The 72089-nt window shown below is 45.0% G+C and overlaps 1 protein-coding gene across 1 annotated transcript; it reads right to left on the reverse strand.

Moving 5' to 3' along the window:
• Nucleotides 1-22651: 22651 nt before the first annotated feature.
• LOC123452491 lies at nucleotides 22652-24459 on the reverse strand. The gene is made up of 2 exons (XM_045129147.1): nucleotides 24294-24459; nucleotides 22652-24006 (listed from the first exon to the last, which is right to left on the reverse strand). The coding sequence occupies exon 2, from the start codon at nucleotides 23848-23850 to the stop codon at nucleotides 22900-22902; it is 951 nt and encodes a 316-aa protein (XP_044985082.1). The 5' UTR covers nucleotides 23851-24006; nucleotides 24294-24459; the 3' UTR covers nucleotides 22652-22899.
• Nucleotides 24460-72089: the final 47630 nt, after the last annotated feature.

Raw genomic sequence — 72089 nt, forward strand, 5'->3', positions numbered from 1 at the left:
ATGTTGATGTTTACTTTACTAGTACTCCTAGTAGCATGAGGGTATTGGATACCGGTTCGGTTGCTGAGTGATTAGTAACACGAAATGAAAGCTACGACATAAATGAAGACTAGCTAAAGGCGAGGTGATGATACGTGTTGGAAGTATTTCCAAGGTTGATATGATCAAACATCGCACGCTCCCTCTACCATCGGGATTGGTGTTAAACCTAAATAATTGTTATCTGGTGCTTGCGTTAAGCATGAACATGATTGGATCGTGTTTATTGCAATACGATTATTCATTTAAAGAGAATAATGGTTACTCTATTTGCTTGAATAATCACCTTCAAATGGTTTATTGAATCTCGATCATAGTGTTACACATGTTCATGATATTGGTGCCAAAAGATACGAGGTAATGATGATAGTACCACTTACTTGCGGCAGTGCCGCTTGAGCCATGTTGGTATAAATTGCATGAAGAGGCTCCACGCTGATGGATCTTTATACTCACTTGATTTTGAATCACTAGTGACATGCAAATCATACCACATGAGCAAGGCCTTGTTTTCATTGAGATGAAATAACATAGTAACTTGTTGGAAGTGATACATTTTGATGTATGCAGTCCAATGGGTGCTGAGGCACGCAGTGGATATCATTATGTTCTTACTTCAATGACGATTTGAGTAGATACTAGAGTATTTACTTAAAGAATCACAAGTCTGAAATATTGAAAAGTTCAATTCTGTTTCGGAGTGAAGTTCGTCGTAACAAGAGGATAAACTGTCTACGATATGATCATAGAAATGAATATCTGAGTTACGAGTTTTGGTACGCAGTTAAGACAATGTGGAAATTGTTTCGCAGTTCATGCCACCTAGAACATCATAGTGTGATGATGTGTCTAAACGTCATAGCCACACACTATTTGGTATGGTGCATGCTATGATGTCTCTTATCGAATTACCACTATCGTTTATGGGTTATGCATTAGAGACAACCGCATTCACTTAAAGTAGGGCACCGCGTATTTCCGTTGAGATGACACAGTATAGACTAAGGTTTAGATAAATCTAAACTGTCGTTTCTTGAAAGTTTGGGGATTCGACACTTATGTGAAAAAGTTTCAGTCTGATAAGCTCGAACCCAAAGCGGATAAATGCATCTTCATAGGATATCCAAAACAGTTGGGTACTTCTCCTATCTCAGATCCGAAAGCAAAGTGTTTGTTTCTAGAAACGGATCCTTTCTAGAGGAAAGGTTTCTCTCGAAAGAATTGAGTGGGAGAGTGGTAGAACTTGATGAGGTTAATGAACCATCACTTCAACCAGTGTGTAGCAGGGCGCAGGAAGTTGTTCCTGTGGCGCCTACACCAATTGAAGTGGAAGCTGATGATGGTGATCATTGAGCTCTGAATCAAGTTACTACAAACCTCGTAGGTCGACAAGGTCGCGAACTACTGCAGAGTAGTACGGTAACCCTGTCTTGGAGGTCATGTTGTTGAGCAACGGTGAACCTACGAGTTATGGAGAAAGCAATGGTGGGCCCGGATTCCGACAAATGGCTGGAAGCCATGAAATCCGAGAGAGGATCCATGTATGAAAACAAAGTGTAGACTTTGGAAGAACTACTTGATGGTCAGAGGACTATTGAGTAAATATGGATCTTTAAAAGTAAGACAGGCGATGATGGTGATAAGTCACTATTAAGAAAAGCTCAACTTGTCGCAAAGATGTTTCTGACAAGATCAAACAGTTGACTATGATGAGACTTTCTCACTCGTAGCGATGCTAAAAGTCTGTTAGAATTATGTTAGTTGTTGATGCATTATTTATGAAATATTGCACGTAGGATGTCAAAATATTGTTTCCTCGATGGTTTCCTTGAGCAAACATTGTATGTGATACAACTAGAAGGTTTTGTCGATCCTAAAGATACTACCAAGTATGCAAGCTCCAGCGATCCTTCAATGGACTGGTGCAATCATCTCGGAGTTGGAATATACACTTTGATGAGATGATCAAAGATTTTGGGTTTGTACAAGGTTTATGAGAAACTTGTATTTCCAAAGAAGTGAGTGGGAGCACTATAGAATTTCTGATAAGTGTATGTGGTAGACATATTGTTGATCAGAAGTAATGTAGAATTTCTGTAAAGCATATAAGGTTGTTTGAAAGGAGTTTTCAAAGGAATACCTGGATTGCGCTACTTGAACGTTGAGCATCAAAGATCTATGGAGATAGATCAAAAGCGCTTAATGAAAGTTTCAATAAGATGCATGCCTTGACAAGTTTTTGAAGGAGTTCAAAATAGATCAGCGAAGAAAGAGTTCTTGGTTGCGCTGTGAGGTGTGAATTTGAGTAAGACTCAAAACCCGACCACGGCAGAATAAAGAGAGTAGATGAAGGTCGTCTTCTATGCCTTAGCTGTAGACTCTAAAGTATGCCATGCTGAGTACCGCACCTGATGTGTGCCTTGACTCAAAGTCTGTTGAGAGGTACAGAAAGTGATCCATGATTGAATCACTGATCAGCGGTCAAAAGTTATCCTTAGTAACTAAATAGACTAAGGAATTTTTCTCGATTATGGAGGTGGTTAAAGAGTTCGTCGTAAAGGGTTACGTCGATGCAAGCTTTGACACTAATCCGGATAACTATGAGTAGTGAAACGGATTCGTATAGTAGAGTAGATATTTGGTGTATTTCCGAATAGCACATAGTAGCAGCATCTATAAGATGACATAAAGATTTGTAAAGAACACACGGATCTGAAAATTTCAGAACCGTTGACTAAAACCTCTCTCACGAGCAAGACGTGATCAGACCCCATAACTATATGGGTGTTGGATTCGTTGGAATCACATGGTGATGTGAACTAGATTATTGACTCTAGTGCAAGTGGGAGACTGTTGGAAATATGCCCTAGAGGCAATAATAAATTAGTTATTATTATATTTCTTAGTTCATGATAATCGTTTATTATCCATGCTATAATTATATAGATTGGAAACACAATACATGTGTGGATACATAGACAAAACACTGTCCCTAGTAAGCCTCTAGTTGACTAGCTCGTTGATCAAATATGGTCAAGGTTTCCTGGCCATAGGCAAGTGTTGTCACTTGATAACGGGATCACATCATTAGGAGAATCATGTGATGGACTAGACCCAAACAAATAGACGTAGCATGTTGATCGTGTCATTTTGTTGCTACTATTTTCTGCGTGTCAAGTATTTGTTCCTATGACCATGAGATCATATAACTCACGGAGACCGGAGGAATGCTTTGTGTGTATCAAACATCGCAACGTAACTGGGTGACTATAAAGATGCTCTACAGGTATCTCCGAAGGTGTTCGTTGAGTTAGTATGGATCGAGACTGGGATTTGTCACTCCGTGTGACGGAGAGGTATATCGGGGCCCACTCGGTAATACAACATCACACACAAGCCTTGCAAGCAATGTGACTTAGTGTAAGTTGCGGGATCTTGTATTACGGAACGAGTAAAGAGACTTGCCGGTAAACGAGATTGAAATAGGTATGCGGATACTGACGATCGAATCTCGGGCAAGTAACATACCGAAGGACAAAGGGAATGACATACGGGATTATCTGAATCCTTGGCACTGAGGTTCAAACCATAAGATCTTCGTAGAATATGTAGGATTCAATATGGGCATCCAGGTCCCGCTATTGGATATTGACCGAGGAGTCTCTCGGGTCATGTCTACATAGTTCTCGAACCCGCAGGGTCTGCACACTTAAGGTTCGACGTTGTTTTATGTGTATTTGAGTTATATGGTTGGTTACCGAATGTTGTTCGGAGTCCCGGATGAGATCACGAACGTCACGAGGGTTTCCGGAATGGTCCGGAAATGAAGATTGATATATAGGATGACCTCATTTGATTACCGGAAGGTTTTTCGGAGTTACCGGGAATGACGAATGGGTTCCGGGAGTTCACCGGGGGGGCAACCCACCCCGGGGAAGCCCATAGGCATTGAGGGTGGCGCACCAGCCCTTAGTGGGCTGGTGGGACAGCCCAAAAGAGCCCTATGCGCATTGGAAGAAAAATCAAAGAGAAAAGGAAAAAAAAAGGGGGGGTGGGAAAGGGAAGAAGGACTCCACCTTCCAAACCAAGTAGGACTCGGTTTGGGGGGGGGGACCTTCCCCCTTAGGTTCGGCCGACCCCCTTGGGAGTCCTTGGACCCCAAGGCAAGGCTCCCCCCTCCTTCTCCTATATATAGTGGGGTTTTAGGGCTGATTTGAGACAACTTTGCCACGGCAGCCCGACCACATATCTCCACGGTTTTACCTCTAGACCGCGTTTCTGCAGAGCTCGGGCGGAGCCCTGCTGAGACGAGATCATCACCATCCTCCGGAGCGCCGTCACGCTGTCGGAGAACTCTTCTACCTCTCCGTCTCTCTTGCTGGATCAAGAAGGCCGAGATCATCGTCGAGTTGTACGTGTGCTGAACGCGGAGGTGCCGTCCGTTCGGCACTAGATCGTGGGACTGATCGCGGGACGGTTCGCGGGGCGGATCGAGGGACGTGAGGACGTTCCACTACATCAACCGCGTTCACTAACGCTTCTGCTGTATGGTCTACAAGGGTACATAGATCACACATCCCCTCTCGTAGATGGACATCACCATGATAGGTCTTCGTGCGCGTAGGAAAATTTTTGTTTCCCATGCGACGTTCCCCAACACAACTCTGCCAACTGAGCTGGTGAAATGGACTCCTTGACTGGAAGGAAATGAGCCACTTTACTCAATTTGTCGATGACGACGAAGACAGCATCATTGCCCTTCTTGGACTTCGGAAACCCGGTGACGAAGTCCAGCTCAATGTGATCAAACTTCCACTCGGGAATCGGCAAAGGCTGCAAGAGGCCTGCTGGTCTTTGATGTTCTGCTTTCACCCTTCGACATACATCACACTCATTTACGAACTGTGCAATTTCACGTTTCATACGAGTCCACCAGAACGTCTGCTTCAAGTCATGGTACATTTTGGTGCTTCCAGGATGAATAGAGAGCAGAGAGTTATGAGCTTCTTCCATGATCACCTTCCTGAGATCACCTTTCGGGACGACAAGGCGATCCTCGAAAAACAACGTGTCCCTGGCATCAACAGTGAGACACTTATACTTGGGGAGACTCTTTCCCACGCCAATCTTGACCTTCTTCACCATAGCGTCAAGAAGCTGAGCTGCTCTGACCTGATCTTCCGAGGTAGGAGAGATCTGAAGGTTCGCAAGAAAACCCTGAGGAACTAGCTGAAGATTAAGCTTCTTGAAAGGCTCAGAAAGACCCGGCTGGAGAGGTTGCAGAATCAGACTGTTGCAATATGCCTTCCTGCACAATGCATCTGCCACAACATTTGCCTTGCCTGGCGTATACTCAACACTCGGATTAAAATCCTGGAGCATTTCCACCCAACGTGTTTGCCGAAGATTCAAGTTAGGCTGAGTGAAGATATACTTGAGACTCTTGTGATCGGTGAAAACTTCAACCTTACGTTCCAACAAGAGATGTCTCCAAGTCATCAAGGTGTGCACAACAGCTGCTAGCTCGAGATCATGCACAGGATAGTTCTTCTCCGCAGGCTTCAGCTGCCTGGAGGTATAAGCAACCACCTTCCTATCTTGCATCAAGACTGCACCGAGACCCTGGAGAGAAGCATCGCAAAAGACCTGGTATGGCTTGGAATCATCCGGAGGGGCCAAGACCGGAGTGGAGATAAGCTTCTCTTTGAGTGTATCGAAAGCCAGTTGACACTCTAGAGACCAAACATACTTAACACCCTTCTGAAGAAGACTAGAGAGCGGCTTGGCGATTTTGGAGAAGTTCTCAACGAATCTTCTGCAATATCCGGCAAGCCCGAGAAAGCTTTGAAGTTGCTTCACATTCTGCGGAGGTTCCCATTCAACAATGGCTTGAACCTTCGACGGGTCAACCTTAATGCCCTCGGCAGAGATAATATGCCCAAGATAAACCACTTCTTTCAGCCAGAACTCGCACCTGGAAAACTTGGCATACAGCTTGTATTCTCTCCGTTTGTCAAGCACCAACCTGAGATGTCTTTCATGTTCTTCCTCATTCTCAGATAATACCAGAATGTCGTCGAGATAGAGCAAGACAAATTCATTCTTGTATGGTGAGAAAATATAGTTCATCAATCGACAAAATGTCGGAGGAGCATTAGCCAGACCAAAAGACATGACCGTATACTCATACGAGCCAAAACTAGTCCTGAATACCGTCTTCGGAATGTCTTCCTCGCGAATGTGAATCTGATGATAGCCCATTCTGAGATCAAGCTTGGAGAATACTTTAGCACCTTTCAACTGTTCGAAAAACTCAGTTATGTTCGGAAGTGAATATTTGTTCTTGATTGTCTTCTTGTTCAATGGGCGGTAATCGACACACATCCGGTCCGAACCATCCTTCTTCTTAACAAATAGAACACCACATCCCCACGGAGACGATCTTGGTCTGATCAAACCCAAACGCTCCTGCTCATCGAGTTGCCTCTTGAGTTCCTTCAATTCTTCTGGACCGAGCTTGTACGGCCGTTTGCACACTGGCTCTGTGCCTGGCTCAAGCTCAATGACAAACTCAACTTCACGATGCGGAGGCATGCCTGGCAGCTCTTTAGGAAACACATCTTGATATTCGCAGACCACTTGAACTTGCTCAATAGGATTGATCTCACCCTTTTCATTCAAGGAGAACAAACGGATTGTAGCATCGTGCGCCGCGAATATAATCACATCCTACGAAGAGTGGGTAAGCTTGACTTCAGTAGCTTCACAATCAATTGACGCCTTGTTCATGGCCAACCAGTCCATACCAAGAATCAAGTCGATGTCGGAATTACCCAAGACAATAGGAGACGCCAGAAAAGCATAAGCACCCATCTTAACAGAAAGCTCCGGAACGAACAAACTAGAACTCAAATGCTTTGCAGGAGAAACGACTGCCAACGGCTTAGGCAACTGCTCCTGACGCAGGTTATGCTTGGATGCAAAAGGATATGACACAAAGCAATGCGAAGCACCAGAATCAAATAAGACTTTAGCAGGAATATCATTGACGAGGAGGTTACCCATGATCACATCAGAGGAGTTGTCTGCTTCAGCTGCATTCACCATGTTGACTCGAGCTGATCTGGGGTTGAATTTGACAAGAGTGTTGCTTGGAGGTTTGCCTGGAGGAGGAGGCGGCAGACGGAGCTGAGAAGTACATTTGTTGGCATAGTGACCCTTCTGCCCACATTTGTGACAAGTGACATCTACTGGCTGCCGGAACTGAGTCTGAGGAGGCCCTTGCTTCTGATGCTGGTATCTCTGCTGGAAGCCAGGGTTGGGTGGGTGGGAAGAACCACGTCCACCTGAGTGCTTCAGCTGCTGTGAGTGCCGAGGAGGAGGAGGAGAAACCCAAAACCTGTGTTGCTTCTGAACCACCTGAGTCGAGGAAGAGCTGGAATCTCTGAAGCGCTTCTTGGAGTTTTCCACCCTGAGCAAGGCTGCCTCTCCTCTGAGAGCTAAGTTGTAGAACTTGTCAAACTCCTCAGGACCGTGCGAAGCAAGCGCTAACTGCAAGTCTTCCTTCAAGCCACCCCTGAACTCATAGATCTTGCTCTTCTGATCCGGGACATCCTGCAGCGCGTAACGGGCCAGCTCGTGGAACTCGACATTGTACTTGTACACAGAATTGCTGCCCTGCTTCAAACGCCTGAATTTCTCACGCATCTCCTCAACAAAACTAGAAGAGATGTAGCGGGACCTGAAGTCACGACAAAACTCGTCCCAAGACATCACCATGTCACCTCTGGAATCCTTGAGCTGCTGCCACCATATAGAAGCCTGTCCCTTCAACTAAAACGTTGCAAACTTGACATAGTCCTCCGGACGCACATTGCTACACTCGAAATGCTTGTTCATATCACGGATCCAATCTTCCGCATCAAACGGTTGGTCGCAAGAAGTGAACGTCTTAGGCTGGTTTGACAGGAACTGACTCAGATTAGCGAAGTGATTGCCACCCTGCTGGAAATTGCCCTGCTGATGATTGGCTCTCTCATGGATCAACTGCAATAGCATCTGAGTGTTTGCATTAGTAGCTGCCATCATCGCCTGCCAGGCCTCTGCAGGAGGAGGCGGCGGAGGAGGAGGAGGAGGTGGAGGCGGCATATCCTCACGCGCCGGGGTCTGACGAGTCGGTGGATCCATCCTGAAGACGGACAACATATTAGTCCCCAGAATAATTGAAGATATTGTTGAATCAAAAGACAGAATATCTGAACAAAATTTAGCATTGCACTCGAACAACATAGCAAGAGTTCATCCTCCAAGTAACAGACGACAAAATTCTGATAAGGACCACTTCAAACAAGTGTGAGCTAGAACCGCTTGGAACAAACATATGACCGAGATTTCCCAAACCTCAATCAAGCGTCTGTAGGAAGATAGTCCTATAAGATACTACTAGATGTCCCACCTATGAATTCCCGAAATAACTGGTCATGCAATCAGGTACACGGATACAAGGAGCATTTCACACAACTCCTAAACTAACCCGTCACCTGTATCACATCCTTCAACACACGGCCAGCATCTCGGACCTTCATCTACAACAGATCCTCGTGATCACAACGATACCAAGTGTGCTAATACCCCCGAACAATCTACACCAGTACTGGGGACATCGGGGTTATCTCACCACTACCAGTATTGAAGCAATAACGAACACCCTCCGTTCTTAGATACTCAGAAATCTGAATGATGGCGATGTGCGCGATAATCCCTGGAGCTCAACTCCCCTGATACTTAGAGCAGATAGGAGGTACCAGGACAGGATTCCATCACATCGAAATCATATAGATTTCACAAATACCCGCGTGATTCTAAAAAAAATTGAGCGAGAAAAGGAGTAGAGTTAAAGATTTCCTAAGACGAGAACCTCACCAGAGCATAGAAGAGGAGAAAAAAGAATCCTACTCTCCGATATAACTAAGACTCAAAACATTTTCTAGACTCGACTCGGCCAAATACGATCACACAAAGGCTCCTATGGTCGTAAGGCTCTGATACCAACTTGTAACGACCAAGATGCGGTCCTTTCCGATCTGGGGGTCAAGGCCTCGAATAGGAAAGAAGCGCATCTAAGTGTTTCGCAAGCAAGTAACATAGCACAAATAATAATAAAAGTAGTCAATTCGGGATTCAACTGTCTTCTCATTAATAACTCAGAGTACATCATAGATACAATCAAGGTAGTTCCGCTACGGACTACAAAACATCAACATGCTATGCTACCCTGCCTGCAGGCCCACGATCACGACCACGCCTCAGTCCTCTGGATAGTTCACGTAGAGGCGGTATGTCTCCTCGTCGTACTGCCACGCCAGCTAAGTGCCGTCGGGATCATCTGTCTCTGGGGTACCTGTACCTGTTGGGAGTTTCGGAGGAATCCGTGAGCCATGGGGACTCAGCAATCTAAGACCTTGGTGCCAGAACTAGTCATGTTATTAGGTAGGGTAAGGGTGAGGTGTATGAGGCTGCAGCAACCTAAGCTGGATTTAGTGGCTAACTTACGTAAACAGTTATGAAGGTGGTCTACACTAGCGGTCGTGAATACTTGATCACTAAGTGATCCTGATCACCTACCTACGGCATTCATAACCCCATCGTGTTTTCGATCGAAGAGAGATCTTCGAGGGGACAGTCACGGCTACGCACACCGTTGGCAATTTTATTAGCTTATGTTTAAGTTCTCTAATACCGGATGTTAACAAAATATTCCAAGTTGCCACATAACCGCGGGAACGGCTTTCCGAAAGATTAAACCCTGCAGGGGTGCTCCAACTAGTCCATCACAAACGTACACAGGCTGCAAAGGCATCCTCTATCACGAATCTCGTGATCTCGTCGGATTCCTTAGAGGAAAACCTCAACTCTAGGGAAAACCAAAGCTTCACTGGGATTCCTATACGCAAGATATACCGCTAAGGTAAGGCAAGGCTAGCAGGACCTCCCGACGTGTCGACGACCCCGATAAGAGCCGCGTATCTCAGTCTCAGGACACGGCAGATGGAAAAGCCTACAGGAGCCAAACCTCAAGTTTCCCTGTGGTGGCCCCCGCAGCCTGTCCATGTTGGACCAACACTCATGCGGAGCACTGGCCCGGGTTGTTGATTAAAATCCTCGGGGTAGCAATTCCCTATGCAGTTTATTATTAAGTGATTAGCAAATTAACACCAATGTTGGGTCCTGCCGGACAAGCCTTAGCACTATGCGATTTATCAAGGGGGTCCCCATAACAACCCCAAACGTGTTAGGAGCGATCAATATGGAATCAAACACCGGTAACCGGTAACTAAGGCGGCAATAACGGAACAAAGCACACGGCAAAAGGCTAGGCCTCCCGTCATTTGCCAAGTATATAGGTGCATTAATTAAATAACAGAATTTAAAATAATGATATCAAGCTCATGTTATCACATGAGTCAAAGCAACTGCATCTAGCAACGCTAACATTAGTAGCTGAGCAAAGCCTACTTAGCCATACAAGTTTTGCTAGGAAGGGGAACAGTGGTTGGGCTCATGACATATGAAAAGGCAATTTAATTTCAGTGGTAGGCAGCGAGCAATATGACATGGAAACGAAACTAGCATAACAAGTCTAGAGATGGAATCAAGGTCATATCATCTTGCGTGTGATATCCTCAGCTTGGAATGGTTCTGGTTCGTCCTGCACGTACTCTCCTGACTCCACGTATTCGTTCTCCGATACCGGTGCTACCAAACACAAGAATAACAACCAATGAACAGCAGCACCACAAGATGCAACAATCACATGATGCATGAGATGAAAAATGAGCATGCATCGCTATTTCTATCACTAGCACAAGCGAAAGAAACTACTACAAGTTTCTGGACAGAACTGTACACTAAGCTATTTTGACATGCATGAGGATGGCATGAACAGATGCGGCTCGTGACAATGATGCAAAACCATATAAATAACATTGCAAACGGAGCTACAGATCAACGGGAATCAACGAAACAAGATATGAAGCTCTACGTGGAAGAATCAACACCACACCCACAATTGGCACAAATCTGGTATCCCCAGGTTGCCAAGACGTATAACAACCCAACATGAATGGATTGGAGCAAAGGAAGAACACCACAACATCAACTAAGCACACACAATGATCAAAAATGACTATACAACTCAATCTGCCCCAATCTGCATCTTAGCTCTTTGTGAGCTACATGCAACATAGCTACAGCTCTCCAAATATGACAAATAATATATGTGGCTGTAGCCAACCAAGAACACTACAAGCACCAGCAAGAATCACAGCAAAAGGAATTAATCTCTAGAAGATACAAGGCCACAAACTTTCGCAAAACCATCAGATCTCAGGGACTTAGTGAAAATTCCTGCACCTGACTTTCTGTCTTTGTTCTGAAGCTTTTTGACAGCAATCAAAACACAACCTACTGGACTCAAACTGAGATTAAATTTGAAAGGGAGCTTCACAAACATATCAGGTCCAAAATCCTAGCACTGAACTAAGGATAGTTCTCAACACAATGACCAGCACATCCTCATCTATAGGAGAAGAAAATGTTTCCAGGTTCCCAGACTTAGTGAAATTCCAGATTTCACTAAGCTGGACTTTTTCAGCCACATGCCCACTTTGTCTAGGCATAGTTTGCATGCAAATAACACCAAGTGATAAATGAAACCACTATGGTGTAGAGAAAAACCCCTACTTCTATCACACAAAAACACATGCCCTTGGGCTCCACCTATTCCATGGAAACCAAGATCAAACTTGCAACAAATCTGAATATGTCAACTCCATAAAGTATCTCAATGGCAAAACTAACTTCACCACTGGATTCCTTGGGATTTTCTACCCTAAAATCATATATAAAATGTGGGCACCTACTTGGAAAAAGTGACCATAAATTAAGGGAGAGGGAACTACTCCAAATCATGCCTAGAGAATGGGCATCATTTCATGTAGTTCCTACTAAAACAACAACTACAAAGGTTGAGCTCATGTGCACAATGAAAAATTGGCATGGGGGTTTGAACCCCATGTTTGTGTCATGCACATCAACTTCACAACCCCTACTATTAAGCTTCTCACACAAATATCATGACATGCCCTCTCACATAAGGACATGTGGAGGTGCAAGGCTTGCTTGCCAAGGTGGGATGCTACTCACACACACTCCTAGTCCACATCACCCACAAGCACAACATACTCAAGATCAACACCACACACTTACACATGTTATCTTAGCAACCAACTAGAACAAGGTCAACTCCATTTACAAACACACAACCTAGTGCATCAACAAATGCTAGTACATACAACAATGAAGAACCTACACAAGCTACCACTTCACTTGCTAGCATCACCTATGATAAACTACTAGGAAGCACCACTATGCACACACAACATGTAAATCTAACTCCATATTTGTATGGCCTCACACACTCATGCACCTCTCACAAGCACATCCACACACACTACATCACCTAGCATGATTATGTCAGCAAAGGAAAAAAATAGATTCAAGATGCCATGGCCACCTATGGTTGTAACAGGATCAGCAATAGCAAAGAGGAAATAAAATTGCAGCACAGAGAAAAACAAAAGGAGGCTCCCTGGGGTTCGAACCCAGAACCTACTGGTGCAACAAACCTACCCTTACCACTCTACTATTGTCAACTATTCGACAGAGCAGAGAGTTCAGGCAAGGTAAGGCAACCCCTGCAGTATGTTGTGCCGAGAAATCAAAGAAACAAAAAGGTGTCGCGGGGGGATCGAACCCAGCACCTACATCAGGCACAACAGGACACAAACCACTAGGCTACGCTACGGTGTCTGATCTAACATGCGCAACAAATGAACTGAAGGAGGTTCCCTCTGCTGATCTACTGCCGGCGGCAGACCGGAACAGGGGAAGGCCCTCGCCGGCGACATGGGTCAAATCAATCAACGGCTCGTTGAGGGGAGTAAGCCCACACAGGCACGGGCTCATTTCATGTGCTAACTGCACCCGAGGGGCTCTACTACGGTGCAGCGGCGGCGCCGGCGACACAGAGCAAGCGCGCGACAAACCTACGGCTATCGCACCCGATCTGGGACAGGGAGGAGGGAGGAGAAGCACTACCTCGCGCACGAGTCGAGGAAGGAGCGGCTCGTAGAGGAAGTAGTGGAGGAAGGTCGTCAGGGAAGCTACTCGTCGGAGGGGATGCACCGCCGGGAAGCAGTGGACGCAGCGTGGGGGAGATCGATCTCGCGCCGGGAACGGTCTCCTGGAGGCGTCCTCGAGCTGCTGGAGTCGTCATAGAGGAGGTAGGGGAAGTAGATCGACGGCGACGACGAGCTCCTACCCGTCATCCATGGCGATCCCGTGCGCTTCCCACCTTGCTGCGACGAGAGAGAGAGGGGGGGATCGGGATCTAGGCGTTGCGGCGGCGGGGAGAAACCCTAACACGACTGCACGGACGCCAAGGGGGGTTAAATAGCAGGAGAGGAGGAGCGCGAGGGCGTCCCGTCGGCCATGTGCTGTCGTTCCTCTCGGTGGAGCAGAGGGGGGGTTAGTGAGGATGACATGTGGGGTCGCCTGCCTCGCTGGAAAGGGAGGAGGACGACGCACCGCACGCGTGAGCTCGGAAGGAGTTGGGCTGGGCCGCGCTGGTTGCTTTGCCACTAGCGACAGATAGAGGAGGGGGCCTGAGAGGGGTTTGTTCTTTTAAATAAACACAACAAAGGATTTAAAACCACTGGCAGTTCTGTTGGGGTAAAAATCAAAGCAAAAATGCCCTTGGTCATAAGGAATTATGACCTATATGAATAAAATAGAAAAATAATATTTGGAGCAATTTGAATAAATGCAAAACAGTAATTTATTTACTGTTTTGGATTATTTGCACCCTTAAAAACAAGATACAAATCAGCAAATACACACCTTGGCATCCTCCACAAAATACACTAAATCCTGGGCATTTTTTAAACAAGGTTGGGACAAGTGAATTTTGAATTGGGGAATTAAAAGAGAGAGAGAGGTTGCAACAAGACAAGCTCACTACATTTAGGACCATCATCACATTGCATCATAGAACACCTCAACAGCACACAACATCACAAAGTAACTATTCCCAAGACCACCACATCACAAGAACTGCTAAGATCATATGGCAACAACATAAGACAAGGGCATGCAATGATATGATATGCATGCATGCATGGGAAGGAAGGGAAAAGAAACAAGGGACACCACATGAGGTCATGGCACAAATGCTATCATCAATACACTAACAAGGTGGACCCACATGCAATAGGTTCCAAATAACGCAAGGTTACATCTGGGGCACTACAAACTCTCCCACACTACAAAGAAGATCTCGCCCTCGAGATCTAAGACTGAAAGAACTCGGGAAATTTGGAACAGAGGTGATCCTCGCGTTCCCACGTAGCCTCTTTATCGGAATGGTGAGACCACTGCACTTTGAGAAATTTGACAGTCTTGTTACGGGTCTTGCGCTCAGTCGCCTCGAGAACCGCAACTGGATGCTCAAGATAAGAAAGGTCAGGCTGAAGGTCGATATCTTGAAGATGCACAGTGCGCTCGGGGGTCTTGAAACACCTCCGAAGCTGAGAAACATGGAACACATCATGGACATTTGCAAAGGTTGACGGAAGCTCGAGCTGGTACGCAAGGTCGCCCCTCTTGCCAACCACTCTGAACGGACCAACAAAATGAGGCGCAAGCTTGCCTTTGATGCCAAAGCGCTGCATACCCTTCATAGGCGACACCTTGAGATAGACAAAATCATCAAGCTCGTAAGACATGTCATGGTGCTTGCTATCGTAATAGCTCTTCTGACGGGACTGAGCTGCTCTGAGGTTGCCGACCGGCTGCGGGATCGAGGCCCTCGATCGGAGGACCGGCTGGCAGCGGCCGCTCGGGTCCTCGGGCGGAGGCGGAGATGCAGGGAACTGCAGCACTGACGCGAGCATGGAGGCGGGGGCATCTCGGGACAAGGGGATAGGATCGAGGCGAGGGGTTGTTGCAGGCTCTCTATTTTTTTGGGCAGGAGGCGGCGCTGTCGAGGGAAGGGCTGGCGGCTGCAGGGGTGCACTCGTTGCTGGCTGCCTGGCGGGGAAAGCTAGGTGGGCTAGGGAATGGATCTGGCGCCTGATTGGGAGGTGGAGAAAAACGAGGAAGGAGACTAGGTGGTGTGCGGCGGCGCCGCCGATGGGACAGGGGAGAATTTCTAGGGTTTTGGTCTATTTGATCTAGGGTAGTCTATATAGCTAGAGGGTTAGGTATAGGGGCATCTGGACCCTCCGATTTAGATCGGATGGTCGAGATAATTAGGTTCGGGAGTGCAATGGACAAACCGATGATGATTTGCGGTAAAACGGGGTTGATCCGGATCCAACGGTCACGGCCGCCGGGCTCAGGTTCCGGGAGGTTTTCGGACTGGGCTGCGCGTAGGGTCGATGCACTGTGCAGAGGGGCTAGGCGGAGATGAGAGGGAAAACGGGCACCCGACAACGTATTTTAAAAACACCGACAACCGTCTGACGGTAGACCGAATAGGGTGCCGCTAAGGTCGACCGTTCGGGTTCCAGACGGACTCCGATCGCGACGAAATTTGACAGACGGCCTAGCTATATCTAATTACGACCGCATGCCAAGTTTCACCCCGTTCAGAGAAAGTTTTCAACACACTTTTAAAACAGGGTTTTGACGATGTCGCGGGCGCGTGCATGTGCCGTCGGGCTCAGAACGAACAACGACGTGAACCGGCAACTAACAACGGATGCAAGTTTTGAAAACTGGCGGCAACGGAGATGCCAATGCAATGCAAATGATGTGAATGATGCGATGATGATGCGACAAAAGAAAATAGACACACGACGAAAACGGAATAGAAGGGGAATCTTCTGAAACGTCGGCATCGGGCTGTCACACTACGCACACAACCAGGAGCAAGAGAAGTGAACCAAGTATTAGCATCATCCTTTAGCGAGAAAGGAAACAGCTTGAGGATATAGTAGTGGCGGATCTTTTCCTAACCCGTGCAGTTTGGTAAGATGGGCTACAACCGTTTCAGACTCATAACCGTGAAAAGGATCAGATTCGACCAGAGTGATTAACTCGGTGTTGACACGGAATTCATAATCCTTATCGGTCACAAAGATAGGCGGAGTAGCAAACTTCGAGTCGTATTTCATCCTAGCGTTCAAAGATTTTTCTTTCCACTTGAGCAGTAATTTCTCAACATCATAGCTATCCTTACACGCAAGAAAATCCTCAGCTATCTCTCCCTCCATAACATAACCCTCAGGCATATCAGGCAATTCATATCTAGGAGAGCTAGTTCTAACAGGCAAAATAGCAGGTTCTACCTCAATAATCTCAGCAGTTCCAGAAGTATCATCACATCTAGCAGCAACTCTAGCAATTTGTGCATCAAGGAATGCACCTAGTGACAAAGCATTATCAAGCATAGCATCATCACAAGCATCATGGACAGCAGAAGTAGCATCATCAAGCAAAGGCGACACATCAAAATTTCTAGCAGGAGGTGGTGTCGCAAACTTACTCATAACTGAAGGTGAATCAAGTGCAGAGCTAGATGGCAATTCCTTACTTGTCCTCGTAGTTGAGGGCAAGACTTTAGTTCTTGGATCTTTCGGATTCCTCATAGTGATCAGCAGACGAAAATCCCAAGTGACTCAGTGAATAGAGCTATACTTCCCCGACAACGGCGCCAGAAAATAGTCTTGATAACCCACAAGTATGGGGGATCGCAACAGTTTTTGAGGGTAGAGTATTCAACCCAAATTTATTGATTCGACTCAAGGGGAAGCGAAAGAATATTCTCAAGTATTAGTAGTTGAGTTGTCAATTCAACCACACATGAAAGATTTAATATCTGCGGCAAAGTATCAGTAGCAAAGTAGTGATAGCAACAGTAGCAACGATAACCAGTAGCAGCAGAGTGACAGCAGTAGCAACAGAGTAATAGTAGCAGCAGTGATAGTAGTAGCGGCAAAGTAACGTAGCAACGACTAGTAGGAAAAGACTCGTAGGCATTGGATCGGTGATGGATGATTATGTCGGATGCTATTCATCATGTAACAGTTATAACACGGAGAGATATGTAACTAGCTCCAGTTTGTCAATCTAATGTGGGCATGTATTTCGTACGTAGTCATACGTGCTTAGGGAAAAGAACTTGCATGACATCTATTGTCCATCCATCCCGTGGCAGCGGGGTCATAATGGAAACTACGGGATATTAAGGTTTTCCTTTTAATAAAGAACCGGACCAACGCATTAACACTTGGTGAATACATAAACTCCTCGTACTATGGTCATCTCCGGGAGTGGTTCCGGCTATTGTCACTCCGGGGTTGTCGGGTCATAACACATAATAGGTGACTACAACTTGCAATATAGGATCTGAAACACACATATATTGGCCACAACATAATAGGTTCAGATCTGAAATCATGGCACTTGGGCCCTAGTGACAAGCATTAAGCATGGCAAAGTAGTAGCAACATCAATCTTAGAACATGGTGGATACTAGGGATCAATCCCCGCCAAAACTAACTCGATTACATGATAGACTCATCCAACCCGTCACCGTCCAGCAAGCCTACGATGAGATTACTCATGAACGGTGAAGAGCATCATGGAATTGGCGATGAAGAAAGGTTGATGATGACGACGGCGACGATTTCCCCTCTCCGGAGCCCAGAACGGACTCCAGATCAGCCCTCCAGATGAAGAACAGGAGGTGTCGGCGCCTCCGTATCGTAAAACGCGATGAACTCTTCTCCTTGATTTTTTTTTCCGGGCGAGGCGGACTAAATAGAGCTGGATTGAGAGGCGATGGAGCTTTGTGGGCCCCACAAGCCTGCCAGGCGCGGCCAGGGGGGCGCGCCTGGTGGGCTTGTGGGCTCACAGCTCCACTCCCTCCGCTGATTCTTGCGCCAATATTTTTCATAAATTCCTGAAAAATTCTCCGTAAATTTCCAGGTCATTCCGAGAACTTTTATTTCTGCGCAAAAACAACACCATGGCAATTCTGCTGAAAACAGCGTTAGTCCGGGTTAGTTCCATTCAAATCATGCAAATTAGAGTCCAAAACAAGGGCAAAAGAGTTCGGAAAAGTAGATACGACGGAGACGTATCACTAGCAAGCGAAGGTCTTTGTGTGGCCCCTCTCCAGCATGCGCGTGTCTAGCGTGTCAACACACCCGACGTCGCCGAGAGCCTCCTCGGCACCCGACAGGGACCAGGACTGCATCCGCAGGTCTTCTATGACAACGCACACATGGTGGTTGCACTTGAGAATGGCGGCGTGGTCCTCCTCGTGCCAGTCCTTGATGAAGTACTTGTATCCCTCCACATTGATGACGCCCCGGCGCACGGCATTGTCCCTGTGCGTAGGGAGGTCAAAGTGGACGAGGAAGGCCTCCGGCTGGTGTGCAGTGACGTGGAGTTGGTGAGGCGGGGTGGACAGCAGCTCGAAGATCACCCTACCGACGCCCGCGGGGGTGGTGGAGTGTGTGTGGTACGCGGCGGTGAGGGTGACGGCATGATGGCGCAGGATGTGCTCCTCGATCTCCAGTGCCAGGGAAGCCACGATCACCTTGTTGCTCTTCGCAGGCCGACAGCAGCTCGAAGATCACCCTACCGACGCCCGCGGGGGTGGTGGAGTGTGTGTGGTACGCGGCGGTGAGGGTGACGGCATGATGGCGCAGGATGTGCTCCTCGATCTCCAGTGCCAGGGAAGCCATGATCACCTTGTTGCTCTTCGGCGGCCGCCTGGCCGGGTCGCAGAGGGAGATGCGATCCATGGAAGCCGGCGGAGGGGGGGTGGAAAGACCAGCCGTTCTTTCACCGGGCCTCTTATTGCGGACAGCGGCCCGAGCCTAGCACGAGCAGCCCCGCTTGGGCCCCCGTTTCTAGGGTTTTGCGGACAGTCTTTGCCAAAGTGGCATGCGCTTGCAGATGATGCAGGAAGGGGGTCACAACAGTCGATGCGGCGGTGGCATTTGCTGAGGCAGCGGAAGCACCTTCCCTTGAATTGTCTTAAGAAGGCTTCCTGCCCCGTGCCCGCATTGAAGAAGCGGCGCCGGCCAGGTTGTGGGATCGAGGCACGCCCCGAACGGACCAGCAAAGGAGAGCCAGCCCTCATGTTCTTCCGGGAAAGGACCTCCGTCCATCCCACCTCCGCCGAGTCAGCCTAGCCCGAAGGGGAAACCTTGGATGGGGAGGGAGGGCGAACCACCATGGATTTAAGGGGCGCCCGCCCGCTGCGAGGAGACGAGCCAAGATCTGACGAACCATGACAAGCCCCAGCATTGGAACACTCCCCGCGCAGCAGGATTCGCGGCGTCGATGCCGGATCTGACATCATGGTCGTCGATGCAGCGGACCTCGGGGTGGCGGACTGCGCACCATCCCCGGTCCGAAGCAAGCCCCTGCAGGTGAGGGGAGGCGGGGGCGGAGGAGGGGGTCAGCTAGAGTTCCCCTTCCTGTCAAAGACAATGGTAACCGATGTGTGAAACAAGTCCCACACGACAGCAGCGATCTTGTACCGGGCATACTCGGATTCTGAATAACAGCAGCGACTAAGCGTCAGACTGGTTGATCCGCATCGTCAGATTTAATTCACGACGAAGCATGCTAGCTGAAAGTACCAGATGTTTTTTTAGGGAAAACGCCATGGTGGCTTACTTTATTTCAAGATTTAGCATGGGCTTACATCATTCACAAGGAGAGCTAGAATAAAATCAGGGGGTTCATGGACCTAAATACAAGAAAATTTGTTCTCGTAACTATATTTAGCTATCTCGTCAGCAGCCACATTTGCTTCCCGTAAGCAATGACAAAATTTGACGTTCCCAATAAAGGCTATTAAGTCCATGCAATCAGCAAAAATAGGAGCTCCCTCCTTCCACCACATGCTGCTGGTACATGCGCTGATAACATCCGTCGTGTCAGATTCTGCAATTATATTTTTGAACCCAACATCTGCTGGCAATGTAAGTGCCCGCTTCATGGCCATTGCTTCGACTGTCGACGCTTCGACTGTCGACGCTTCAGATGCGAACTGTATGAAAGAGCAAGAAGCTGCAATAAAATTTCCATGTCTATCACGTATAACTGCAGCAGTTGCTCCCATCCTAGTATCTACTCCCTCCGTTCCTGAATGTAAGTTTTTTTAGAAATTTCATTATAGACTACATACGGAGCAAAATAAGTTAATCTACACCCTAAATTATGTCTATATACATCCGTATATACTTTTTAGTAGAATCTCTAAAAAGACTTATATTTAAGAAAGGAGGGAATATACGAATCGAACGTTCAATTTAAGATAGTCTCTTCCCGGCTTCATCCAGCATACATTCTCTCTAGTAACATACTCCCTCCGTCCCAAAATTCTTGTCTTAGATTTGTTTAAATATGAATGTATCTAGTCATGTTTTAGTATTTAGATACATTCATTCTTAGACAAACCTAAGGCAGGAATTTTGGGACGGAGGGAGTAATTCTGATTTGCTTTAACAAAAGCAGAGTTTTATTTTATTGGCAAATCGACCTTCTCCAAACAAGGCCAAGAAATTATGCAGGAATATCAAGTGCTGCTCAAAAGTGTTTCAGAGGTAGGGGCAGCAAATTTGTGTTAATATGTGCACATACTAGAACATTAATGTGCATTCTGCCACACCCACCAATCCTGATTAGAACACGAAAATATGTAAGAAAATCAGAATAGTAGAAACATTTGACAACATTTAAACCATTCAAATTGTAATGCCTTGATACATGCAGTAGTTATAGGCTTCCAAAATATGTCGTGGGAGAGCAGATATACAGGTATGTATCGAAGGCACCTAAGTGTTCATATTCATGAGAATAAGTTGCACAAATTGAGAAAAACTCAAATAATTTTACTAATAAATTTATTTCAGTTTTTCATTAATTTGTACACCTCATTTTATTCTTTTATTTTCACACATGACTTAGTGACTTTCTCCATCATGGATAAGCACTTCTGAGGCTAGCGAGTAAATCGGCTGTTAACATGTTATGATGAAACAGCCGTAAAAAAATTACCTTCTTCTGAGCTCATCTGGCTATTCACAAGTCAAAGCCTTCAGGCAGTTTATCATTTTAATATCACAAATGAAGAGCCAAGAAGGGCCATTTCGTGAAGCATTCTAACCACTCGCCAGCCCAATACTTCAGTTTAGGATGTAAATTTCAGTGAAGAATAGCTAACCCTGCAACAGAACTTTTGGATACCACAAGGGTAGCCCATTATTTGTTAGCCTATTATCAGTTTTTCAGATGGAGAGCAAAATCAAAGGAAGTACATGTGCAAAGTGAATTTAATAGTTAACAGTGAGCCATTTCTGCGTCGATAAAGTGCCACCGATGGCAGGGGCACCACTCAGTCGCGGCAACCCAGGATCCATATCGGAAACTCAGAGAGAGCAGGTTCAAGCCACAGCACAAAACACTTTCCGTAATTGCAGAAGACTATAAATACAACGGAGAATGCACTTACGAACACAAAAGACGATCAGCTAAAGGCTAACAATCAACCCAGCAGACACCATATGAAGAACTATCAGTTCGATTTGCAAGGAAACATGCCAGTTCTTCAAACATCAGTCCAGAACAACCAAACAGACAAAGAGAAGATAAGAGCGGAAAGAATACACAAGGGGAGGTATTATATCAGGAATTCAATGAGCAGGAGGGGCAAGGCTTAAGTCCTTCAAAACAAGCTGAAGACACAACCCGAACACAAGGCAAAGGGAAACGGATGACAAACAAATAGGCAGACGAGAAACGGATGAACACAAATAGGCAGACAAAGGGAGCCATCACACATGGCAGGCAAGCTCGGAGCAAAATCGTCGAATGCCAGTGGACAGAAGCCCAAACTGCAGGTGCAGTAGCAGCCCATCAGACACTGTAGGTACTCAAAGCAAGGCAAGCCTGGCCGATGGCCCAGCTTGCGGCAGCACAGACGCAGAGCACTGTTTGATCCAAATCAACCCTTTCCAAATCGTAGCAAGGGCTCCTGGTCTGCGCCATTATCCTGTCAGAACAAATGCTAGTTTCTACTCCCTTCGTTCCTAAATTTAAGTCCTTTTAGAGATTCCAGTATGGACTACATACGGAGCAAAATGAGTGAATCTACACTCTAAAATACGTCTATATACATCTGTATGTAGTCCGTATTAAAATCTCTAAAAACCTTATATTTAGAAACGGAGGGAGTATTAAAGATAGAAATAGACGGGTCGTGCCAAAATTCAGATACCTGTGGAAACCCAGAAGCTGAAGGATAAAAAAATTCAACTTGGCAGGTAGCAAGAACGCTGCTTCGCAGTGCATGGTAAAAGAACAAAGATTATGCACACATGAAAGAAAATAGGGGTGAACAATATTTCTTCAGCAGAGCAAAGATAACAGGTTCAAATTATCAAACAAAACAATGACAAATCCAAGTAACAGAACCTGCTTCTCTGTACAGGTATGTAAACAATCTATGAGATGCGGAAACAAAGTGTAGGTGCATTGGCAGAAACTCTTTATTTCGTGAATAGTCACAAGTAATGAAAGTGAATTGTGATGTATTGAAATTCCATGATGTATCATCCTAACCAATAACACCCTCAGCCCTATGGCAGTCAAAATCTACTTCACCTCAACCTAACTAGCTGTAGATTTCTACAGCACCAATCTATGGCAAAGGATTGCCTACTCTGCCCAACATAACAACCGATGAAGTTCTATGAGAAAATTGGGTGCTGCCATTTAGCTGTCAAGGTGGGAAGCAATCTTCTCATATTGCCTGGCATGGTCACACCCCAGCAACCGAGCATTTGACTGTACAGCGGTGCAGAGATCTACCAGGGAAGCTTGGTAGGAACAGCCTAAATCTGAAGCAGTGGCATTATTCCGCCCACCATTTACAGCAGCAGAGGCACTCCTGTTAGCTTCTGGCATCCTCATTGTCTTTCCCCTTGCTTTTGCAACCCCCAAGCAAGACTTCAGCATCTGGCTTATGTACACATTCAGCCCAGAGTTCAGCAGATCAGCACACTCTATGGACATGCTAAGGCCTTCCGCTTTCAGTTTATTCTCAAGTAGCTTTGACAGGTCCTCGCTGCCTGGCAATTCACCATTATTATAGCAAATCTCTGAAGGATATGATATCGAAGGCTGAGAATTCTGAGCCTTTGGGGGGATTCCCAACGGAGCCCTGATTGGGCTCTGACTCTGCACACATACGGGGCTGCCCCTGGCTTGATCAACCTCCTCGCCGTCCTCCACAGACACAAACTCCGCAGCCCCTGGATGACCAAGAGGAGACTTTCCAAGTGGACTCGGCTTATCAGCAAACCTCCTGTCACGGTTAGCCACCGGGCGCACTCTCCTTGCTAGCGGCACGCCACTGGCCAATGTCCCATTCGTCACAGCGCTAGTCTGTGAGTTCCCAGTTGGCGTCTGCCTGCTGGGCGGTGGCCCCAGCGACATATAAGCATTGCCGAGGATTGACTGGACAAGGAAATTGTGAAGCTTGATGTTCTCCTTCCCCAGTGTGGCCACGCAGATCTTGTCAAACTCGCTCTTGGCTAGCTGAAAACCCAGGAACTTCTTGAGGCTATGGAAGTAGAGCTCAGAGCGCTGGTGGCCGAGCTTCCTGACTAGCTGCGACTTGATCTCCGCCGTGTCGACGCGAGCAAGTTTCTTGGAAGGCTGCATCTTGGAACCACCCAAGTTTCTTCGAAGGCCCGCAGCGACGATGGGGCCTCTGGAAGAGCAAACCCTAGCTGCCACGGAACACCCAGGGGAACTCCAGCAATCACCCGAGGGCTTGGCCCCAAGATGTATCCTTTAAGCGAGAGTCGCAGCACCCATCTGCGTAATCAGATCAAGAAACGAAAAGATTAGCATAGAAGTTTGCTACGCAATCAGGTCAGCACAAGGGTCGCTCCGTGATCCAAGAGCTCTCACGGACGAACGGGTAGCTTAAGAAATCTACTCCCAAACAATGTTTTCGAGCAAATCCGTACGGGGAGGCGCAGGCCCGAAGTAAATCCACCTCGAATTTTACAAACTTGACGAAATCCCGGGGCGAACTACCATCGAAAGATGCCAATTTCCCGGAGGGAAAATTGGGGGAAGACGGACGGGAGGAGACTAACCTGGATTGGAGAGGCGGAATCCGCGACCCCAAAACCCAAGAGCAAAACGCGAGCTCGCCGATGAGCTGAATCTTGTTTTTGGTTTTGCGGCCGCCGCAATCGGGGAGATATTTTCCCCCAATTTTGATCCCTGGTCACGACGAACAGCGCTGTCTCGTGCGCAACTTACAATTTACACCTCCCCGGAGGGCCTTGCTCTGGGCTAATGTCCCGCTGACAGGTGGGCCCTGAAGCGGATGATTGTGCTGCCGGTGTGAGCTGGCGTGGTTGGTTCGGTTGTCGGGGTCAGCCTTCCAACCCCCGCTTGTTCTTGGACTCTTGGTCGCACGTGCCGAAATACAACGTCCTGCTTTTTTTTACTTCCTTAGAATAAATTTTGTGCTTATAATTCGTGTGAACCAAAAAAAAATTCCTTAAAAAGCATCTTTATTCAATACTCCCTCCGTTCCTAAATACAAGTCTTTTAAGAGATTTCACTAAAAACTACATACAAAACAAAATGAATGAATGTACATTCTAAAGTATGTCCATATACATCCGTATGTAGTCTTCTAGTAAATCTCTAGAAAGACTTATATTTAGGAACGGAGGGAGTAGATAATAATGTTACATCTTTAACCAAGAAAGGTACAATAGAGGATAGGACTATCCAACTAGACCCTACTAGCCTCGTACTTAGGCCCTGTTTGGAACCATAATAGATTATGATAATCTGGATTATGAACATAGATTATATAATCTGGTTTATAAAAATAATCCAGGTGGGTATGTTTGGAGGCCATATTATATAAACTGTAAACCAGCTTTTAAATTATATAATGACATGTTTGCCCTCTGTTTACAAGGAAAAATAGGAAAGTGACGGTGGCACTGCGTAATTCTCTTGAAGTTTACAAGGGTAACACGTCATTTGTAATCCATAATCTCATTTTAGCTGGGGTAGAGCAGATTATGAGATTATAATAATCTGGTCATCTAGTTTATAAAATCTACAATATAAACTGTCATGTTTGGAAATACAATAGATTATAAAAACCAGATTATATAATCTGTGTGGTTCCAAACAGGGCCACCACAGGGCCTTAGCTAACTCGGGTAATTTGTTTGCCTATTCGCATGCTCATACTTAACCTAACAAAATCCGGCTCCTTAGAAAAATAATCATAAACAATTGTTGTAGCAATACCCGTGGAAGGCCTCTCATTTTTCATAATTTCTATTAATTCATTATTATCACAGCTAACCACAACTCTATTGCAACCCACGGATTCGGCTAAGAACAAGTCGTGCTTGAGAGCGAGAGCCTCAGCCGAAACAACATATTAAACCATATCCAAACGTGCATTGCACGCGGCAATGAACTTCCTTTTTTTATCACGAATGACTGCACCTGTAGTTTCCTTCAACATATTTGAATCGAAAGAAGCGTCAACGTTTATCTTAACACAATCACCTGTTGGTGGAGCCCATATCTCCTTTCTCAGCCTTGCGTTAGAAGCTTGAGCAGGCTTGAAATTTGAGGATAACACTTTGCTTGACATCACAGATCTTTCTGGGGACCGCACCTAAATATCATGGCTAATTTGCCTCCTTTCCCACCATAGATACCAACAGGCAACCGCAACCAGCTATGGCATTGGGACTTGTTCCAAAATCCGTGAATGATCAGGGCTTGAGTACAACAATTCTTCTAGAATAGACTGTCGTGGACGATGAACAAGACATGATTTCTCAATTAAGTCATGTATGCCCAATGCTTGACATACGTGCTTAGCTCGGCTACACCTAAAGAGGAGATGTTTAATGTCTTTCGCTCCAATCTTACAGATTGGGCATTGTCCGCTCACTTTGATATGACGATTCGCAAGGGCAATTCGACAAGGAATAGTATTATGCATAGCTCTCCAAAGAAATATTTTAACCTTCACGGGCACTTTGAGGCCCGAGATTTTATCCCAAATTGGATTTGGTTTGACCCCAAAAGCTTGATGGCCTATGTTTAACTTTTGGCCATATTGGCCCTCCCGTTCCGCATAATATGTTGACCGCACGGAGAAGGTATTTGTACGAGTCAGATTCCAAGCAACAAAGTCTTCCATGTCAGGCGGTGATAAAGGGATTGCAAGAATCCTTTGAACATACACTTGCCAAAAGGTCAGCCTCACTAGCTCCACATCCCAACAATTTGTGTTAGGGTCAATAAGGTCGCTTGCCGTGTTAAGAATGTTCTCGCCCTACTAGTTATAACTTTACGTGATGCACTATTTGGGATCCATTCGTCTTCCCATATATCAATATTAGTTCCATCACCCACACGCCATATATGACCCTGTTTTAATGTATTAATCCCAGCCCACGTACTCTGCCAAGTAAAAGAGCTCCATTTTTAACTCCACGTTTAACAAATCTTGTGATGGAAAATACCTTGCACGCAGCACCGTAGCATAGAGAGAATCCGGGTTCTTAAATAGTCGACATGCTTGTTTAGCTAACAAGGCAAGGTTAAAGCAATGGATATCCCTCAACCTCATTCCTCCGAATTTCTTTAGGATACACATTTCCACCAAGCTAGCCAATGCATACGTCTTTGATCCACATTATCGCCCCACCAATATTGTGACATACCGTTAGTGATCCCTTTGCAGATTTGTTTTGAGATTTTGAAAACTGACATCGCATATATGATGGTATCGCCTAGGCATTCGCTTTTAGAAGCACTTCTTTACCACGTGTGGACAAAATTTTCTCTTTCCATCAAAACAGTCTCTTTAACACTCTATCAAGCACGAACTGGAAGTTATAACTTGTGTCCGCCCCAACAATGGCTGACAGTCTGAGATATTTATCCGTCAGAGCTTCGGTCATTATATTCAAAATTGTACACACTTGCTTCTAACCTCGGGCTCTATACTCGAACAAAAGAAAATACTCGACCTGTCTTTGCTCACTAATTGCCCAGATGCCTTACAATAATCAGATAGAATATGTGCCAGTCTAGCATGCATTAAGATCAAGGAATCATAAGCAAATAGGAGATTAGATATTGCTGGCACGGCTCGACAAACTTCTACCCCTTTAAGTTTGCTGCTCCATTCCGCATGCGACAACAAGGAGGTAAGACCCACACTGTACAAAAAAAAGAGGTAAGGGGATAAGGGGTCACCCTAACACAAGCCCCTTGTAGGTATGAATTTTTCACTTTTCTCAGAATTAAACCTAACCCCGGTATCTCATAATCTGAATAGAAATCATGATCATCCGAACCAATTTCGTATGGAATCCCAACTTAAGCATGATCTTTTCCAGAAAATCCCACTCGACGCGGTTATATGCCTTGTGTTGGAAATATGCCCTAGAGGCAATAATAAAGTGGTTATTACTATATTTCCTTGTTCATGATAATCGTTTATTATCGATGCTAGAATTGTATTGATTGGAAACTCAAATACATTTATGGGTACATTGACAACATTGTGTCCCTAGTGAGCCTCTAATGGGCTAGCTCGTTGATCAAAGATAGTCAAGGTTTCCTGGGCATAGACATGAGTTGTCATTTGATAATGGGATCACGTCATTAGGAGAATGATGTGATGGATAAGACCCAAACTATGAACGTAGCATATGATAATGTCAGTTTATTGCTATTGTTTTCTGCATGTCAAGTATATGTTCCTATGACCATGAGATCATGCAACTCACTAACATCGGAGAAGTACCTTGTGTGTATCAAACCTCGCAACATAACTAGGTGACTATGAAGGTGCTCTACAGGTATCTCCGAGGATGTTTGTTGATTTGGTATGGATCAAGACTTGGATTTGTTACTCTGTGTGACAGAGAGGTATCTCAGGGCCCACTCGATAATACAATGTCATAACAAGCTTGCAAGCAATGTGACTGAAGAGTTAGCCACGGGATCTTGTATTACGAAACGAGTAAAGAGACTTGCCGGTAACGATATTGAACTAGGTATGCGGATACCGACGATCGAATCTCGGGCAAGTAACATAATGATGGACAAAGGGAATTGCATATGGGACTGATTGAATCCTTGAAACCGAGGTTCGATCGATAAAGATCTTCATAGAATATGTAGGAACCAATATGGGCATCCAAGTCCCGCTATTGGTTATTGACCGGAGAGTGCATCGGTCATGTCTGCGTAGTTCTCGAACTACACACTTAACGTTTGGTGACGATATAAGCATGGTCAAGTCATTGTATTGGTGATCGAAGGCTGTTCGAAGTCCCGGATGAGATCCCAGACATGACGAGGAACTCTAGAATGGTCCGGAGGTGAATATTGATATATAGGATGAAGGTCATCGGAGTCCTAAAGTGTTCCGGGGCATACCGAGGAAGTGAAAAAAATACTGAAACGGTTTTCGGGAGGTCCGACAATTGTTAGGGGCCTCATGTGCCAAGGAAAGGGGGCGCAGCAGCCCACGAGAGGGTTGGACGCCGCCCACACCTGAGCCCACTTCGGCCAAGGAGGGGGCCTCACCCCTAGGGTGCCGGCCAACCCAAGTTGGGCGGCAAGGCACCTAGGTGGGAGGGGCCACCCCATCCCTAGTCGTCGCCTCCCCACCTCTTGGTCACCGTCCCCTAGGGTGCCCTCCCCTCCTCCCTTCCTGCTATATATAGAGGGGGTAGAGAGAGGGCAGCAACATGATAGCTTACAACGGTGCTGCTCCTCCTCTCCCTCGTAGTTCTTCTCCTCTAAATATTGCATGGCGAAACCCTGTTGAGCTGTCACCCCCATCACCTCACCACATCATCGTGCTGTTGGAGGACTCGGGCTTCTACTTCACCATCGCTCACTGGATCGAGAAGGTGAAGGCGTCATCAAGCTATACGTGTGTTGAAGGCGGAGGTGTCGTCCATTCTGCGCTTGATCGGGAGTTCGTAGGACGAATCGTGATTGGATCGCGAAGACGTACCACTACACCAACCGCGTTCTTTAATGCTTTTGCTAAGCGCTCTACAAGGGTATGTAGATACAATCTCTCCTCTTCTAGATGAGCATCTCCTAGATTGATCTTGGTGAGCGTAGGACTTTTTTTTGGTTTCCATGCAACGTTCTCCAACACCTTGTGCATATCAAGTTTCACATCGCATAATCCACTCTTCCCATGTCTGCTTTTTTATAGTATGAAAACTTCCATACGCAACCAACAAATTATCCATGATCAACCGACCACGGGCAAAAGCATTTTGAGTGGAAGAAATATGTTTTGGTTGAATATTCTTCAATCTTGCAAGAAGCATTTTCCACATAACTTTGTACAGGACATTACAAAAGCTAATCGGACGAAATTGAGTTACCTTCTCGGATGATTTAGTTTCTGAAATCATAATAATTATTGTATCATTCCAACCCCGAGGGATAGTGTACGTATTCACTCTTGTAAAAAATTCATCAATATCATCCCCCAAGAGATGCCAAAAACGTTTGTAAAAAACCGCATGCAGTCCATCAGGGCCTAGCTCCTTAAAATCGCCAATACAGAAAAGAGCCTTTTTTACCTCCTCATGCGTAAAAGGTCCAGTTAAATTCTCATTCATCACTCTAGAAACCTTATGGGGCACCTTGTCTAGAACACTTTCTTGCATCTTAGATGATTGAGACGTGAATAACCAAGCAAAATAAGACATGATATGTCCCAGAGTTCATTTCTCTCCTTCGAGGCCCCCATATCATCTAATAGCCTTTTTATCAGATTTATTTTTTCAACGAGCAGTGGCAGCATTATGAAAGAAGGAAGTGTCCCGATCACCATGTAACATCCAATTAGCATGCCCTCTTTGGAGCCAATGAATATCCTCTTGTTCCAATAAGTTGTCAATGAGCAATTGTAGTTCCTTTTGTCTCGCCCAAGAATCCGTCGAAAATACACCATGTCTATTTTTTCCAATTCTTTATTAAAATTCTTGATACAATTTTTTGACCTTTCATAATAGATTTATCCCAACTATGAAGATCATTATGTACTGTTTGGGTACATGAAGCCAAACTTGGACCCAAACCTCTCAGTTTTTCCTTTGCCCATGCAGTAGTAACAACTTCATCTGCGGTATCTTTTGTTAACTATCTAGCTTCAAAAAAATTACCCCCGGAACGCCGCCTAATCTGGCTAGTCTTATAAAATTCTGTGTCAACCAAAATAGGTCTATGGCCTGACCTATAGTGCTTCTCAAGGATGACTGTCGTATTGGAATAATATCATGACCATTGTGAATTACTTCACCATCGCTCGCTGGATCGAGAAGGTGAAGGCGTCATCAAGTTGTACGTGTGTTGAACGCGAATGTGTCGTCCATTCGACGCTTGATCGAGGGTTCGTGGGATGGATCGTGATTGGATCGCAAAGACGTACCACTACATCATCCGTGTTCTTTAATGCTTACACTAAGCGATCTACAAAGGTATGTAGATACAATCTATCCTCCCGTAGGTGTGCATCTCCTAGATTGATCTTGGTGAGCATAGGAATATTTTGTTTGTTTTCCATGCAACGTTCTCCAACAGTGGCATCATGAGTTAGGTCTATGCGTAGATGACATGACGAGTAGAACACAAAGGAGTTTGTGGGCGTTGATATCCAAATTGCTTCCCTCCTTAGTATTCTTGATTCAACGATATTGTGGGATGAAGCGGCCCAGACCAACTTTACTCGTCCACGTACGAGAGAATCGTTCCATCGACTTACATATAACTTTGTTGCATAAGATGGCTGGAGGGTGTTTGTCTCTCCGACCTTAGTTGAATCGGATTCGATAAAGGCGGTCCTTGTAGAAGGTTAAATAGCAACTTGCATATCACCATTGTGGTTTTGCGTAGGTAAGATCATTTTTGCTAGATACCCATACCAGCCACGTAAAACTTGTAACAACAAATTAGACGACGTCTAACTTGTTTTTGCATGGTACGTTGTGATATGATATGGCCAAAGACATGATGATATATATTTGATGTATGAGATGATCATGTTGTAATAGTTAATATCGACTTGCATGTCGATGCTATACCAACCAGCATGAGCCATATGGTTGGCTTTAATTATTGTATGACTTGTGTGTCAATCTTTAAGTGCTATGTAATGCTTTACTTTAATGCTAAGCAGTAGCAATAGTAGTACAAGCATGGTTGGTGTGACAACCCTCACGACAACACGATGATGGAGATCATGGCGTCAAGCCGGTGACGATGAAGATCATGCCAATGTTTTGGAGATGGAGATCAAAAGCACAAGCTCATGGCCATATCATCTCACTTATGATTTGCATGTGATGTCAATCCTTCTATGCACCTTGTTTTGCTTAGGATGACGATAGCATTATAAGGTGACTGATACGCCTCCGTCGTATCTACTTTTCCAAACTCTTTTGCCCTTGTTTTGGACTCTAATTTGCATGATTTGAATTGAACTAACCCGGACTAACGTTGTTTTCAGCAGAATTGTCATGGTGTTGTTTTTGTGCAGAAACAAAAGTTCTCGGAATGACCTAAAAATTTACGGTGAATTTTTCTGGAATTAATGAAAAATACCTGCGCAAAGATCCACCTGAGGAGGTGAGCCAGTGGGCCACAAGCCCAGGAGGCGCGGCCACCCCCCCCCCAGGGCGCACCTACCAGGCTTGTGGGGCCCACAGAGCTCCACCGCCTCCAAACTCAGCTCTATTTAGTCCATCTTGCCCGGAAAAAAATCAAGGAGAAGAGTTCATCGCGTTTTACGATACGGAGGCGCCGCCACCTCCTGTTCTTCATCTGGAGGGCAGATCTGGAGTCCGTTTTGGGCTCCGGAGAGGGGAAATCGTCGCCATCGTCATCATCAACCTTCCTTCATTGCCAATTCCATGATGCTCTTCACCGTTCGTGAGTAATCTCATCGTAGGCTTGCTGGACGGTGATGAGTTGGATGAGATCTATCATGTAATCGAGTTAGTTTTGACGGGGATTGATCCCTAGTATCCACTATGTTCTGAGATTGATGTTGCTACTACTTTGCCATGCTTAATGCTTGTCACTAGGGCCCGAGTGCCATGATTTCAGATCTAAACCTATTATGTTGTCGCCAATATATGTGTGTTTTAGATCCTATCTTGCAAGTTGTAGTCACCTACTATGTGTTATGACCCGGCAACCCCGGAGTGACAATAGATGGAACCACTCCCGGAGATGACCATAGTATGAGGAGTTCATGTATTCACCAAGTGTTAATGCGTTGGTCCGGTTCTTTATTAAAAGGAGAACCTTAATATCCCGTAGTTTCCATTAGGACCCCGCTGCCACGGGAGGGATGGACAATAGATGTCATGCAAGTTCTTTTCCCTAAGCACGTATGACTACATACGGAATACATGCCTACATTAGATTGACGAACGAGAGCTAGTTACTTATCTCTCCGTCTTATAGCTGTTACATGATGAATCACATCCGGCATAATCATCCATCACCGATCCAATGCCTACGAGTCTTTTACTACTAGTCCTTGCTACGTTGGTGTTACTTGCTACTGCTGTCACTACTGTTGTTACTTGCTACTGCTGTTACTTGTTACTTTGTTGTTACCTGTTGCAAGACTTTTCTGGCGCCATTGATACATCAAGTCAGGAATAGTCTGTCGTCAACAGACCTTTTTCTGGCACCATTGCTATCATACCACTTTGCTACTGATACTTTGCTTGGAGATACTAATCTTTCAGGTGTGGTTGAATTGACAACTCACCTGCTAATACTTGAGAATATTCTTTTGCTTCCCCTTGAGTCGAATCAATAAATTTGGGTTGAATACTCTACCCTCAAAAACTGTTGCGATCCCCTGTACTTGTGGGTTATCAGTGACCCCTCACAAAAATTTCAAGATAAAATTGTGTTTTCCCAGAGTGTGCACCGTTGCGAAAGTTCGTCGTTTTGGAGCACGATGTGATGATCGGGTGTGATAAACTCTACGTTCGCATACAATGGGTGCAAGCCAATTTTGCACATGCGGAACACTTGGGTCAAACTTGACGAGCCTAGCATGTACAGACATGGCCTCGGAAAACAAGATACCAAAAGGTCAAACATGATTCATATAGTAGATATGATCAACATGAAGATGTTCACCATTGAAACCACCTCATCTCACATGATGATCGGACTTGGGTTGGTGAATTTGGATCATGTGACACTCGAATTACTAGAGGGATGTCAATTTGAGTGGGAGTATTTAGTAATATGATTAGCTAAACTCATTATCTTGAACAATAGTCTAAGTAATCTTTGCAAAATTATGTTGCAGATCAATGGCTCGGCAGTAGCACCCTTGAATTTAAATGCGTTCCTAGAGAAAGCCAAGCTGAAAGATGATGGAAGTAACTTTGTAGACTGGGCCCAAAATCTGAGGATTGTCCTCACATTTTCCCAAAAGGCTTGTGTCCTTGATGCACCTCTTGGTGAGGCACCCCCTCCGGTGGCGTCTGAAGACGTTCTGAACATCTGGCAGGCGTGTTCTGATGACTACTCAATAGTTCTGTGTTCAATCTTGTATGACTTAGAACCGGGACTTCAAAGATGTTTTGAACGTCATGGAGCATACAAGATGTTCTAGGAGTTGAAGTTTATCTTTGAGAAGAGTGCCCGCATCGATAGGTATGAAACCTCCGATAAGTTATGTGCTTGCAAGATGGAGGAGAACGGGTCTGTCAGTGAGCACATACTCAAAATGTCTGGGTATTCCAACCATTTTTCTGAGTTGGGAATTGTTCTCCCACCAGAGGCGATCACTGACGAAGTTCTTCAATCACTGCCACCTAGCTACAAAAGCTTTGTGATGAACCATAACATGCAAGCGATGAATAAATCACTTGCTGAGCTGTTTGCGATGCTGAAAGTCGCAGAGTCTGAAATTCAGAAGGAGCATCAAGTGTTGATGGTCAATCAAACCACTAGTTTCAACAAAAATGGCAAGGGCAAGAAGGGTAACTCCAAGAAGAGTGGAAAAGCAGTTGCCCCTCTCGTGAAGAAACCCAAGGCTGGACCCAAGCCAAACTAAGTGCTTAAGCGGAACCGCCCCCAGTATGTGGCCGTCAAGAAGGCGACCAACACCAAACAAGGTATATATGATATACATGTTATTGATGTGTACCTTACCAACTCTTGTTGTAATGCCTGGGTATTTGATACCGGTTCGGTTGCTCACATTTGCAAGTCAAAGCACGAACTACGAAATAAACGGTGGTTGGCGAACAATGAAGTAACGATGCGCGTAGGAAATGGTTCCAAGGTTGATGTGATCGCCGTCGGCACACTCTCTCTTCGATTACCATCGGGATTAGTGATGAACCTGAATAATTGTTATTTAGTGCCTCCATTGAGCATGAACATTATATCTGGATCTTGTTTAATGTGAGGCGGTTACTCATTTAAATCAGAGAATAATGGTTGTTCTATTTATATGAATAATATGTTTTATGGTCACGCACCCAATGTAAGCGGTTTATTCTTTTTGAATCTCGATAGCGATAGCACACATGTTCATAACATTGGTGCCAAAAGATGTAAAGTTAATAATGATAGTACCACTTTCTTGTGGCAGTGCTGCTTATGTCATATTGGTGTAAAACACATGAATAAGCTCCATGCTCATGGACTTTTGGAGTCACCTGATTTTGAATCACTTAACACATGTGAACCATGCCTCATGGGCAAGATGAATAAGAACCTGTTCTCTGGAATAATGGAGCGGTCAAGTGACTTATTGGAAATCATACATACTGATGTGTGTGGTCCGATGAGCATTGAAGCACGTGATGGATATCATTATTTTCTCACCTTCACTGATGACTTAAGTAGATATGGGTATATTTACTTAATGAAACACAAGTCTGAAATGTTTGAAAAGTTCAAGCAATTTCAGAGTGAAGTTCAGAATCATCATAACAAGAAGATTAAATTCCTACAATCGGATCGAGGAGGAGAATATCTGAGCTATGAGTTTGGCACTCACCTAAGACAATGTAGAACCGTTTCACAATTGACACTGCCTGGAACACCACAACGTAATGATGTGTCCGAACATCATAATTGTACCTTATTGTATATAGTGTGTTCTATGATGTCTCTTGCCAATTTTCCATTATCATTTTGAGGTTATGCATTAGATACAAATGCATTCACTTTAAATAGGGCGCCATCTAAATCCGTTGAGACAACACCGTATGAAGTGTGGTTTGGCAAGAATCCAAAGTTATCGTTTCTTAAAGTTTGGGGATGCGATGCTTATGTCAAAAAGCTTCAACCTAAAAAGTTGGAACCCAAAGCGGAGATATGCGTCTTCATAGGATACCCAAAAGAGGTCGTTGGGTATACCTTCTCTCTCAGATCCGAAGGAAAAGTGTTTGTCGCTAAAAATAGAACTTTTCTAGAGACAGAGTTTCTCTTGAAAGAATTTAGTGGTAGGAAGATAGAACTTGATGAGGTTGTTAAACCTTTACTTCAACGAGAGAGTAGCGCAACACAGAAAGATGTTTGTGTGGGGCCTACATCAATTTAAGAGGAAGCTAATGATGATGATCATGGAGTTTCGGATCAAGTTGCTATCGAACCTCGTAGGTCGACAAGGGCACATACTACTCCTCAGTGGTATAGTAACCTGTTGGAATTATGCCCTAGAGGCAATAATAAATATAGTTATTATTATAATTCCTATATCAAGATAATCGTTTATTATCCATGCTGTAATTGTATTGAATGAAGACTCATTTACATGTGTGGATACATAGACAAAACACTGTCCCTAGCAAGCCTCTAGTTGGCTAGCCAGTTGATCAAAGATAGTCAGTGTCTTCTGATTATGAACAAGGTGTTGTTGCTTGATAACTGGATCACGTCATTAGGAGAATCACGTGATGGACTAGACCCAAACTAATAGACGTAGCATGTTGATCGTGTCATTTTGTTGCTACTGTTTTCTGCGTGTCAAGTATTTGTTCCTATGACCATGAGATCATATAACTCACTAACACCGGAGGAATACTTTGTGTGTATCAAACGTCGCAACGTAACTGGGTGACTATAAAGATGCTCTACAGGTATCTCCGAAGGTGTTCGTTGAGTTAGTATGGATCAAGACTGGGATTTGTCACTCCGTGTGACGGAGAGGTATCTCGGGGCCCACTCGGTAATACAACATCACACACAAGCCTTGCAAGCAATGTAACTTAGTGTAATTTGCGGGATCTTGTATTATGGAACGAGTAAAGAGACTTGCCGGTAAACGAGATTGAAATAGGTATGCGGATACTGACGATCGAATCTCGGGCAAGTAACATACCGAAGGACAAAGGGAATGACATACGGGATTATCTGAATCCTTGGCACTGAGGTTCAAACGATAAGATCTTCGTAGAATATGTAGGATCCAATATGGGCATCCAGGTCCCCCTATTGGATACTGACCGAGGAGTCTCTCGGGTCATGTCTACATAGTTCTCGAACCCGCAGGGTCTGCACACTTAAGGTTCGATGTTGTTTTATGCGTATTTGAGTTATATGGTTGGTTACCGAATGTTGTTAGGAGTCCCGGATGAGATCACGGACGTCACGAGGGTTTCCGGAATGGCCCGTAAATGAAGATTGATATATAGGATGACCTCATTTGATTACCGGAAGGTTTTCGGAGTTACCGGGAATGTACCGGGAATGACGAATGGGTTCCGGGAGTTCACCGGGGGGGGGGGGGGGGCAACCCACCCCGGGGAAGCCCATAGGCCTTGAGGGTGGTGCACCAGCCCTTAGTGGGCTCGTGGGACAGCACAAAAGGGCCCTATGCGCATTGGAAGAAAAATCAAAGAGAAAAAAAGGAGGAGGTGGGAAAGGAAAGAAGGACTCCACCCACAAAACCAAGTAGGACTCGGTTTGGGGGGAAGTCCTTCCCCCCTTTGGCTCGGCCGACCCCCTTGGGGCTCCTTGAGCCCCAAGGCAAGGTCCCCCCTCTCCCACCTATATATACGTAGGTTTTAGGGCTGATTTGAGACGACTTTTCCACGGCAGCCCGACCACATACCTCCACGGTTTTTCCTCTAGATCGCGTTTCTGCGGAGTTCGGGCGGAGCCCTACTGAGACGAGATCATCACCAACCTCCGGAGCACCGTGACGCTGCCGAAGAACTCTTCTACCTCTCCGTCTCTCTTGCTGGATCAAGAAGGCCGAGATCATCGTCGAGCTGTACGTGTGCTGAACGCGGAGGTGCCGTCCGTTTGGCACTAGATCGTGGGACTGATCGCGGGATAGTTCGCGGGGCGGATCGAGGGACGTGAGGACGTTCCACTACGTCAACCGCGTTCACTAATGCTTTTGTTGTACGGTCTACAAGGGTACGTAGATCACTCATCCCCTCTCATAGATGGACATCACCATGATAGGTCTTCGTGCGCGTAGGAAATTTTTTGTTTCCCATGCGACGTTCCCCAACAGTGGCATCATGAGCTAGGTTCATGCGTAGATGTCTTCTCGAGTAGAACACAAAAGTTTTTGTGGGCGGTGATGTGCGTTTTGCTGCCCTCCTTAGTCTTTTCTTGATTCCGCGGTATTGTTGGATTGAAGCGGCTTGGACCGACATTACTCGTACGCTTACGAGAGACTGGTTTCATCGCTACGAGTAACCCCGTGGCTCAAAGATGACCGGCAAGTGTCGGTTTCTCCAACTTTAGTTGAATCGGATTTGACCGAGGAGGTCCTTGGATGAGGTTAAATAGCACCTCATATATCTCCGTTGTGGTGTTTGTGCAAGTAAGATGCGATCCTACTAGATACCCATGGTCACCACGTAAAACATGCAACAACAAAATTAGAGGACGTCTAACTTGTTTTTGCGGGTATGCTTGTGATGTGATATGGCCAACGATGTGATGTGATATATTGGATGTATGAGATGATCATGTTGTAATAGATAATATCGACTTGCACGTCGATGGTACGGCAACCGCCAGGAGCCATAGGGTTGTCTTTATACTAATGTTTGTGCTTGCAGATGCGTTTACTATTTTGCTAGGATGTAGCTTTTGTAGTAATAGCATGAGTAGCACGACAACCCCGATGGCGACACGTTGATGGAGATCATGGTGTGGCGCCGGTGACAAGAAGATCGTGCCAGTGCTTTGGTGATGGAGATCAAGGAGCACGTGATGATGGCCATATCATGTCACTTATGAATTGCATGTGATGTTAATCCTTTTATGCACCTTATTTTGCTTAGAACGACGGTAGCATTATGAGGTGATCTCTCACTAAAATTTCAAGACGAAATTGTGTTCTCCCCGACTGTGCACCGTTGCTACAGTTCGTCGTTTCGAGACACCACGGGATGATCGGGTGTGATAGACTCAACGTTCACATACAACGGGTGAAAAACAGTTGCGCACGTGGAACACTCGGGGTAAGCTTGACGAGCCTAGCATGTGCAGACATGGCCTCGGAACACATGAGACCGAAAGGTCGATCATGAATCATATAGTTGATATGATTAGCATAGGGATGCTTACCACTGAAACTATACTCAACTCACGTGATGATCGGACTTGAGCTAGTGTAAGTGGATCATGAACCACTCAAATGACTAGAGAGATGTACTTTTTGAGTGGGAGTTTAGCGAATAATTTGATTAAGTTAAACTCTAATTATCTTGAACATAGTCTAAGTCCACTTTGAATATATTTGTGTTGTGGATCATGGCTCACGCAACAGTCACCCTGAATTTTAATACGTTCCTAGAGAAAGCTAAGTTGAAAGATGATGGAAGCAACTTTGTAGACTGGGCTCGTAATCTTAAGCTAATCTTACAAGCTGGGAAGAAGGATTATGTCCTTAATGCTGCGCTAGGAGATGAACCACCCGCTACGGCTGATCAGGATGTTAAGAACGCTTGGTTAGCACGTAAGGAGGACTACTAAGTAGTTCAATGTGCAGTCTTATATGGCTTAGAACCGGGACTTCAACGTCGCTTTGAGCGTCATGGAGCATTTGAGATGTTCCAGGAGTTGAAGTTTATCTTTCAGAAGAACTCCCGGATCGAGAGGTATGAGACCTCCGATAAATTCTATGCTTGCAAGATGGAGGAGAACTCGTCTGTCAGTGAACATGTGCTCAAAATGTCTGGGTACTCAAACCGTCTAGCTGAGCTGGGGATTGAACTCCCGCAAGAGGCTATCACTGACAGAATCCTTCAATCACTGCCGCCAAGCTATAAAGGCTTTGTGTTGAACTACAACATGCAAGGGATGAACAAGTCACCCGGCGAGTTGTTTGCGATGCTGAAAGTCGCAGAGTATGAACTCCGTAAAGAGCATCAAGTGTTGATGGTGAATAAGACCACTAGTTTTAAGAGAAACGGCAAAGGCAAGAAGGGTAATTCAAAGAAGAGTGGCAAGCCTGTTGCCAATCCGACGAAGAAACCCAAAGCTGGACCTAAGCCTGAAACAGAGTGTTACTATTGCAAGGGCATGGGTCACTGGAAGCGCAATTGCCCCAAGTATCTGGCAGATAAGAAGGCGGCCAAAGAAAAATCAGGTATATTTGATATACATGTTATTGATGTGTACTTAACCGACTCTCGTAGTAGTGCGTGGGTATTCGATACCGGTTCTGTTGCTCATATTTGCAACTCGAAACAGGAACTGTGGAATAGACGAAGGCTGGCGAAAGATGAAGTGACGATGCGCGTAGGAAATGGTTCCAAGGTTGATGCAATCACCGTCGGCACAGTTTCACTTCAGTTACCATCAGGATTAGTTATGAACTTGAATCATTGTTATTTAGTGCCTGCGTTGAGCATGAACATTATATCTGGATCTTGTTTATTGTGAGACGGTTACTCTTTTAAGTCAGAGAATAATGGTTGTTCTATTTCTATGAGTAACATCTTTTATGGTCATGCACCCAATGTGAGAGGATTGTTCATATTGAATCTTGATAGCGATACACACATACATAACATTGAGACCAAAAGAGTTAGAGTTAACAATGATAGCGCCATATTTTGTGGCACTGCCGCTTAGGTCATATTGGTGTAAAGCGCATGAAGAAACTCCATGGCGATGGACTTTTGGAGTCACTTGACTTTGATTCACTTGACACGTGCGAACCATGCCTCATGGGCAAGATGACTAAAACTCCGTTCTCCGGAACAATGGAGCGTGCAAGTGACTTGTTGGAAATCATACATACCGATGTGTGTGGTCCGATGAGCGTAGAGGCACGCGGCGGATATCGTTATTTTCTCACCTTCACTGACGATTTGAGTAGATATGGTTATGTCTACTTAATGAAGCACAAGTCTGAAACATTTGAAAAGTTCAAGCAATTTCAGAGTGAAGTTGAAAATCATCGTAACAAGAAGATCAAGTTCCTACGGTCTGATCGTGGGGGTGAATATCTGAGTTTCGAGTTTGGTGCTCACTTAAGACAATGTGGAATTGTTTCACAGTTGACACCACCTGGAACACCACAGCGTAATGGTGTGTCCGAACGTCGTAATCGTACTTTATTAGAGATGGTGCGATCTATGATGTCTCTTACCGATTTGCCGTTATCGTTTTGCGCTTATGCATTAGAAACAACTGCATTCACTTTAAATAGGGCACCATCAAAATCCGTTGAGACGACACCATACGAACCGTGGTATAGCAAAAGGCCAAAGTTGTCATTTCTTAAAGTTTGGGGATGTGATGCTTATGTCAAAAAGCTTCAGCCTGAAAAGCTGGAACCCAAAGCGGAAAAGTGCATCTTCATAGGTTACCCAAAAGAGACAGTTGGGTACACCTTCTATCTCAAATCCGAGGGCAAAGTGTTTGTTGCTAAAAACGGAGCTTTTCTCGAGAAGGAGTTTCTCTCGAGAGAATTGAGTGGGAGGAAGATAGAACTTGACGAGGTTGTCGAACCTCTCATCCCTCTGGATGGTGGCGCAGGGCAAGGGGAAACCTCTGTCGTTGCGACGCCGGTTGAGGAGGAAGTTAATGATGATGATCATGAAACTCCGGTTCAAGTTTCTGTCGAACCACGCAGGTCGACGAGACCACGTACTGCTCCAGAGTGGTACGGTAATCCCGTCTTATCAATCATGTTGTTGGACAACAATGAACCTGCAAATTATGAAGAAGCAATGGTGGGCCCAGATTCCAACAAATGGCTAGAAGCCATGAAGTCCGAGATAGGATCCATGTATGAGAACAAAGTGTGGACTTTGGAGGTACTGCCTAAGGGCCGCAAGGCTATTCAGAACAAATGGATCTTTAAGAGGAAGACGGACGCTGACGGCAATGTGACCGTTTATAAAGCTCGACTTGTGGCAAAGGGTTTTTCACAAGTTCAAGGAGTTGACTACGATGAGACATTCTCACCCGTAGCGATGCTTAAGTCCGTCAGAATCATGTTAGCAATAGCTGCATTTTTCGATTATGAAATCTGGCAGATGGATGTCAAAACGGCGTTCCTTAACGGTTTCCTTAAGGAAGAATTGTATATGATGCAACCCGAAGGTTTTGTCGATCCTAAGAATGCTAACAAGGTGTGCAAGCTCCAGCGATCCATTTATGGACTGGTGCAAGCATCTCGGAGTTGGAACAAACGCTTTGATGAGGTGATCAAAGCATTTGGGTTTATACAACTGGTTGGAGAATCTTGTATTTACAAGAAAGTGAGTGGGAGCTCTGTGGCGTTTCTAATATTATATGTGGATGACATATTGTTGATTGGAAACAACGTAGAGTTTTTGGAGAGCATAAAGGATTACTTGAATAAAAGTTTCTCTATGAAGGACCTAGGAGAAGCTGCTTACATTCTAGGCATTAAGATCTATAGGGATAGATCAAAACGCCTGATAGGACTTTCACAAAGCACATACCTTGATAAAGTTTTGAAGAGGTTCAAAATGGAACAGTCCAAGAAGGGGTTCTTGCCAGTTTTACAAGGTACGAGATTGAGTAAGACTCAGTGCCCAGCAACTGATGAAGATAGAGAGCATATGCGCTCCGTCCCCTATGCTTCAGCCATAGGTTCTATCATGTATGCAATGCTGTGCACTAGACCGGACGTTAGCCTGGCCATAAGTATGGCAGGTAGGTTCCAGAGTAATCCAGGAGTGGATCACTCGACAGCGGTCAAGAATATCCTGAAGTACCTGAAAAGGACTAAGGAGATGTTTCTCGTGTATGGAGGTGACGAAGAGCTCGCCGTAGAAGGTTACGTCGATGCAGGCTTTGACACAGATCTGGACGACTCTAAGTCGCAAACCGGATACGTATTTATTCTCAATGGGGGTGCGGTAAGCTGGTGCAGTTCCAAGCAAAGCGTCGTAGCAGATTCTACATGTGAAGCGGAGTACATGGCTGCCTCGGAGGCGGCTAAGGAGGGTGTTTGGATGAAGCAGTTCATGACGGATCTTGGAGTGGTGCCAAGCGCACTGAATCCAATAACCTTGTTATGTGACAACACGGGTGCCATTGCCTTAGCAAAGGAACCACGGTTTCACAAGAAGTCCAGACACATCAAACGACACTTCAACCTCATCCGCGACTACGTCGAAGGAGAGGACGTAAATATATGCAAAGTGCACACGGATCTGAATGTAGCAGACCCGCTGACTAAACCTCTTCCACGGCCAAAGCATGACCAACACCATAACTGTATGGGTGTTAGATTTATTACAATGTAATTCGCATGATGATGTGAGGGCTAGATTATTGACTCTAGTGCAAGTGGGAGACTGTTGGAATTATGCCCTAGAGGCAATAATAAATATAGTTATTATTATAATTCCTATATCAAGATAATCGTTTATTATCCATGCTATAATTGTATTGAATGAAGACTCATTTACATGTGTGGATACATAGAGAAAACACTGTCCCTAGCAAGCCTCTAGTTGGCTAGCCAGTTGATCAAAGATAGTCAGTGTCTTCTGATTATGAACAAAGTGTTGTTGCTTGATAACTGGATCACGTCATTAGGAGAATCACGTGATGGACTAGACCCAAACTAATAGACGTAGCATGTTGATCGTGTCATTTTGTTGCTACTGTTTTCTGCGTGTCAAGTATTTGTTCCTATGACCATGAGATCATATAACTCACTAACACCGGAGGAATACTTTGTGTGTATCAAACGTCGCAACGTAACTGGGTGACTATAAAGATGCTCTACAGGTATCTTCGAAGGTGTTCGTTGAGTTAGTATGGATCAAGACTGGGATTTGTCACTCCGTGTGACGGAGAGGTATCTCGGGGCCCACTCGGTAATACAACATCACACACAAGCCTTGCAAGCAATGTAACTTAGTGTAAGTTGCGGTATCTTGTATTACGGAACGAGTAAAGAGACTTGCCGGTAAACGAGATTGAAATAGGTATGCGGATACTGACGATCGAATCTCGGGCAAGTAACATACCGAAGGACAAAGGGAATGACATACGGGATTATATGAATCCTTGGCACTGAGGTTCAAACGATAAGATCTTCGTACAATATGTAGGATCCAATATGGGCATCCAGGTCCCGCTATTGGATATTGACCGAGGAGTCTCTGGGGTCATGTCTACATAATTCTCGAACCCGCAGGGTCTGCACACTTAAGGTTCGACGTTGTTTTATGCGTATTTGAGTTATATGGTTGGTTACCAAAGTTGTTCGGAGTCCCGGATGAGATCACGGACGTCACGAGGGTTTCCGGAATGGTCCGGAAACGAAGATTGATATATAGGATGACCTCATTTGATTACCGGAAGGTTTTCGGAGTTACCGGGAATGACGAATGGGTTCCGGGAGTTCATCGGGGGGGGGCAACCCACCCCGGGGAAGCCCATAGGCCTTGAGAGTGGCGCACCAGCCCTTAGTGGGCTGGTGGGATAGCCCAAAAGGGCCCTATGCGCATTGGAAGAAAAATCAAAGAGAAAAGGAAAAAAAAGAGGAGGTGGGAAAGGAAAGAAGGACTCCACCCACCAAACCAAGTAGGACTCGGTTTGGGGGGGAGTCCTTCCCCCCTTTGGCTCGGCCGACCCCGGTCCCCCCTCTCCCACCTATATATACGGAGGTTTTAGGGCTGATTTGAGACGACTTTTCCACGGCAGCCCGACCACATACCTCCATGGTTTTTCCTTTAGATCGCGTTTCTGCGGAGCTCGGGCGGAGCCCTGCTGAGACGAGATCATCACCAACCTCCGGAGCGCCGTCACGCTGCCGGAGAACTCTTCTACCTCTCCGTTTCTCTTGCTGGATCAAGAAGGCCGAGATCATCGTCGAGCTGTACGTGTGCTGAACGCGGAGGTGTCGTCCGTTCGGCACTAGATCGTGGGACTGATCGCGGGATAGTTCGCGGGGCGGATCGAGGGACGTGAGGACGTTCCACTACATCAACCGCGTTCACTAACGCTTCTGCTGTACGGTCTACAAGGGTACGTAGATCACTCATCCCCTCTCATAGATGGACATCACCATGATAGTTCTTCGTGCGCGTAGGAAATTTTTTGTTTCCCATGCGACGTTCCCCAACATAACCCTGTCTTAACAGTCATGTTGTTAGACAACAATGAACCTACAAGCTATGGAGAAGCGATGGTGGGCCCGGATTCCAACAAATGGTTAGAGGCCATGAAGTCCGAGCTAGGATCAATGTATGAAAAAAAGTATGAACTTTAGAAGTATTACTTGAAGGGCGAAAGGCCATTCAGAATAAATGGATCTTTAAGAAGAAGACGGGCGCAGATGGTAATGTCACCATCTATAAATCTCGACTTGTGGCAAAAGGTTTTTCACAAGTTCAAGGAGTTGACTATGATGAGACTTTCTCACCCGTAGTGATGCTTAAGTCTGTTAGAATCATGTTATAAATAGCTCCATTTTTCGATTATGAAATTTGGCAGATGGATGTCAAAACAGCGTTCCTTAATGGTTTCCTTAAGTAAGAGTTGTATATGATGCAACAAGAAAGTTTTGTCGATCTAGAGAATGCTGACAAGGTGTGCAAGCTCCAGCGATTCATTTATGGGCTGGTGCAAGCATCTCGGAGTTGGAATCAACATTTTGATGAGGTGATCAAGGCGTTTGGGTTTATACAAGTTTATGGAGAAGCTTGTATTTACAAGAAAGTGAGTGGGAGCTCTATAGCATTTCTAATATTATATGTGGATGACATATTGCTGATTGGAAACTATATAGAATTTTTGGGAAGCATAAAATAATATTTGAATAAGAGTTTTTGAATGAAGGATCTAGGAGAAGCTGCTTTCATATTAGGCATCAAGATCTATAGAGATAGATCAAGACGCTTAATAGGACTTTGACCGAGCACATACCTTGACAAAGTTTTGAAGAAGTTCAAAATGGATCAGTCCAAGAAAGGGTTCTTGCCTGTATTGCAAGGTGTGAAGTTGAGTAAGACTCAATGCCAAGTGACTGTAGAAGATAGAGAAAATATGAGTGTCGTCCCCTATGCTTCTCCCATAGGCTCTATTATGTATGCAATGTTGTGCACAAGACCTGATGCCAGCCTTGACATAAGTATTGCGGGAAGGTTTCAAAGTGACCCAAGAATGGAACACCGGACAGCGGTCAAGAATATCCTAAAGTACGTAAAAAGGACTAACGAAATGTTTCTCGCTTATGGAGGTGATCAAGAGCTCGTCGTAAAGGGTTACGTCGATGCAAGCTTTAACACTGACCCAGATGACTATAAGTCTCAAACCAGATAAGTATTTATTCTCAATGGGGGAGCGGTAAGCTGGTGTAGTTCCAAGAAAAGCGTGGTAGCTGATTCTACATGCGAAGCGGAGTACTTAGTTTCCTTGGAGGCGGCTAAAGAAGGTGTCTGGATGAAGGAGTTCATGACAGATCTTGGAGTTGTGCCTAGTGAAATGAATCCAATGACTCTGTTTTGTGACAACACTGGTTTCATTGCTCTGGCCAAGGAACCAAGGTTTCACAAGAGGACCAAACACATAAAGTGACGCTTCAATTCCATCCGCGATTACATCAACGAGGAGGACATAAATATTTGCAAAGTCCAGGAGCAAAACATGATCAACACCAGAACTCTATGGGTGTTAGATACATTACAATGTAAATCACATAGTGAAGTGATCTAGATTATTGACTCTAGTGCAATAATAAAGTGGTTATTATTATATTTCCTTGTTCATGATAATCATTTATTATCCATGATAGAATTGTATTTATTGGAAACTTTAGTGCATGTGTGGGTACATAGACAACACCGTGTTCCTAGTGAGCCTCTAATGGGCTAGCTCGTTGATCAAATATGGTCAAGGGTTCCTGGCCATAGACATGAGTTGTCATTTGATAACAGGATCACATCATGAGGAGAATAGAGAAAGAGTTTCTCTCGAAAGAAGTAAGTGCGAGGAAAGTAGAACTTGATGAGGTAATTACACCCCCTCTCGAATCAGAGAGTAGCATAGCGCGGGAAATTGTTCCTGTGGCGCCTACGCCAACTGAAGAGGAAGTTAATGATGATGATCATGAAGCTTCGGATCAAGTTGCTACTGAACCGCGAAGGTCCACAAGGGTACGCTCCGCACGAGAGTGGTACGGCAACCATGTGATGGAAATCATGTTGTTAGACAATGGTAAACCTTCGAACTATGAAGAAGCAATGGCGGGCCCGGATTCCAACAAATGGCTTGAGGCTATGAAATCCGAGATAGGATCCATGTATTAGAACAAAGTATGGACTTTGGTGGACTTGCCTGATGATCGGCGAGCCATAGAAAATAAATGGATCTTCAAGAAGAAGACTGATGCAAACGGTACTGTGACCGTTTATAAAGCTCGACTTGTCGCAAAGGGCTTTCGACAAATTCAAGGAGTTGACTACGAAGAGACTTTCTCTCCTGTAGGGAAGCTGAAGTCAGTCCGAATTATGTTAGCAATTGCCGCTTTTCATGATTATGAAATTTGGCAAATGGACGTCAAAACAACATTCCTTAACGGGAATCTTAAGGAAGAGTTGTATATGATGCAACCAGAAGGTTTTGTCGACCCTAAGGGTGCTAACAAACTGTGCAAGCTCCAGCGCTCCATCTATGGGCTCGTGCAAGCATCTCGGAGTTGGAACATTCTCTTTAATGAGTTGATTAAAGCGTTTGGGTTCATACAGGTTTATGGAGAAGCCTGTCTGTACAAGAAAGTGAGTGGGAGCTCTGTAGCTTTCCTCATACTGTATGTGGATGACATATTATTGATGGAGAATAATATAGAGATGTTGGTGAGCATAAAGGCCTATTTGAGCAAGAGTTTTTTAATGAAGGACCTTGGAGAAGCTGCATACATATTAGGCATCAAGATCTATAGAGATAGATCGAGACGCCTCATAGGTCTTTCGCAAAGTACATACCTTGACAAGATATTGAAGAAGTTCAATATGGAAAACTCAAAGAAGGGGTTCTTGCCAGTTTTGCAAGGTATGAGATTGAGTAAGACTCAGTCACCGACCACGATAGCAGATAGAGAGAAGATGAGTACTGTCCCCTACGCTTCAGCCGTAGGCTCTCTAATGTATGCCATGCTGTGTACCAGACCTGATATAAACCTTGCCATAAGTTTGGTAGGGAGGTACCAAAGTGATCCCGGTATGGAACACTAGACAACGGTCAAGAATATCCTTAAGTACCTGAAGAGGACTAAGGAGATGTTTCTTGTTTATGGAGGTGACGAAGAGCTCGTCGTAAAGGGTTACGTCGATGCTAGCTTCGACACGTATACGGATGACTCTAAGTCACAGACCGGATACGTGTATGTTTTGAATGGTGGGGCAGTGAGCTGGTGCAGCAGCAAGCAAGAAGTCGTGGCAGCATCTACATGTGAAGCGGAGTACATAGCTGCTTCAGAAGCGGCTCATGAAGGAATTTGGATGAAGGAGCTCATCACCGACCTTGGAGTGGTTCCAAGCGCGTCGGATCCAGTGACACTCTTCTGTGACAACACCGGGGCCATTGCCATAGCCAAGGAGCCCAGTTTCACCGAAAGAACAAGCACATCAAACGCCGCTACAACTCCATCCAGGACCATGTCCAGAGTGGAGTAATAGATATTTGTAAAGTACACATGGATCTGAATGTTGCAGACCCGTTGACTAAACCTCTTACTCGAGCAAAACATGATCAACAGCATAATGCTATGGGTGTTCGATACATCACAATGTAACTAGATTATTGACTCTAGTGCAAGTGGGAGACTATTGGAAATATGCCCTAGAGGCAATAATAAAATGGTTATTATCATATTTCCTTGTTCATGATAATCGTCTATTGTTCATGCTACAATTGTATTAACAGGAAACAGTAATACATGTGTAAATAAATAGATCACAATGTGTCCCTAGCAAGCCTCTAGTTGGCTAGCTCATTGATCAATAGATGATCATGGTTTCCTGGTCATGGGCATTAGATGTCATTGATAACGGGTTCACATCATTGGGAGAATGATGTGATGGACAAGACCCAATCCTAAGCATAGCACTAGATCGTATTGTTCGTATGCTAAAGCTTTTCTAATGTCAAGTGTCTTTTCCTTCGACCGTGAGATTGTGCAACTCCCGGATACCGTAGGAGTGCTTTGGGTGTATCAAACGTCACAACGTAACTGGGTGACTACTGCGGCAACAAAAGTCCTTCCTTGGCGCTAGGAATTCTTCTTGTTACTTCTCTCGTTTGCGTCGGTTTTTCCCTTGAAGAGGAAAGGGTGATGCAGCACAGGAGTAGTAAGTATTTCCCTCAGTTTTAGAACCAAGGTATCGATGCAAAAGGAGGGTCTCGTCAAGTCCAGAGTACCTGCGCAAACACAAACAAGCTTGCACCCAACGCTTCAAAGGGATTGTCAATCCCTTCAAGGTTGTTTGCAAAGTGAGATCTGAAGGCGGAAAGTGCAACGAAGTGAAAAGTGTAAGGCTGAAAATATGGTGTGGAGTAGACCCTGGGGGCCATAGTGTTCACTAGAGGCTTCTCTCATAATAGCAAATATCACGGTGGGTGAACAAATTACTGTCGAGCAATTGATAGAACCGCGCGAAGTCATGACGATATCTAAGGCAATGATCATACATATAGGCATCACGTCTGAGACAAGTAGACTGATACTTTCTGCATCTACTACTATTACTCCACACATCAACCGCTATCCAGCATGCATCTAGTGTATTGAGTTCATGACGAACAGAGTAACGCCTTAAGCAAGATGACATGATGTAGAGGGATAATCTCAAACCAATGATGAAAACCCCATATTTTTACCCTTGATGGCAACAACACGATGCGTGCCTCGCTACCCCTTCTGTCACTGGGTGAGGTCACCGCACGGTATGAACCCAAAACCAACCACTTCTCCCATTGCAAGAATCATAGATCTAGTTGGCCAGACAAAACTCACAACTCGAAGAGAATTACAAGGATATGAAATCATGCATAAGAGAGATCAGAAGAAAATCAAATAAGATTCATAGATAATCTAATCATAAATCCACAATTCGTCGGATCTCGACAAACAAACCGCAAAAGAAGATTACATCGGATAGATCTCCACGAAGATCATGGAGAACTTTGTATTGAAGATCCAAGAGAGAGAAGAAGCCATCTTGTTACTAGCTATGGACCCGTAGGTCTATGGTGAACTACCACGCATCATCGGAGAGGTCATGGTGTTGATGAAGAAGCCCTCCGTATCTGAATCCCCCCTTTGGCAGGGCAACAGACCGTGCCCCAGATGGGATCTTGCAGAGGCAGAAGATTGCGGCGGTGGAAAAGTATTTCCGATGATCTCCTGATTTTTTTGGGATTTTTAGGGAATTTATAGGCGCAACCCCTAGGTCTGGGGGCTCTCAGGGGGCCCACAAGCCTGTGGGCCGCGGCCTACCCCCTGTCCACGGGGTGGGGGCTTGTGGGGCCCCTGAGGCTCCCCTGCCTTGGCTCTCAAGCTTCCCGATCTTCTTCCGTTCCAGAAAAAATCTTTTCAAGAATTTTCTTCCGTTTGGACTCCATTTCAAAATCTCCTCTGAAAGGGGCCAAAAACATGGAGAAAACAGGAACTGGCACTTGGCACTAAGTTAATAAGTTAGTCCCAAAAAATATATAAAAGGCATGCAAAACATCCAAAGCTTGACAAGATAATAGCATGAAACCATCAAAAATTATAGATACGTTGGAGACGTATCAAGCATCCCCAAGCTTAACTCCTGCTCGTCCTCGAGTAGGGAAGTGCTAAAGAATGAATTTTTGATGTGGAATGCTACCTAGCATAGTTGTCCTTTGCAACTTCTTTCACGTGGCATGAATGTTCTGATCCGTAAGATTCAAAACAATAGTTTTCTATTGACATGAAAACAATAATACTTCAAGCAAACTAGCAAAGTAATCATGAACTTTCAAAATGACAAGGCCAAAGAAAGTTATCCCTACAAAATCATATAGTCTGGCTATGCTCCATCATCCTCACACAACTAATGTAAATCATGCACACCCCCGGAATTGGGCAAGTAATTGTTTTCGCACTCTTACTTTCTCAAACTTTTTATAACTATCACGCAATATATGAGCGCGAGCCATGGATATAGCACTATAGGTGGAATAGAGTGTGGTGGTGGTTGTGAGACAAAAAGGAGGAGATGGTCACATTGACTCGGCGTATCAAAAGGCTATGGAGATGCCCATTAATAGATATCAATGTGAATGAGTAGGGATTGCCATACAAGAGATGCACTAGGGCTATAAGTATGTGAAAGCTCAAAAGGAAAACTAGTGGGTGTGCATCTAACTTGCTTGCTCACGAAGACCTAGGGAAATTTTGTGGAAGCCCATCATTGGAATATACAAGACAAGTTATATAATGAAGATTCCCACTAGCATATGGTAGTGACAAAGCAAGAAGCTCTCAATCATGAAGAACATGGTGCTATTATGAAGCACAAGTGTGGAAAAAGATAGTAGCATTGTCCCTTCTCTCTTTTTCTCTCTTTTTTTTATTTGGGCTCTTATGCCTCTTTTTCTTTCTTTTCTATTTTTTTGGGGGCTCTTTGGCCTCTTTTTTTTATTTTCTCACATGGGACAATGCTCTAATAATGATGATCATCACACTTTTATTTACTCACCGCTCAAAGATCAAAATGATGATGACTCCATAGGAAATGCCTCCGGCAATGTACAGGGATGTGCAACGATCTAGCATGGCATATGATGTTGAAACATCTCGCTAGCTATATTTCGATCATGCAATGGCAATATGAGAGTGATGGCACAAGTGATGAGACGGAACGGTGGGAGTTGCATGGCAATATATCTCGGAATGGCTATGAAAATGCCATAGTAGGTAGATAAGGTGGCTGTTTTGAGGAAGGAATTTGGTGGGTTTGTGCACCGGCGAGAATTGCGCGGCACTAGAGAGGCTAGCAATGGTGGAAGGTGAAGGTGCATCTATACCATGGGCTCACATTAGTCATGAAGAACTCACATACTTGTTGTGAAAGTTTTTATTAGTAATCGAAACAAAGTGCTAAACGCATACTCCGAGGGGAGGGGTTGGTAGGTGTAAACCATCGCGCGATCCCGACCTCAACACAAAGGATGACAATCAATAGATCAATTATGCTCCAACTTCCTAACATAGCGGTTCACCATACATGCATGCTACAGGAATCACTAACTTCAACACAAGTATTTCTAGATTCACAACACCCTACTAACATAACTCTTAATATTACCAAATCCATGTCTCAAAACTATTTGAGAGAAATCAAAACTTCTCTTTCTACTCAATGCACATGAAGATGGAGGTTTTTGCATCCTCTTTGGGTATCTATCACTTTGGGGACTACTTTCATAGCATAAGCCAACTACCAAATCACGCACCGCCGTGCTCTAAAATATATAAGTGAAGCACATAGAGCAAAAGTATCTAGCTGAAAAGATATAAGTGAAGCACTATGAGCATTCTAGCAAAAATCACGATGAGTGCATGTCTCTCTCTCTCTCTCTCTAAAAAAGGTGTGCAGCAAGGATGATTGTGACACAACAAAAGGAAAAGACTCCTACGATACAAGACGCTCCAAGCAAAAACACATATCATGTGGTGAATAAAAATATAGCTCCAAGTAATGTTACTGATGGATTGAAGACAAAAGAGGGGATGCCTTCTCGGGGCATCCCCAAGCTTAGGATTTTTGGTGTCCTTGAATTTGGATTGGGATGCCTTGGGCATCCCCAAGCTTGTTCTCTTTCCACTCCTTATCTCTTTGTCCATGAGAACATCACCCAAAACTTGAAAACCTCACAACACAAAACTTAAACAGAAACTCGTGATAACATTAGCACAAGAAAACAAACTACCACTTCTTTTGGTACTGTAGCAAACTTGAATTCCATCTATATTGGTGTTGGCTACTGTATTCTCACTTTTCCATGGCTAGTACCCCCCCCCCCCCCCCCGATACTAAACATAGTTTCATCAAAACAAACAACCAACTCAACAAAAACAGAATCTGTCAAAAACAGACCAGTCTGTAGCAATCTGTATACTTCGTATACTTCTGTTACCTCAAAAAATCTGAAAACTTACGAAGTCCTGGGAAAAAAGTATATCAATCAGAAGCAAAAAGAATCAACTCAAAATCTCTTTCTGAATAAAAATGAAAAATCATCTCGTGAGCGAAAAGTTTCTGTATTTTTCGAGCAAGATCAAACAACCATTAGCAAGACTAGTCATAAAGGCTCTGCTTGGCTCAAACACAAAAAGAAACACAAAAAACACAATCACAAGAGAATTATGAAAGTGTGGACGCAACAAAACAGAAATAAAAATAAATAAATTTATTGGGTTGCCTCCCAACAAGCGCTATTGTTTAACGCCCTTAGCTAGGCATTGATAAATCAATGATGCTCACACAAAAGACAAGAATTGAAACACAACGAGAGCATCATAAAGCATGTGAAAATCACATCTAAGTCTAACATACTTCCTATGCATAGGCATTTTATAGGAAAATAGATTGTCAAGAGAACCAATAGTTACCATATGCAAGGAAGAAGAAAGAGACAATAGCAATCTCCACATAACGAGAGGTGATTTACTGATATGAAAGTTTCTACCATAATATTTTCCTCTCTCATAACAATTACATGTGGGATCATAATCAAATTCAACAATATAGCTATCACAAAGGATATTCTTTTCATGATCCACATGCATGCAAAGTTGACGCTCTTCAAAAATAGTGGGATTATCATCAACTAAAGTCATGACTTCTCCAAACCCACTTTCAATATTATAGCAAATATCATACTCATCATGAGGTTTGAACAAATTTTAAAGATCATAAGAAAAATCATTACCCCAATCATGATCATTGCAATAAGTAGTGGACATAGCAAAACTAGCATCCCCAAGCTTAGGGTTTTGCATATTTTCAGCATGATTGTCATTAATAGGATTTATAATGAAATAATTGCAATCATGCTTTTCATTCAAGGAGCCCTCGTGAATCACTTCATAAATTTCTTCATCACGATTTTTAGATTCACGCATCCCAAGCAAAACTCCATAGAGAAAGTCAAGTGCACTCAACTCACTAGCAATTGGATCAACATAATTGGATCTCTTAAAGAGATTAGCAAGTGGATGAGGATCCATATCACTAGATTTTCAGCAAGCGAAGATGCAAGCATATTGAAGGCACATAGCACACAAGCAAAGGAAAGGCAAACGAAAAAGGAAAATGAAGAAAAAGGCAAATTGGTGAAGTGGGGGAGAGGAAAACGAGAGGCAACTATCAAACAAAGTAAATGCAAGAGATGAGTTTGCGACACTTACTTTGATGAGTTCTTGACTTGATCCTCCCCGACAACGGCGCCAGAAATTCTTCTGCTGCGGCAACAAAAGTCCTTCCTTGGCGCTAGGAATTCTTCTTGTTACTTCTGTGGTTTGCTCGGTTTTTCCCTTGAAGAGAAAAGGGTGATGCAGCACAGGAGCAGTAAGTATTTCCCTCAGTTTGAGAACCAAGGTATCGATCCAGAAGGAGGGTCTCGTCAAGTCCATAGTACGTGTGCGAACACAAACAAGATTGCACCCGACGCTTCAAAGGGGTTGTCAATCCCTTCAAGATTGTTTGCAAAGTGAGATCTGAAGGCGGAAAGTGCAACGAAGTGAAAAGTGTAAGGCTGAAAATATGGTGTGGAGTAGACCCTGGGGGCCATAGTGTTCACTAGAGGCTTCTCTCATAATAGCAAATATCATGGTGGGTGAGCAAATTACTGTCGAGCAATTGATAGAACCGCGCGAAGTCATGACGATATCTAAGGCAATGATCATACATATAGGCATCACGTCTGAGACAAGTAGACTGATACTTTCTGCATCTACTACTATTACTCCACACATCAACCGCTATCCAGCATGCATCTAGTGTATTGAGTTCATGACGAACAGAGTAACGCCTTAAGCAAGATGACATGATGTAGAGGGATAATCTCAAACCAATGATGAAAACCCCATATTTTTACCCTTGATGGCAAAACACGATGCGTGCCTCGCTACCCCTTCTGTCACTGGGTGAGGTCACCGCACGGTATGAACCCAAAACCAACCACTTCTCCCATTGCAAGAATCATAGATCTAGTTGGCCAGACAAAACTCACAACTCGAAGAGAATTACAAGGATATGAAATCATGCATAAGAGAGATCAGAAGAAAATCAAATAAGATTCATAGATAATCTGATCATAAATCCACAATTCGTCGGATCTCGACAAACAAACCGCAAAAGAAGATTACATCGGATAGATCTCCATGAAGATCATGGAGAACTTTGTGTTGAAGATCCAAGAGAGAGAAGAAGCCATCTAGTTACTAGCTATAGACCCGTAGGTCTATGGTAAACTACTCACGCATCATCGGAGAGGTCATGGTGTTGATGAAGAAACCCTCCGTATCCAAATCCCCCCTTCGGCAAGGCACCAGAACGTGCCCCAGATGGAATCTTGCGGAGACAGAAGCTTGCGGCGGCGGAAAAGTACTTTCGATGATCTCCTGATTTTTTGGGATTTTTAGGGAATTTATAGGCGCAACCCCTAGGTCAGGGGGCGCTCAGGGGGCCCACAAGCCTGTGTGCCGCGACCTACTCCCTGGCCGCGGGGTGGGGGCTTGTGGGGCCTGTGAGGCTCCCCTGCCTTAGCTCTCAAGCTTCCCGATCTTCTTCCGTTCCAGAAAAAATATTTTCAGGGATTTTCTTCCGTTTGGACTCCGTTTCAAAATCTCCTGCGAAAGGGGTCAAAAACAAGGAAAAAACAGGAACTGGCACTTGGCACTGAGTTAATAAGTTAGTCCCAAAATATATATAAAAGGCATGCAAAACATCCAAAGTTTGACAAGATAATAGCATGAAACCATCAAAAATTATAGATACGTTGGAGACGTATCAGTGACTATAAAGGTGCACTACGAGTACCTCTGAAAGTGTCTGTTGGGTTGGTACAAATCGAGATCGGGATTTGTCACTCCGCATGACGGAGAGGTATCTCTAGGCCCACTCGGTAGAACATCATCATGAGCTCAATGTGACTAAGGAGTTAGTCATAGGATGACGTGCTACGGAACGAGTAAAGAGACTTACCAGTAACGAGATTGAACAAGGTATAGGTATACCGACGATTGAATCTTGGGCAAGTTCTATACCGACAGACAAAGGGAATTCTGTACGGGATTGATTAAATCCTTGACATTGTGGTTCATCCGAGGAGATCATCATGGAACATGTGGGATCCACCATGGGTATCCAGATCCCGCTGATGGTTATTGCCGGAGAGTGTCTCGGTCATGTCTGCATGCTTCCCGAACCCGTAGGGTCTACACACTTAAGGTTCGATGATGGTAGGGTTATAGGGAATTGTTATACAAGGTAACCGAAGGATGTTCAGAGTCCCGGATGAGATCCCGGACGTCACGAGGAGCTCCGGAATGGTCCGGAGGTAAAGATTGATATATAGGATGGATGGGTTTGAACACCGGAAATGTTTCGGGCGTCACCGGTAGCGTACCGGGACCACCGGGACCACCGGAAATGGTTTCGAGGGTCCACCGAGAGGGGCCACCAGCCCCAAGAGGTAGCGTGGGCCAAAAGGTGGAGGGAAACCAGCCCAAAGTGGGCTGGTGCACCTCCCACATAGAGGCCCAAGGCGCAGGAGGTGGAGAGGGGGCAAACCCTAGGCGCTGGTGGGCCTAAGGCCCACTAGGGGTGCGCCACTGTGACGCCCTGAGTTTAATCGTACGCTAATCATACACGCAAATGCGTACGATCAAACCCAAGGACTCACGGAAAGATATCACAACACAACTCTAGACACAAATAAAACAATATCAGCTTCATATTACAAGCCAAGGGCCACTGTTGGAATTATGCCCTAGAGGCAATAATAAATGTATAGTTATTATTATAATTCCTGTATCAAGATAAGAGTTTATTATCCATGCTATAATTGTATTGAATGAAGACTCATTTACATGTGTGGATACATAGACAAAACACCGTCCCTAGCATGCCTCTAGTTGACTAGCCAGTTGATCAAATGATAGTCAGTGTCTTCTGATTATGAACAAGGTGTTGTTGCTTGATAACTGGATCACGTCATTGGGAGAATCACGTGATGGACTAGACCCAAACTAATAGACGTAGCATGTAAATCGTGTCATTTTGTTGCTACTGTTTTCTGCGTGTCAAGTATTTATTCCTATGACCATGAGATCATATAACTCACTGACACCGGAGGAATGCTTTGTGTGTATCAAACGTCGCAACGTAACTGGGTGACTATAAAGATGCTCTACAGGTATCTCCAAAGGTGTTAGTTGAGTTAGTATGGATCAAGACTGGGATTTGTCACTCCGTGTGACGGAGAGGTATCTCGAGGCCCACTCGGTAATACAACATCACACACAAGCCTTGCAAGCAATGTAACTTAGTGTAAGTTGCGGGATCTTGTATTACGGAACGAGTAAAGAGACTTGCCGGTAAACGAGATTGAAATAGGTATGCGGATACTGACGACCGAATCTCGGGCAAGTAACATACCGAAGGACAAAGGGAATGACATACGTGATTATACGAATCCTTGGCACTGAGGTTCAAACGATAAGATCTTCGTAGAATATGTAGGATCCAATATGGGCATCCAGGTCCCGCTATTGGATATTGACCGAGGAGTCTCTCGGGTCATGTCTACATAGTTCTCGAACCCGCAGGGTCTGCACACTTAAGGTTCGACGTTGTTTTATGCGTATATGAGTTATATGGTTGGTTACCGAATGTTGTTCGGAGTCCCGGATAAGATCACGGACGTCACGAGGGTTTCCGGAATGGTCCGGAAACGAAGATTGATATATAGGATGACCTCATTTGATTACCGGAAGGTTTTCGGAGTTATCGGGAATGTACCGGGAATGACGAATGGGTTCCGGGAGTTCAGCGGGGGGGGCAACCCACCCCGGGGAAGCTCATAGGCCTTGGGGAGACACACCAGGCCTTAGTGGGCTGGTGGGACAGCCCACAAGTGGTCTATGCGCCAAGAGAAGAAAAATCAAGAGAAAAGAAAAAAAAGGGAGGAGGTGGGAAGGGAGGAGGACTCCCTCCCACCAAACCTAGTCCAACTCGGTTTGGGGGGGAGAGTCCTCCCCCTTGGCTCGGCCGACCCCTTGAGGGTCCTTGGACCCCAAGGCAAGGTCCCCCTCCCTCCCACCTATATATACGGAGGTTTTAGGGCTGATTTGAGACGACTTTTCCACGACAGCCCGACCATATACCTCCACGGTTTTTCCTCTAGATCGCGTTTCTGCGGAGCTCGGGCGGAGCCCTGCTGATACAAGGTCATCACCAACCTCCGGAGCGCTGTCACGCTGCCGAAAAACTCTTCTACCTCTCCGTCTCTCTTGCTGGATCAAGAAGGCCGAGATCATCGTCGAGCTGTACGTGTGCTGAACGCGGAGGTGCCGTCCGTTCGGTACTAGATCGTGGGACTGATCGCGGGATTGTTCGCGGGGCGGATCGAGGGACGTGAGGATGTTCCACTACATCAACCGCGTTCTCTAACGCTTCTGCTGTACGGTCTACTAGGGTATGTAGATTACTCATCCCCTCTCGTAGATGGACATCACCATGATAGGTCTTCGTGCGCGTAGGAAAATTTTTGTTTCCCATGCGACGTTCCCCAACAGTGGCATCATGAGCTAGGTTCATGCGTAGATGTCTTCTCGAGTAGAACACAAAAGTTTTTGTGGGCGGTGATGTGCGTTTTGCTGCCCTCCTTAGTCTTTTCTTGATTCCGCGGTATTGTTGGATTGAAGCGGCTTGGACCGACATTACTCGTACGCTTACGAGAGACTAGTTTCATCGTTACGAGTTACCCCCTTTGCTCAAGGATGACTGGCAAGTGTCGGTTTCTCCAACTTTAGTTGAATCGGATTTGACCGAGGAGGTCCTTGGATGAGGTTAAATAGCAACTCATATATCTCCGTTGTGGTGTTTGCGTCAGTAAGATGCGATCCTACTAGATACCCTTGGTCACCACGTAAAACATGCAACAACAAAATTAGAGGACGTCTAACTTGTTTTTGCAGGGTATGATTGTGATGTGATATGGCCAACGATGTGATGTGATATATTGGATGTATGAGATGATCATGTTGTAATAGAAATATCGACTTGCACGTCGATGGTACGGCAACCGGCAGGAGCCATAGGGTTGTCTTTATACTAACGTTTGTGCTTGCAGATGCGTTTACTATTTTGCTAGGATGTAGCTTTAGTAGTAATAGCATAAGTAGCACGACAACCCCGATGGGAACACGTTGATGGATGATCATGGTGTGGCGCCGGTGACAAGAAGATCGTGCCGGTGCTTTGGTGATGGAGATCAAGAAGCACGTGATGATGGCCATATCATGTCACTTATGAATTGCATGTGATGTTAATCCTTTTATGCACCTTATTTTGCTTAGAACGACGGTAGCATTATGAGGTGATCTCTCACTAAAATTTCAAGACGAAATTGTGTTCTCTCCGACTGTGCACCGTTGCTACAGTTCGTCGTTTCGAGACACCACGTGATGATCGGGTGAGATAGACTCAACGTTCACATACAACGGGTGCAAAACAGTTGCGCACGCGGAACACTCGGGTTAAGCTTGACGAGCCTATCATGTGCAGACATGGCCTCAGAACACATGAGACTGAAAGGTCGATCATGAATCATATACTTGATATGATTAGCATAGGGATGCTTACCACTGAAACTATTCTCAACTCACGTGATGATCGGACTTGGGATAGTGTAAGTGGATCATGAACCACTCAAATGACTAGAGAGATGTACTTTTTGAGTGGGAGTTTAGCATATAATTTGATTAAGTTGAACTCTAATTATCTTGAACATAGTCTAAGTCCACTTTGAATATATTTGTGTTGTAGATCATGGCTCACGCGACAGTCATCCTGAATTTTAATACGTTCCTAGAGAAAGCTAAGTTGAAAGATGATGGAAGCAACTTTGTAGACTGGGCTCGTAATCTTAAGCTAATCTTACAAGCTGGGAAGAAGGATTATGTCCTTAATGCTGTGCTAGGAGATGAACCACCCGCTACGGCTGATCAGGATGTTAAGAACGCTTGGTTAGCACGTAAGGAGGACTACTCAATAGTTCAATGTGCAGTCTTGTATGGCTTAGAACCGGGACTTCAACGTCGCTTTGAGCGTCATGGAGCATTTGAGATGTTCTAGGAGTTAGAGTTTATCTTTCAAAAGAACGCCCGGATCGAGAGGTATGAGACCCCCGATAAATTCTATGCTTGCAAGATGGAGGAAAACTCGTCTGTCAGTGAACATGTGCTCAAAATGTCTGGGTACTCAAACCGTCTAGCTGAACTGGGGATTGAACTCCCGCAAGAAGCTATCACTGACAGAATCCTTCAATCACTGCCGCCAAGCTATAAAGGCTTTGTGTTGAACTACAACATGCAAGGGATGAACAAGTCTCCCGGCGAGTTGTTTGCGATGCTGAAAGTCGCAGAGTCTGAACTCCGTAAAGAGCATCAAGTGTTGATGGTGAGCAAGACCACTAGTTTCAAGAGAAACGGCAAAGGCAAGAAGGGCAATTCGAAGAAGAGCGGCAAGCCTGTTGCCAATCCGCCGAAGAAACCCAAGGCTGGACCTAAGCCTGAAACAGAGTGCTTCTATTGCAAGAGTATGGGTCACTGGAAGCGCAATTGCCCCAAGTATCTGGCAGATAAGAAGGCGGGCAAAGAAAAATCAGGTATATTCGATATACATGTTATTGGTGTGTACTTAACCGGCTCCCGTAGTAGTGCCTGGGTATTTGATACCGGTTCTATTGCTCATATTTGCAACTCGAAGCAGGAACTGCGGAATAGACGAAGGCTGGCGAAAGACGAAGTGACGATGCGCGTGGGAAATGGTTCCAAGGTTGATGCAATCGCCGTCGGCACAGTGTCACTTCAGCTACCATCGGGATTAGTGATGAACTTAAATCATTGTTATTTAGTGCCTGCGTTGAGCATGAACATTATATCTGGATCTTGTTTATTGCGAGACGGTTACTCTTTTAAGTCTGAGAATAATGGTTGTTCTATTTCTATGAGTAACATCTTTTATGGTCATGCACCGAATGTGAGAGGATTGTTCATATTGAATCTTGATAGCAATACGCATATACATAGCATTGAGACCAAAAGAGTTAAAGTAAACAATGATAGCGCCATATTTTTGTGGCACTGCCGCTTGGGTCATATTGGTGTAAAGCGCATGAAGAAACTCCATGCTGATGGACTTTTGGAGTCACTTGACTTCGATTCACTTGACACGTGCGAACCATGCCTCATGGGCAAGATGACTAAGACTCCGTTCTCCAGAACAATGGAGCGTGGAAGTGACTTGTTGGAAATCGTACATAATGTGTGTGGTCCAATGAGCGTAGAGGCACGCGGCGGATATCGTTATTTTCTCACCTTCACTGACGATTTAAGCAGATATGGTTATGTCTACTTGATGAAGCACAAGTCTGAAACATTTGAAAAGTTCAAGCAATTTCAGAGTGAAGTGGAAAATCATCGTAACAAGAAGATCAAGTTCCTACGGTCTGATCGTGGGGGTGAATATCTGAGTTTCGAGTTTGGTGCTCACTTAAGACAATGTGGAATTGTTTCGCAGTTAACACTGCCTGGAACACCACAGCGTAATGGTGTGTCCGAACGTCGTAATCGTACTTTGTTAGAGATGGTGCGGTCTATGATGTCTCTTACCGATTTGCCGTTATCATTTTGGGGTTATGCATTAGAAACAGCTGCATTCACTTTAAATAGGGCACCATCAAAATCCGTTGAGACGACACCATACGAACTGTGGTATGGCAAAAGGCCAAAGTTGTCGTTTCTTAAGGTTTGGGGATGTGATGCTTATGTCAAAAAGCTTCAGCCTGAAAAGCTGGAACCCAAAGCGGAAAAGTGCGTCTTCATAGGTTACCCAAAAGAGACAGTTGGGTACACCTTCTATCTCAAATCCGAGGGCAAAGTGTTTGTTGCTAAAAACGGAGCTTTTCTCGAGAAGGAGTTTCTCTCGAGAGAATTGAGTGGGAGGAAGATAGAACTTGACGAGGTTGTCGAACCTCTCATCCCTCTGGATGGTGGCGCAGGGCAAGGGGAAACCTCTGTCGTTGCGACGCCGGTTGAGGAGGAAGTTAATGATGATGATCATGAAACTCCGGTTCAAGTTTCTGTCGAACCACGCAGGTCGACGAGACCACGTACTGCTCCAGAGTGGTACGGTAATCCCGTCTTATCAATCATGTTGTTGGACAACAATGAACCTGCAAATTATGAAGAAGCAATGGTGGGCCCAGATTCCAACAAATGGCTAGAAGCCATGAAGTCCGAGATAGGATCCATGTATGAGAACAAAGTGTGGACTTTGGAGGTACTGCCTAAGGGCCGCAAGGCTATTCAGAACAAATGGATCTTTAAGAGGAAGACGGACGCTGACGGCAATGTGACCGTTTATAAAGCTCGACTTGTGGCAAAGGGTTTTTCACAAGTTCAAGGAGTTGACTACGATGAGACATTCTCACCCGTAGCGATGCTTAAGTCCGTCAGAATCATGTTAGCAATAGCTGCATTTTTCGATTATGAAATCTGGCAGATGGATGTCAAAACGGCGTTCCTTAACGGTTTCCTTAAGGAAGAATTGTATATGATGCAACCCGAAGGTTTTGTCGATCCTAAGAATGCTAACAAGGTGTGCAAGCTCCAGCGATCCATTTATGGACTGGTGCAAGCATCTCGGAGTTGGAACAAACGCTTTGATGAGGTGATCAAAGCATTTGGGTTTATACAACTGGTTGGAGAATCTTGTATTTACAAGAAAGTGAGTGGGAGCTCTGTGGCGTTTCTAATATTATATGTGGATGACATATTGTTGATTGGAAACAACGTAGAGTTTTTGGAGAGCATAAAGGGTTACTTGAATAAAAGTTTCTCTATGAAGGACCCAGGAGAAGCTGCTTACATTCTAGGCATTAAGATCTATAGGGATAGATCAAAACGCCTGATAGGACTTTCACAAAGCACATACCTTGATAAAGTTTTGAAGAGGTTCAAAATGGAACAGTCCAAGAAGGGGTTCTTGCCAGTTTTACAAGGTACGAGATTGAGTAAGACTCAGTGCCCAGCAACTGATGAAGATAGAGAGCATATGCGCTCCGTCCCCTATGCTTCAGCCATAGGTTCTATCATGTATGCGATGATGTGCACTAGACCGGATGTTAGCCTGGCCATAAGTATGGCAGGCAGGTTCCAGAGTAATCCAGGAGTGGATCATTGGACAGCGGTCAAGAATATCCTCAAGTACCTGAAAAGGACTAAGGAGATGTTTCTCGTGTATGGAGGTGACGAAGAGCTCGCCGTAAAAGGTTACGTCGATGCAAGCTTTGACACAGATCCGGACGACTCTAAGTCGCACATCGGATACGTATTTATTCTTAATGGGGGTGCAGTAAGCTGGTGCAGTTCCAAGCAAAGCGTCGTAGCAGATTCTACATGTGAAGCGTAGTACATGGTTGCCTCGGAGGCGGCTAAGGAGGGTGTCTGGATGAAGCAGTTCATGACGGATCTTGGAGTGGTGCCAAGTGCGCTGGATCCAATAACCTTGTTCTGTGACAACACTGGTGCCATTGCCTTTGCAAAGGAACCACGGTTTCACAAGAAGACCAGACACATCAAACGACGCTTCAACCTCATCCGCGACTACGTCGAGGAAGAGGACGTAAATATATGCAAAGTGCACACGGATCTGAATGTAGCAGACCCGCTGACTAAACCTCTTCCACGGCCAAAACATGATCGACACCAGAACTGTATGGGTGTTAGATTTATTACAATGTAATTCACATGGTGATGTGAGGGCTAGATTATTGACTCTAGTGCAAGTGGGAGACTGTTGGAATTATGCCCTAGAGGCAATAATAAATGTATAATTATTATTATAATTCCTGTATCAAGATAATAGTTTATTATCCATGCTATAATTGTATTGAAGGAAGACTCATTTACATGTGTGGATACATAGACAAAACACTGTCCCTAGCATGCCTCTAGTTGGCTAGCCAATTGATCAAATGATAGTCAGTGTCTTCTGATTATGAACAAGGTGTTGTTGCTTGATAACTGGATCACGTCATTGGGAGAATCACGTGATGGACTAGACCCAAACTAATAGACGTAGCATGTTGATCGTGTCATTTTGTTGCTACTGTTTTCTGCGTGTCAAGTATTTATTCCTATGACCATGAGATCATATAACTCACTGACACCGGAGGAATGCTTTGTGTGTATCAAACGTCGCAACGTAACTGGGTGACTATAAAGATGCTCTACAGGTATCTCCGAAGTTGTTAGTTGAGTTAGTATGGATCAAGACTGGGATTTGTCACTCCGTGTGACGGAGAGGTATCTCGGGGCCCACTCGGTAATACAACATCACACACAAGCCTTGCAAGCAATGTAACTTAGTGTAAGTTGCGGGATCTTGTATTACGGAACGAGTAAAGAGACTTGCCGGTAAACGAGATTGAAATAGGTATGCGGATACTGACGATCAAATCTCGGGCAAGTAACATACCGAAGGACAAAGGGAATGACATACGGGATTATACGAATCCTTGGCACTGAGGTTCAAATGATAAGATCTTCGTAGAATATGTAGGATCCAATATGGGCATCCAGGTCCCGCTATTGGATATTGACCGAGGAGTCTCTCGGGTCATGTCTACATAGTTCTCGAACCCGCAGGGTCTGCACACTTAAGGTTCGACGTTGTTTTATGCGTATATGAGTTATATGGTTAGTTACCGAATGTTGTTCGGAGTCCCGGATAAGATCACGGACGTCACGAGGGTTTCCGGAATGGTCCGGAAACGAAGATTGATATATAGGATGACCTCATTTGATTACCGGAAGTTTTTCAGAGTTACCGGGAATGTACCGGGAATGACGAATGGGTTCCGGGAGTTCACCGGGGGGGCAACCCACCCCGGGGAAGCCCATAGACCTTGGGGAGACACACCAGGCCTTAGTGGGCTGGTGGGACAGCCCACAAGTGGTCTATGCGCCAAGAGAAGAAAAATCAAGAGAAAAGAAAAAAAAGGGAGGAGGTGGGAAGGGAGGAGGAGTCCCTCCCACCAAACCTAGTCCAACTCGGTTTGGGGGGGAGAGTCCTCCCCCTTGGCTCGGCCGACCCCTTGAGGGTCCTTGGACCCCAAGGCAAGGCCCCCCTCCCTCCCACCTATATATACGGAGGTTTTAGGGCTGATTTGAGACGACTTTTCCACGGCAGCCCGACCATATACCTCCACGGTTTTTCCTCTAGATCGCGTTTCTGCGGAGCTCGGGCGGAGCCCTGCTGAGACAAGGTCATCACCAACCTTGGGAGCGCTGTCACGCTGCCGGAAAACTCTTCTACCTCTCCGTCTCTCTTGCTGGATCAAGAAGGCCGAGATCATCGTCGAGCTGTACGTGTGTTGAACGCGGAGGTGCCGTCCGTTCGGTACTAGATCGTGGGACTGATCGCGGGATTGTTCGTGGGGCGGATCGAGGGATGTGAGGACGTTCCACTACATCAACCGCGTTCTCTAACGCTTCTGCTGTACGGTCTACAAGGGTATGTAGATTACTCATCCCCTCTCGTAGATGGACATCACCATGATAGGTCTTCGTGCGCGTAGGAAATTTTTTGTTTCCCATGCGATGTTCCCCAACACCTCAAGGGCTAGAATACGAAAGCTCGATAAGCACATGAGTCAGCGGAAGCAACAATATCTGAGTACATACATAAAACATGGGGTGCCTTAGAGAAGGCTAGCACAAAAGATACAACGATCGAGCGAGGCGAGGCCTCCTGCCTGGGAACCTCCTAACTACTCCTGATCATCAGCGGCCTCCACGTAGTAGTAGGCACCGTCGGGGTAGCTGTCGTCGTCGGCGGGGACCTCCATCTCCTGGGCTCCATCATCTGGTCGTAGCAAACGGATCAAGGGGACAAGGGGGAGCAAAACAATGGTGAGTACTCATCCAAAGTACTCGCAAGTCTTACATCAGAACTATTCTAAGTATGCATCAGTATCAAAGAAGGGGGTGATTATATGTGAACTGACTACAGCAAAGCGAGAATAGAGAGAGAAGGCCTAGTCCTATCGAAGACTAGCATCTTCAGGATCTTGTAGCAATAGACGAGAATAGAGCAAGGTAACACAATAATAGTCGTATTGTTGCAGCATTATTAAAGCGAGGTCACGCCGAGAGATCCTCCCTCGACTCCCTGCGAGGAAGCAATCCCGAGGCAACTAATTCCAGTTAAGTAACAATTGTAGTTGTATAAGATCAGGGCACAACTCCAAGTCGTCCTGTAACCGTGGACACGGCTATTCGAATAGTTAATTTTCATCCCTGCAGGGGTGCACCACATGTCCCGACGCGCTCGATAACACTCTGGCCGGACACACTTTTCTGGGTCCTGCCCAGCCTCGGAATATCGACACGTCGCAGCCCCACCTAAGAGTAATCAGAGAGGTCAGCCCGCCGGTCTAAATCCTAAACGCAAAGGGTTCATGGGCCCAGTTCCCCTCCGCGCTCCTTCACGATGCGAGGGCGGCCGACGTCAGTCCTAGCATCCCTTAATCACAAGCGCAATGCATCTCGGGACTACCCGGGAACGCGCCACTACGTTGCTGACATCTGAAAAGCTTCGGCTGATACAACGATGCCGAGTACCCATAATTCTTCCCACGCAGACGGTTAGTGCGAAAAGGTCTCCGACCAACCCAGATCAAATACCCAAATCCATTAACATTTTAATTAGGCCAACAACACAGTCTCGCGGGAATCCACCCGTCTTAACAACTAATCACCAATGATCCCAGTAACATGGTCGGGTAACTGTGTGGTTGTAACATCGGGGGGAATCCGAGGTATCACCCTCGTTGGATTCCGAACGATGTATCCGTCAAGGTGGGCTTAGAGGAATCACCCGCGGGGGTCCCACACTTGAGGGGTTGCACGACAGAGGCGTCATCGGGAATGGTGAATGAGGAATCACGCTCGATAACCACGACCGACTAGCTATACTACAAAGATATCATCAGGAGTACTTGGCGAGGTGTCACCCTCGGTACCCAATAGTATCTCTGTAGCGTCGTACAACTAAGGGGGTGTATGTGATGTGTCGGGTCTAGCTCGTCGATCAGAGATCGAGATTTGAAATCAAGTGGGGCAACTAAACTACGGGGTCAGAGGGGATGACTGCTCCACCTATACTAAGCATATTAAAGGTACAAGACTGAAAGTAGCAGTTCATCAAAAATAGGCTATGCATCAGATATAGGAGCTAACTATAACAGTAGCAAAATACTAATGCAAGCAGTAGGAAGAAATACATAGGCGATATAGGAATGATCAAGGGGGGTTTGCTTGCCTTGCTGCTCTGCGGCAAAGGACTGATCGGCAGGGTCATAGATGTACCCGGCAGCAGCGTCAGTCTCGGGGTCTACCGGTAAGAAGAGGGGGAAGAAACAATAAATATTAGCAACGGTGCAACACAATGCATGACACGGCAAGATGCAGGCTAGACATGAGCTAACGCAGCAACATCCGTCATAGACGGGTCGGAAGAATATCTGACGATATTTTCCGGGTCTCAGGCTACTACCGGTCAGACTGGAAACGATGGAAATGTTCCATGTTTGCTATGCTAGGGACGCGTGACACACGAATGGTCCGTGTATCCGGGTTCGTCTCGTTCTGCTGATCAACTTTCATGTTGAAAGTATTTTGATGTGACTTACGGATTATTTTATATTAATTTTTAAAGTTTTATTAATTATTTAGGAATTAAAAACAGATTTAAATAATTTAATAAAATGTTATTATGACATCAGCAGTTGACTGGTCAACTCACCAGTGGGTCCCGAACGTCATAGGCACAAGTTTTAATTAAGATTAAATATTAATTAATCAGATTTATTTAGTGGGGGACCCACGTGTCATACTCTAATTATTCTAATTACCCAATTAATTAATTAAATAATATATCTATCTATTTATTTAATAAAAACATTATATTTATATTTATATTTTAATTTTCACTTTTCTTTAAAGAGAGGGTGTGGGGCCTCCTTGTCATAGACAGCGGGGTGGTTTGGCCCCACCGATAAGTGGCTTAGGCCACATACCCATTTTTATGCAAAATAAAACATCACGTATTATCCATATACCTACATACATAAATACATACATCGTGCATCTCATACATACAAAATACGTACGACATTTATACATACATACGCAATACAACATTTATTTTTATTCCTCTCAAAGATTCTCTCTCTCCAACCTCTGTGTTTAACACAGAACTCAACATCACAGAGAGATGCACACGTCTCCAAGATCACCTACGCGAACCTAACGGCGTCGGATCGGAACGCCGTTTGCCAGAACGGAACCGGGATGGCGGGAGGAAGGAGATGGTGGGAGGAGCCCGAGGAGGGGCTCACCGACGTTGACGAGAGGGCCCGGTGAAGCCGGAGTTCTCGTGAGGCGGAGGTAACGGCGAGGAGGAGGACGAAGCGGTGACGGTTTTGATGGTGGTGGTGGTGCCGGTGAGGACGGTCGGCGAGGTCATGCCGAGAGGGGCCCCGGTGAGGAGGGCCCCTGGGATGGAGCCGCCAACGGGGAGCTTCGGTCGGTGAGATGGGGTTCCTGGGGGTGTGGAGGTCGGCCTCGCGGGGGTTGCGCGGGAGGCCGGCGGGAGGGGCTCGGTCCCTGGGAGTGTTGGGGCCGATGGGGTGCAGGGAAGGGTTGGTCGGCGGGGCTCCTGGAGGGTGGTCGGCCGGGGTGGTGGTGAGCTCGGGGGGATTCTGGATAGGGGCCGCCGGCAGGAGGGACCCGACGGGATTGGGGAGGTCGGTCTGGTGGCCGCTGGGATCGAGGGGCGAGGTGGATCTGGATGGGTGGGTGGCCGATGGGGAGAAGGGAGCGATGGGGGAGAGGCCGAGAGAAGGCTCGGTCGTGGGGGTTACGAGAGAGAGAGATGGGATCGTGGGGGGTTAGGTGGGTTACCGACAGGAGAGGGAGGGAGCCTCTCGGTGGGGCTGGTGCGGGGAGCCTCGTGGAGGCTATAGGGGAGGCGTTGGTGGGGTGCCCCCCCCCCGAGCGGTTGGTGGGAGGACCGCTCGGTCCTGGCGGCGGCGGCTGAAGGGAAACGGGAGGAGGGGGTTCTCGCTAGGGTTTGCGTGCGGAGGCTGTTGGCCTCGCCGGCTCGGCCACTAGGCCCAGTTGGGCCAGGGGGCTTAGACTTTTATTATTATTATTTTAATTACTTTCTTATAATCTTATTTTATTTTTACACATATAGCTCGTGTTTTAACTATATAGGGATTGTAGTAACTTCAAAATGCCCGATTGACTTTTATAACTTATTTAGGAAATCCTTAATAACTTTTTCCGACAATTTTTATCTCAAACATTATAAAACTTTTCCCGTTTGATTTATTTTTAGACTTCGAACTTCGACTCGGTTTCGACTACCACGAGATGAACAAGTACTGAGTTCAAGTACTGAGATTACTGTAGTTCAAGTACTGAGATTACTGTAGCCTAATCCGGGGATGTCACAGCCACCCCCTCTCCGTGCCCTGGCCACCGCACCTCCCATCTAGGGGGGTGCCTCACCACCTAGGGTGGCAACCCTAGGGGTGGCACACCCCCCTCCCCTCCTCCTATATATAGAGAGGGTTTTGGGGCTATTTTGCACACAGTTTTCCCTCTCCCTCGGCGCAGCCTTGCTCCCCTCCTTCCTCCTCTCCCACGGTGCTTGGCGAAGCCCTGCCGGGAGACCTCGTCTCTCCATCGACACCACACCGTCGTGTTGCCGGAGATCTTCCCCAACCTCTCCCTCCTCCTTTCTGGATCAAGGCGTGGGAGACGTCACCGGGCTGCACGTGTGTTGAACGCGGAGGTGCCATGGTTCGGCACTAGATTGGAATCAAACCGCGATCTGAATCGCCGCGAGTACGACTCCATCAACCGCGTTCTTGCAACGCTTCGGCTTAGCGATCTTCAAAGGTATGAAGATGCACTCACCCCTCTCTCATTGCTGGTCTCTCCATAGGAAGATCTGAATATGGCGTAGGAAAATTTTGAATTTATGCTACGTTACCCAACAAGTAACTCTTCAACTCATACATTGTTTAATTTCCCTTCGAGCTTACCAAAGGATGAATGATATAATGATTGCTATGATCTCTTGGATTCATTCAAAATATCCCTATTTAATGAACTTTATGCTTTCTGTGCTTGTGGCCATGATGCCAATATGAATTATGCTTATGGAGATGAACTTTCTATAGTTCTTTATGTTAAGCATAATTTTTTTGCCATTTCATCCACAAATCATTATCTTGATGAACATAATATGCATGTGCTTGGTGCTCCTAGTTGCAATTATTATGAGAGAGGAACCAAATCTTCACCTCTCTATGTTTCCGATACGATAAAATTGCAAGAAACTGTTTATGCTCTGTATTGGCATTTATTTTGTGTGAGAAGATAGTTAGACTTTGTTTTTACATGATATATATTACTTTGTTCTCACTACTAAATTAGAAACCATTGTTAACTAAAATTGGCTTTGATATACCTTGGGATCCGGGTTGATCAATTACTGGAGCACTATATGCCTAGCTAAATGTCTTTAAAGAAAGTGTTGCCAACCCTAGGGAGTAATTTTATTGTGTTGTGTGTATTTAAAATAATAAAAATAAAAAATATAAAGTGGGAACCTAACACTTTTTCAAAAAGAAAAGTGAAAGTGAGAAGGACGAGCACTTTTGAAGTGGGGGCTAGCCTTGAAATGTTTTCATGCCCATGGAAACTTTGTGAATCTCGATGACAGAAACTTTTCAATAAAAATAATTAACCCCTTATACTAATCCATTTTATTATAAAAATTATTCGCCAAGATTTACCTTTAGGATGTTTAAATTGCTTGTTTGATATGTGTTGTACAAAAACAGAAACTTTGGTTGTAGTGTTTGATTTTTCCTATTTTACTCGAATGTCAAAAATGTGAAATTTATTAAAGTATTGTTATTCAAATTGTTTACCATGTCCTAATTTTCTAGAATTTTCTAACTTATAGAAGTATACGTTTCATCTTCATATTTACATAATGTCTTTTTTTCCCAGATTGTTGTTATAGTTGCTTCGTTTGCTTATGTTTGAGTTCTTGTTGAGCATCATTGACTTCGGAGCCATAGAATTGTGATAATATATAGTAGGTAATGTTATATTATAATTATACAATAGTGTTATGACACTACATTATGAGATTTGATTTATATGTACTAACCTTTCTAATAAAAGATTTGTCAAGTTTTGTGTGGATGAAGTGTTCGAAGATCGAGGAGGTATTGATATGAGAAGAACAAGGAGATACAAGAGTTAAAGCTTCGGGATGCCCAAGGCACCACAAGCGTCTTGGCTTGGGGATGCTCCGGAAGGCATCCCATCTTTCTTCTTCAACAATTATCACTATGTCTCAGTATTTGTTTTGTGGACATGATATTGGTAAATTCTTGGAGCGTCGTGTGCCTTTTTTAGCAATGCACCATGCTGGTATGGAATAGTACTTGGTTGATTTATAGAATTTTGTTTTAACTTCACTTATATCTTTTGAGTATGGCTTTATAGAATCCTTCATGTACTTCACTTATAGCATTTGAAGTTGGATGCTTGTTTTTCTACATATAGAAAATCATTATTTGTAGAATGCTCTTTTGTTTCACTTATATTTTTTAGAGCATGGTCTTTTGTAGAAATAATTATACTCTCATGTTTCACTTATACCTATTTAGAGAGTCAAAAGTAATTGGTCATTCACATAGTTAGTCATAAAATCCTACATAAAACTTGTAGATCACTGAATATGATATGTTTGATCCCTTGCAATAGTTTTGTGACATTAAGATAGTAATATGTGGGGGAACAAGTGGATGATTGTGCATTAGTAGGAATATTGGTGTTAAGGTTTGTGATTCCCGAAGCATGCACATATAGTCTCTAGTTATGTGATGAAGTTGGAGCATAATTTATCCTTGATTGAAATCTTATGTGCTATTATAATCGGGGACGTGCGGTGATTAACTCCTACCAACCTCCGTCC

This window comes from Hordeum vulgare, chromosome 5H (genome assembly GCF_904849725.1).
Source record: "Hordeum vulgare subsp. vulgare chromosome 5H, MorexV3_pseudomolecules_assembly, whole genome shotgun sequence".
NCBI classification, from domain to species: Eukaryota; Viridiplantae; Streptophyta; class Magnoliopsida; order Poales; family Poaceae; genus Hordeum; species Hordeum vulgare.

Excerpts from the sequence above, each read along its gene's own strand:
- LOC123452491 (XM_045129147.1), bottom strand. The coding sequence starts at position 23,850 with ATGCAGCCTTCCAAGAAACTTGCTCGCGTCGACACGGCGGAGATCAAG.